Genomic DNA, 53,673 nt, shown 5'->3' with positions numbered 1-53,673 from the left:
CAGACAGAACAGACCCAAGGTGTAGATCTACCACACCAGACAAGACCCAAGGTGTAGATCTACCACACCAGACAAGACCCAAGGTGTAGATCTACCACACCAGACAAGACCCGGTGTAGATTACCACACCAGACAAGACCCAAGGTGTAGATCTACCACACCAGCAAGACCCAAGGTGTAGATCTACCACACCAGACAAGACCCAAGGTGTAGATCTACCACACCAGACAAGACCCAAGGTGTAGATCTACACACCAGACAAGACCCAAGGTGTAGATCTACCACACCAGACAAGACCCAAGGTGTAGATCTACCACACCAGACAAGACCCAAGGTGTAGATCTACCACACCAGACAAGACCCAAGGTGTAGATCTACCACACCAGACAAGACCCAAGGTGTAGATCTACCACACCAGACAAGACCCAAGGTGTAGATCTACCACACCAGACAAGACCCAAGGTGTAGATCTACCACACCAGACAAGACCCAAGGTGTAGATCTACCACACCAGACAAGACCCAAGGTGTAGATCTACCACACCAGACAAGACCCAAGGTGTAGATCTACCACACCAGACAAGACCCAAGGTGTAGATCTACCACACCAGACAAGACCCAAGGTGTAGATCTACCACACCAGACAAGACCCAAGGTGTAGATCTACCACACCAGACAAGACCCAAGGTGTAGATCTACCACACCAGACAAGACCCAAGGTGTAGATCTACCACACCAGACAAGACCCAAGGTGTAGATCTACCACACCAGACAAGACCCAAGGTGTAGATCTACCACACCAAGAAGACCCAAGGTGTAGATCTACCACACCAGACAAGACCCAAGGTGTAGATCTACCACACCAGACAAGACCCAAGGTGTAGATCTACCACACCAGCAAGACCCAAGGTGTAGATCTACCACACCAGACAAGACCCAAGGTGTAGATCTACCACACCAGACAAGACCCAAGGTGTAGATCTACCACACCAGACAAGACCCAAGGTGTAGATCTACCACACCAGACAAGACCCAAGGTGTAGATCTACCACACCAGACAAGACCCAAGGTGTAGATCTACCACACCAGACAAGACCCAAGGTGTAGATCTACCACACCAGACAAGACCCAAGGTGTAGATCTACCACACCAGACAAGACCCAAGGTGTAGATCTACCACACCAGACAAGACCCAAGGTGTAGATCTACCACACCAGACAAGACCCAAGGTGTAGATCTACCACACCAGACAAGACCCAAGGTGTAGATCTACCACACCAGACAAGACCCAAGGTGTAGATCTACCACACCAGACAAGACCCAAGGTGTAGATCTACCACACCAGACAAGACCCAAGGTGTAGATCTACCACACCAGACAAGACCCAAGGTGTAGATCTACCACACCAGACAAGACCCAAGGTGTAGATCTACCACACCAGACAAGACCCAAGGTGTAGATCTACCACACCAGACAAGACCCAAGGTGTAGATCTACCACACCAGACAAGACCCAAGGTGTAGATCTACCACACCAGACAAGACCCAAGGTGTAGATCTACCACACCAGACAAGACCCAAGGTGTAGATCTACCACACCAGACAAGACCCAAGGTGTAGATCTACCACACCAGACAAGACCCAAGGTGTAGATCTACCACACCAGACAAGACCCAAGGTGTAGATCTACCACACCAGACAAGACCCAAGGTGTAGATCTACCACACCAGACAAGACCCAAGGTGTAGATCTACCACACCAGACAAGACCCAAGGTGTAGATCTACCACACCAGACAAGACCCAAGGTGTAGATCTACCACACCAGACAAGACCCAAGGTGTAGATCTACCACACCAGACAAGACCCAAGGTGTAGATCTACCACACCAGACAAGACCCAAGGTGTAGATCTACCACACCAGACAAGACCCAAGGTGTAGATCTACCACACCAGACAAGACCCAAGGTGTAGATCTACCACACCAGACAAGACCCAAGGTGTAGATCTACCACACCAGACAAGACCCAAGGTGTAGATCTACCACACCAGACAAGACCCAAGGTGTAGATCTACCACACCAGACAAGACCCAAGGTGTAGATCTACCACACCAGACAAGACCCAAGGTGTAGATCTACCACACCAGACAAGACCCAAGGTGTAGATCTACCACACCAGACAAGACCCAAGGTGTAGATCTACCACACCAGACAAGACCCAAGGTGTAGATCTACCACACCAGACAAGACCCAAGGTGTAGATCTACCACACCAGACAAGACCCAAGGTGTAGATCTACCACACCAGACAAGACCCAAGGTGTAGATCTACCACACCAGACAAGACCCAAGGTGTAGATCTACCACACCAGACAAGACCCAAGGTGTAGATCTACCACACCAGACAAGACCCAAGGTGTAGATCTACCACACCAGACAAGACCCAAGGTGTAGATCTACCACACCAGACAAGACCCAAGGTGTAGATCTACCACACCAGACAAGACCCAAGGTGTAGATCTACCACACCAGACAAGACCCAAGGTGTAGATCTACCACACCAGACAAGACCCAAGGTGTAGATCTACCACACCAGACAAGACCCAAGGTGTAGATCTACCACACCAGACAAGACCCAAGGTGTAGATTCTACACCAGACGACCCAGGTGTAGATCACCACAGAAGACCCAAGGTGTAGATCTACCACACCAGACAAGACCCAAGGTGTAGATCTACCACACCAGACAAGACCCAAGGTGTAGATCTACCACACCAGACAAGACACACAAGGTGTAGATCTACCACACCAGAGAAGACCCAAGGTGTAGATCTACCACACCAGACAAGGAACCCAAAGGTGTAGATTCTACCACACCAGACAAGAACCCAAGGTGTAGATCTACCACACCAGACAAGACCCAAGGTGTAGATCTACCACACCAGAGAAGACCCAAGGTGTAGATCTACCACACCAGAGAAGACCCAAGGTGTAGATCTACCACACCAGAGAAGACCCAAGGTGTAGATCTACCACACCAGACAAGACCCAAGGTGTAGATCTACCACACCAGAGAAGACCCAAGGTTGTAGATCTACCACACCAGACAAGACCAAGAACACCAACAGAGAAAAAGTGTAGATCTACCACACCAGACAAGACCCAAGGTGTAGATCTACCACACCAGAGACCCAGTTAGACCACCAAGGGTGTAGATCTACCACACCAGACAAGACCCAACGGTGTAGATCTACCACACCAGACAAGACCCAAGGTGTAGATCACAACCAGACAAACCAAGGTGTAGATCTACCACACCAGACAAGACCCAAGGTGTAGATTTACCACACCAGACAAGACCAAAGGTGTAGATCTACCACACCAGACAAGACCCAAGGTGTAGATCTACCACACCAGACAAGACCCAAGGTGTAGATCTACCACACCAGACAAGACCCAAGGTGTAGATCTACCACACCAGACAAGACCCACAGGTGTAGATCTACCACACCAGACAAGACCCAAGGTGGTAGATCTACCACACCAGACAAGACCCAAGGTGTAGATCTTACCACACCAGACAAGACCAAGGTGTAGATCTACCACAACCAGACAAGAACCCAAGGTGTAGATCTACCACACCAGACAAGACCCAAGGTGTAGATCTAACCACACCAGACAAGACCAGGTGTAGATCTACCACACCAGACAAGACCCAAGGTGTAGATCTACCACACCAGACAAGACCCAAGGTGTAGATCTACCACACCAGACAAGACCCAAGGTGTAGATCTACCACACCAGAGAAGACCAAGGTGTAGATCTACCACACCAGAGAAGACCCAAGGTGTAGATCTACCACACCAGACAAGACCCAAGGTGTAGATCTACCACACCAGACAAGACCCAAGGTGTAGATCTACCACACCAGAGAAGACCCAAGGTGTAGATCTACCACACCAGACAAGACCCAAGGTGTAGATCTACCACACCAGACAGAAGACCCAAGGTGTAGATCTACCACACCAGACAAGACCCAAGGTGTAGATCTACCACACCAGACAAGACCCAGGTGGTAGATCTACCACACCAGAGGAAGACCCAAGGTGTAGATCTACCACACCAGAGAAGACCCAAGGTGTAGATCTACCACACCAGACAAGACCCAAGGTGTAGATCTACCACACCAGACAAGACCCAAGGTGTAGATCTACCACACCAGAGCAAGACCCAAGGTGTAGATCTACCACACCAGAGACAAGACCCAAGGTGTAGATCTACCACACCAGACAAGACCCAAGGTGTAGATCTACCACACCAGACAAGACCCAAGGTGGTAGATCTACCCACAGAACCAGATACCACAGGACAACCCAAGTGTAGATCTACCACACCAGACAAGACCCAAGGTGTAGATCTACCACACCAGACAAGACCCAAGGTGTAGATCTACCACACCAGACAAGACCCAACGGTGTAGATCTTACCACACCAGACAAGACCAAGGTGTAGATCTACCACACCAGACAAGACCCAAGGTGTAGATCTACCACACCAGACAAGACCCAAGGTGTAGATCTACCACACCAGACAAGACCCAAGGTGTAGATCTACCACACCAGACAAGACCCAAGGTGTAGATCTACCACACCAGAGAAGACCCAAGGTGTAGATCTACCACACCAGACAAAGATTACCCACCAGAAAGACCCAAGGTGTAGATCTACCACACCAGACAAGACCCAAGGTGTAGATCTACCACACCAGACAAGACCCAAGGTGTAGATCTACCACACCAGACAAGACCCAAGGTGTAGATCCTACCACACCAGACAAGACCCAAGGTGTAGATCTACCACACCAGAGAAGACCCAAGGTGTAGATCTACCACACCAGACAAGACCCAAGGTGTAGATCTACCACACCAGACAAGACCAAGGTGTAGATCTACCACACCAGACAAGACCCAAGGTGTAGATCTACCACACCAGACAAGACCCAAGGTGTAGATCTACCACACCAGACAAGACCCAAGGTGTAGATCTACCACAAACACCAGGAATCCACACCAAAGACCCCAAGGTGTAGATCTACCACACCAGAGAAGACCCAAGGTGTAGATCTACCACACCAGACAAGACCCCAAGGTGTAGATCTACCACACCAGACAAGACCCAAGGTGTAGATCTACCACACCAGACAAAAGACCACAGGTGTAGATCTACCACACCAGACAAGACCCAAGGTGTAGATCTACCACACCAGACAAGACCCAACGGTGTAGATCTACCACACCAGAGAAGACCCAAGGTGTAGATTACACACCAGACAAGACCCAAGGTGTAGATCTACCACACCAGACAAGACCCAAGGTGTAGATCTACCACACCAGACAAGACCAAGGTGTAGATCTACCACACCAGACAAGACCCAAGGTGTAGATCTACCACACCAGACAAGACCCAAGGTGTAGATCTACCACACCAGACAAGACCCAAGGTGTAGATCTACCACACCAGAGAAGACCCAAGGTGTAGATCTACCACACCAGACAAGACCCAAGGTGTAGATCTACCACACCAGACAAGACCCAAGGTGTAGATCTACCACACCAGAGAAGACCCAAGGTGTAGATCTACCACACCAGAAAGACCAAGGTGTAGATCTACCACAAGAAAGACCAAGTGTAGATTACCACACAGACAGACCCAAGGTGTAGATCTACCACACCAGACAAGAACCCAAGGTGTAGATCTACCACACCAGAGAAGACCCAAGGTGTAGATCTACCACACCAGACAAGACCCAAGGTGTAGATCTACCACACCAGACAAGACCCAAGGTGTAGATCTACCACACCAGACAAGACCCAAGGTGTAGATCTACCACACCAGACCAAGGAGACCCAAGGTGTAGATCTACCACACCAGACAAGACCCAAGGTGTAGATCTACCACACCAGACAAGACCCAAGGTTGTAGATCTACCACACCAGACAAGAACCCAAGGTGTAGATCTACCACACCAGACAAGACCCAAGGTGTAGATCTACCACACCAGAGAAGACCCAAGGTGTAGATCTACCACACCAGAGACAAGACCCCAAGGTGTAGATCTACCACACCAGACAAGACCCAAGGTGTAGATCTACCACACCAGACAAGACCCAAGGTGTAGATCTACCACACCAGACAAGACCCAAGGTGTAGATCTACCACACCAGACAAGACCCAAGGTGTAGATCTACCACACCAGAGAAGACCCAAGGTGTAGATCTACCACACCAGAGCAAGACCCAAGGTGTAGATCTACCCACACCAGACAAGACCCAAGGTGTAGATCTACCACACCAGACAAGAACCAAGGTGTAGATCTACCACACCAGAGAAGACCCAAGGTGTAGATCTACCACACCAGACAAGACCCAAGGTGTAGATCTACCACACCAGACAAGACCCAAGGTGTAGATCTACCACACCAGACAAGACCCAAGGTGTAGATCTACCACACCAAGACAAGACCCAAGGTGTAGATCTACCACACCAGAGAAGACCCAAGGTGTAGATCTACCACACCAGAGAAGACCCAAGGTGTAGATCTACCACACCAGACAAGACCCAAGGTGTAGATCTACCACACCAGACAAGACCCAAGGTGTAGATCTACCACACCAGACAAGACCCAAGGTGTAGATCTACCACACCAGAAAGACCCAAGGTGTAGATTACCACACCAGAAAGACCCAAGGTGTAGATCTACCACACCAGACAAGACCCAAGGTGTAGATCTACCACACCAGAGAAGACCCAAGGTGTAGATCTACCACACCAGACAAGACCCAAGGTGTAGATCTACCACACCAGACAAGACCCAAGGTGTAGATCTACCACACCAGACAAGACCCAAGGTGTAGATCTACCACACCAGACAAGACCCACGGTGTAGATCTACCACACCAGACAAGACCCAAGGTGTAGATCTACCACACCAGACAAGACCCAAGGTGTAGATCTACCACACCAGACAAGACCCAAGGTGTAGATCTACCACACCAGACAAGACCCAAGGTGTAGATCTACCACACCAGACAAGACCCAAGGTGTAGATCTACCACACCAGACAAGACCCAAGGTGTAGATCTACCACACCAGACAAGACCCAAGGTGTAGATCTACCACACCAGACAAGACCCAAGGTGTAGATCTACCACACCAGACAAGACCAAGGTGTAGATCTACCACACCAGACAAGACCCAAGGTGTAGATCTACCACACCAGACAAGACCCAAGGTGTAGATCTACCACACCAGACAAGACCCAAGGTGTAGATCTACCACACCAGACAAGACCCAAGGTGTAGATCTACCACACCAGAAAGACCCAAGGTGTAGATCTACCACACCAGACAAAGACCCAAGGTGTAGATCTACCACACCAGACAAGACCCAAGGTGTAGATCTACCACACCAGACAAGACCCAAGGTGTAGATCTACCACACCAGACAAGACCCAAGGTGTAGATCTACCACACCAGACAAGACCAAGGTGTAGATCTACCACACCAGAGAAGACCCAAGGTGTAGATCTACCACACCAGACAAGACCCAAGGTGTAGATCTACCACACCAGACAAGACCCAAGGTGTAGATCTACCACACCAGACAAGACCCAAGGTGTAGATCTACCACACCAGACAAGACCCAAGGTGTAGATCTACCACACCAGACAAGACCCAAGGTGTAGATCTACCACACCAGAGAAGACCCAAGGTGTAGATCTACCACACCAGACAAGACCCAAGGTGTAGATCTACCACACCAGACAAGACCCAAGGTGTAGATCTACCACACCAGACAAGACCCAAGGTGTAGATCTACCACACCAGAGAAGACCCAAGGTGTAGATCTACCACACCAGACAAGACCAAGGTGTAGATCTACCACACCAGACAAGACCCAAGGTGTAGATCTACCACACCAGACAAGACCCAAGGTGTAGATCTACCACACCAGACAAGACCCACGTGTAGATCTACCACACCAGACAAGACCCAAGGTGTAGATCTACCACACCAGACAAGACCCAAGGTGTAGATCTACCACACCAGACAAGACCCAAGGTGTAGATCTACCACACCAGACAAGACCCAAGGTGTAGATCTACCACACCAGAAAGACCAAGGTGTAGATCTACCACACCAGACAAGACCCAAGGTGTAGATCTACCACACCAGACAAGACCCAAGGTGTAGATCTACCACACCAGACAAGACCCAAGGTGTAGATCTACCACACCAGACAAGACCCAAGGTGTAGATCTACCACACCAGACAAGACCCAAGGTGTAGATCTACCACACCAGACAAGACCCAAGGTGTAGATCTACCACACCAGACAAGACCCAAGGTGTAGATCTACCACACCAGACAAGACCCAAGGTGTAGATCTACCACACCAGACAAGACCCAAGGTGTAGATCTACCACACCAGACAAGACCCAAGGTGTAGATCTACCACACCAGACAAGACCCAAGGTGTAGATCTACCACACCAGACAAGACCCAAGGTGTAGATCTACCACACCAGACAAGACCCAAGGTGTAGATCTACCACACCAGACAAGACCCAAGGTGTAGATCTACCACACCAGACAAGACCCAAGGTGTAGATCTACCACACCAGACAAGACCCAAGGTGTAGATCTACCACACCAGACAAGACCCAAGGTGTAGATCTACCACACCAGACAAGACCCAAGGTGTAGATCTACCACACCAGACAAGACCCAAGGTGTAGATCTACCACACCAGACAAGACCCAAGGTGTAGATCTACCACACCAGACAAGACCCAAGGTGTAGATCTACCACACCAGACAAGACCCAAGGTGTAGATCTACCACACCAGACAAGACCCAAGGTGTAGATCTACCACACCAGACCAAAGACCCAAGGTGTAGATCTACCACACCAGACAAGACCCAAGGTGTAGATCTACCACACCAGAGCAAGACCCAAGGTGTAGATCTACCACACCAGACAAGACCCAAGGTGTAGATTCTACCACACCAGACAAGACCCAAGGTGTAGATCTACCACACCAGAGAAGACCCAAGGTGTAGATCTACCACACCAGACAAGACCCAAGGTGTAGATCTACCACACCAGACAAGACCCAAGGTGTAGATCTACCACACCAGACAAGACCAAGGTGTAGATCTACCACACCAGACAAGACCCAAGGTGTAGATCTACCACACCAGACAAGACCCAAGGTGTAGATCTACCACACCAGACAAGACCCAAGGTGTAGATCTACCACACCAGAGAAGACCCAAGGTGTAGATCTACCACACCAGAGAAGACCCAAGGTGTAGATCTACCACACCAGACAAGACCCAAGGTGTAGATCTACCACACCAGACAAGACCAAGGTGTAGATCTACCACACCAGACAAGACCCAAGGTGTAGATCTACCACACCAGACAAGACCCAAGGTGTAGATCTACCACACCAGACAAGACCCAAGGTGTAGATCTACCACACCAGACAAGACCCAAGGTGTAGATCTACCACACCAGACAAGACCCAAGGTGTAGATCTACCACACCAGAGAAGACCCAAGGTGTAGATCTACCACACCAGAGAAGACCCAAGGTGTAGATCTACCACACCAGACAAGACCCAAGGTGTAGATCTACCACACCAGAGAAGACCCAAGGTGTAGATCTACCACACCAGAGAAGACCCAAGGTGTAGATCTACCACACCAGAGCAAGACCCCAAGGTGTAGATCTACCACACCAGACAAGACCCAAGGTGTAGATCTACCACACCAGAGAAGACCCAAGGTGTAGATCTACCACACCAGAGAAGACCCAAGGTGTAGATCTACCACACCAGACAAGACCCAAGGTGTAGATCTACCACACCAGACAAGACCCAAGGTGTAGATCTACCACACCAGAGAAGACCCAAGGTGTAGATCTACCACACCAGACAAGACCCAAGGTGTAGATCTACCACACCAGACAAGACCCAAGGTGTAGATCTACCACACCAGACAAGACCCAAGGTGTAGATCTACCACACCAGACAAGACCCAAGGTGTAGATCTACCACACCAGACAAGACCCAAGGTGTAGATCTACCACACCAGAGAAGACCCAAGGTGTAGATCTACCACACCAGACAAGACCCAAGGTGTAGATCTACCACACCAGACGAAGACCCAAGGTGTAGATCTACCACACCAGACAAGACCCAAGGTGTAGATCTACCACACCAGACAAGACCCAAGGTGTAGATCTACCACACCAGAGAAGACCCAAGGTGTAGATCTACCACACCAGACAAGACCCAAGGTGTAGATCTACCACACCAGACAAGACCCAAGGTGTAGATCTACCACACCAGACAAGACCCAAGGTGTAGATCTACCACACCAGACAAGACCCAAGGTGTAGATCTACCACACCAGACAAGACCCAAGGTGTAGATCTACCACACCAGACAAGACCCAAGGTGTAGATCTACCACACCAGAGAAGACCCAAGGTGTAGATCTACCACACCAGACAAGACCCAAGGTGTAGATCTACCACACCAGAGAAGACCCAAGGTGTAGATCTACCACACCAGACAAGACCCAAGGTGTAGATCTACCACACCAGACAAGACCCAAGGTGTAGATCTACCACACCAGACAAGACCCAAGGTGTAGATCTACCACACCAGACAAGACCCAAGGTGTAGATCTACCACACCAGACAAGACCCAAGGTGTAGATCTACCACACCAGACAAGACCCAAGGTGTAGATCTACCACACCAGACAAGACCCAAGGTGTAGATCTACCACACCAGACAAGACCAAAGGTGTAGATCTACCACACCAGACAAGACCCAAGGTGTAGATCTACCACACCAGACAAGACCCAAGGTGTAGATCTACCACACCAGACAAGACCCAAGGTGTAGATCTACCACACCAAAAGACAAAGACCCACAGAAAAAAGGTGTAGATCTACCACACCAGACAAGACCCAAGGTGTAGATCTACCACACCAGACAAGACCCAAGGTGTAGATCTACCACACCAGACAAGACCCAAGGTGTAGATCTACCACACCAGACAAGACCCAAGGTGTAGATCTACCACACCAGACAAGACCCAAGGTGTAGATCTACCACACCAGACAAGACCCAAGGTGTAGATCTACCACACCAGACAAGACCCAAGGTGTAGATCTACCACACCAGACAAGACCCAAGGTGTAGATCTACCACACCAGACAAGACCCAAGGTGTAGATCTACCACACCAGACAAGACCCAAGGTGTAGATCTACCACACCAGACAAGACCCTAGGTGTAGATCTACCACACCAGACAAGAACCAAGGTGTAGATCTACCACACCAGACAAGACCCAAGGTGTAGATCTACCACACCAGACAAGACCCAAGGTGTAGATCTACCACACCAGACAAGACCCAAGGTGTAGATTTACCACACCAGACTAGACCCAAGGTGTAGATTTACCACACCAGACAAGACCCAAGGTGTAGATCTACCACACCAGACAAGACCCAAGGTGTAGATTTACCACACCAGACAAGACCCAAGGTGAAGATTTACCACACCAGACAAGACCCAAGGTGTAGATCTACCACACCAGACAAGACCCACGGTGTAGATCTACCACACCATACAAGACCCAAGGTGTAGATCTACCACACCAGACAAGACCCAAGGTGTAGATCTACCACACCAGAGAAGACCCAAGGTGTAGATCTACCACACCAGACAAGACACAAGGTGTAGATCTACCACACCAGACAAGACCCAAGGTGTATATCTACCACACCAGACAAGACACAAGGTGTAGATCTACCACACCAGACAAGACCCAAGGTGTAGATCTACCACACCAGACAAGACCCAAGGTGTAGATCTACCACACCAGACAAGACCCAAGGAGTAGATTTACCACACCAGACAAGACCCAAGGTGTAGGCTGTGCAAAGAGGCGCCTAAAACAATCCAGCACACAACTGCAGGGTGTAAGATGCTGGCAGGGAAAGCATACATGGAGCGCCATAATCAGGTGGCTGGAATAATATACAGGAACATGTGTGCAGGATATGAACTGGAAACCACAAGGTCAAAATGGGAAGTGGCTGGTGGTAGAGAATGAGAGGGTAAAGATCCTGTGGGACTTCCAGATCCAGACTGATAGGATGGTAATGGCGAACCAACCAGACATTGTTATGGTGGATAAAGAACAGAGGAAAGCCGTTGTGGTGGATGTGGCAGTGCCAAGCGATGGGAACATCAGGAAGAAGGAACATGAGAAACTGGAGAAATACCAGGGACTCAGAGAAGAACTGGAGAAAGCCAGGAAAGTGAAGGTGACAGTGGTGCCTGTGGTAATTGGAGCACTCGGGGCAGTAACCCCCAAGCTGGAGGAGTGGCTACAACAGATACCTGGAAAGACCTCAGACCTCTCAGTCCAGAAAAGCGCAGTGCTAGGAACAGCTAAGATACTGCAGGACCCTCAAGCTCCCAGTAGAGGACCCAAGCTGCGTGAGAAACCACTCTGAAAGGCTTAAGAAAAGCATGATATCGGCCCTTTAATAGGGCAAAGTAGAAAGAACAGCTCAAAAACGCCCCGGGCAATGAAGGGTTAAACACCAAGCTTGCCTGCTGTTTCAGATGAAACAGGGCAGGGACTCTGGCTAACAGGTTAGTTTCTTGTTAAACCAGCTTCCTGTTAGGTGTTCTAATTTTCAAGTTCTAGTGAAATGGAAAGCCTCAACCATTTATTTTAACATGGAAGATTGTTAAAACAAATATAGATTGTCAAAACAAGATATTTTAACATTTTGAATCATATTAAACACTTTTGACCCTTTAGATTTAAAAAGATGTTGCATCATATGGGTTAGATTGAATTTGAATATCTAATAAAGATGCTGATAATCCCATTTTTTAACTGCTTTGTGTTTAATTAGTGTATTTAGGTGAGTCACACTTCAAAGCATTCCACTTCCTAAAACAACATTTTCTTCCTTTCAAAATAAGGTCATTAAAATTGTTTAAACATGCATAGGTCAGGAGAAAAACAGGTTCCTTTTGATGCCCCTCCGAAGCTTTTGATCATAAAAATTTGGCATAAAATCTAGTCAGCTATAATTGAGTAATCAAGTTCAAACCAACTAGAATCCTGATGTGTCCCTTGACTTCTTTTCCAAAAGATACACAATGTTTTCTTCTGACAAGCAGATAAATAAAATGTCCATCCAGTAACTGTCAACTACAGGCTGCAGAAATCCTCCCTTTCATTAATGTTAGGCGCAACTCTGAGTGCAGCAGTCTGCACATTCTTTGTGTTATCTGAAAGTTTTTTTTTTTTCTGCTGAAATGTCTAACGCATGAAGACTGCTAATAAACAGTTTCTGTCAAAAACCATTTCAGGAGTGGCCAAGAGTTTCAGCCGTCTCCTTCAGAGCTGGATCCACAGATAATGACAGATGATGGTTTACTTAAACTACCCAGTAGCCATAACTGAGAGGGCTGAGCAAACAAAGGCGGGTTTGCCGTCTGTGTAAGTGGCATTTTGGGTGATTTAATTATTGTTGTCCATAAAAACAGTTGCGAGTGAGCAAGCCTTTAAATGGCTAATCTGCAGCAGGAGGACTGCAGCATGGCTAGAACCTTACAGATGGGAAGATCTTAGAAGTTTGGGTTTTTTTAAATTATGGAGAACAAAAACTTTAATTAATTAATTTATTCATTCATTCATCTTCTGCCGTTTAATCCCTTTCGGGGTCACGGGGCTGCTGGAGCCTATCCTGGCCACTTTAAAACTTTAATTTTAAGAAGTAATTAGCCGTGAGTTCCCAGGAGTCTGCAAAATATGCAAAGTAGAAGTGTTTGAGTGGTGTGTCCTAGCCAGGGTGCAGGCTTTTACAACCTGCCAAGATCTGTAAATCTATCTGCAGAGCTTTGTTGAGATTCTCTCGGGGCTCCAGCTGCCTCGGGAACCACCAGAGAGAGAAAAGCTGTAGCAGAACCCTGAAAGCCATCCAGTCTCATTTAGTCTGTCTTAGAATTACCGCTCTCTGAGAGTGACGATTCCTCAGCATGTTCAGCTGGACGGTAATGACAAAAGCTGGAGTTTGTCCTCCAGGCTTCAGAGTGAAGTTTTTGCTACAAAACCCGGATAATATGTATTCACCTTTGCACGAGTCGATGTTTGAGTCATTCCTTAAAAAAGAGTTATGCAATGCAAGTTTAGCGGATCTTTCTGCTTTGAAATAACAAGACGTGGCATTTCAGTCCCAAACCTGTGCAGCCACTAACCGTCAGAAGAGCAGCAGCAGCTCTGTGCCAAGTCCTGTCACTGTCAAGTTCCTGCTGGAAATTAAAAATGCCCTTCAGTAGAAACCTGTTCAGAATTACAAAATTACTCAATATCCTAATATTAGCACAGTAGCATTAGATGCATTTGATCAAAGCGGGGTTGTTTCTTTTATATATATATAAATCTATTAATACATATGAAATGACACCCAGTCCATTTTTATTCTGAAGGTACGCTCACATCAGGCTGAACAATGAACGTTCAAGCTCCCACTTCCCATGAAAAGTCTTTGTAAACACACATATGTGCCTTTTTGGGCTTATGCATCCAAAACACTCATGTTCAGCTACGCAACTTTCTACCACAGTTTTTGGGCTTTGTGTGCAAAACGGCACCACCATTCAAGTAACACTTGGTTGTGACGTATGGATTGCTTCCCCTTTAAATCTCCTGCCAATCATTTGTAAATTGATCATGAAGGAGAAATGATTAATTGCGGTTTGTGCCTGACTGGAATTAGTCAACACAGTGTCTTTCATTTATTGGAAAAGAGCAGTGAAAGAAAAAGCCTGGAGCAAGCTTCATGAGATTTGCACCACTTCAACATTTCACACCAAGCCTCTTCCAACTGTGGGAGGCGGGCAGTAAACAGTAGACAAAGAAGAAGCCCCTCCCTGCTTGTCTAGTGTGAACACCATGAGGAAAATGCCCAGTGAACAATATGTGTTATATGCTCAGTAACTCTACTCTTAAAGGCCTTGTGACACAGCCCTACATAAAATTTGCTCTTTTTGCACGGATAAAAATTGGTCACGCCTGAATATCTGTGGAAAAGGCGAGAAAGGTTGTGGTTCTTTATGTGGAATCTTCACAGATGGATCATGAATGAACTACCTGAAAACCACAGAAGAAGTACAAATAAACCACACAAATTATTATTATTAATGATTATTGCGCTTTTTGTATGCAATTCATTAGCCATACGTGCATCGATTAGGTCATTTGCATCTGATGTGTGAGCAATATAAAAGTTACACATTGGTGGTACATGCATGAAAAGTCAGTCAGCCATACCTGGAACGGTCGTGGAAAGCCACAACTTTTTTGCTAAAAATTTATGTAATAGTTACGTATAAACTACGAAAAATAAACAAACTGCTCATAACCAAATTCACATAAAGACCCATCAGCTGAAACCTTCGACAAAAATCTGTGTACATTGATAAATGACGAACACAAGAAGTAAGGGTTAATGGCAGACGAAGTGTGCGTTATTACTTTTTAACGCACGCTGTGGAAGCCTGAACCGTCCGACGCGAAGTGCATTAAAAAGTATTAATGAACACTTCGAAGGCCATTAACCCGCTTATTCCATGGTCACTTACAAAAGCAATACATTTGAACCAGTTTTTAGTCCCTAATTCTTGTTTTCTTTCCGATTTGGATCACTTTTCTCACAAAAAGCAGACTATTTGTTACGTGATGGGGCGCGCTGCACCACCGCTGCAGTCAAGATTCTGCGATATATATATGCTGATCTTTCTGATGGGTTGACTAAAGCATCAGTTCAGTGAGAAAGTTCACCTCTTACCGCTTGTTTTTGTCCAAATGATGAAGCAAAAGGTTGTTTTGAAGAAGCTGGAGCAGTGATACAAAACATTTAAGCTAGGTGACCAGAACTTCTTTTTTCACCTTGCGGTTATCAGGTTTTAATGCACACCCAGCAGCCAATCAGAATCAAGTATTCACCCGGACAGTGGTATAAACACTTATAAATGACATATATCACGCATGGATCAGGAAAGACTGTCATGGTGCCTCTGTCAGCTCTCCTCCCCTTCCCCTCTCTGCTTGGCCACTGATTCATCCCAGCTGCGTCCACTCAACTCATCACCCTGCCAGACCTACTTAAGGAGCTCCAGGATCAGCATTCATCACCAGTTCGTTGCCTCTGATGGTGCTAGTCTGGTCTTCTCACAGTTCTTGCTATGTACCTCATGCTCTCGACTTACATACGTTTATCCCGTCTCCAGGAACCTCATTCCCATGAGTGGACGCCTGAATCTGTTACTACCCAAGCTGAACGTCATCCGAAGTTCATCTCGGAGCTTCATCCAGCTGCGGGACGCTTCACGAGCCATCGCCAAACCTCAAGTCTCGCCGCCCTCCTGCCACAACATAAAACCAACATCATCGGAGCAATAAAACCTCCTACTTACCATAACTCACCTCTGGTCTTCCTTCTGGGTTCCAACATCTGGGTCTGACTAGCCTTGCTAGCCATGACAAAGACGAATATTTCATTCATGGGAAATGCGCAAAATGTATTTAGTGTTTTGTTTTCTAATAGTATTTTCTGCTGTTTTCGCCACAAAAAAAAAGAATACAAAAATAAACCAATGGTGCTGTAAGAATATAGTTTCCAGAATATATCCTTTTTTGGGCAATTTGAGGCAGAATGTATCCCAAAAAAAAAGAAAAAACAGGCATAATCCTCTAATCCATCAGCATGTCGGGGCACCGGTGTGAGAATGTTCACATTGTATGTTCAGTCTTTCAAACTGACTTGTTCAGTACCCTAAAGTGCATGTGTGTGTTGGAGGGGGGTAAACAAAGACTGAGTGAAATGGATATCCCCTGGTCTTCCACTCAGCTACCCTCAGTACAAAGTGTTACTCTGTCAGCCGTAACTTGACAAGAAGAGTCCTAGTGTTTTCTGATGCCCATCTTCTCTTTTTTCAGATCTGCAGTATTTATTTTATATACACCAGTAGCGGTTTTAGGCACGGGCCATACGGGCGATCGCCCGGGGCGGAAAAATGACGGAGGGGCGGCGCCAGCGGCTCAGCTCTTGTAAAATACTTTATCCATCACTATTGGTTTACTTATATCACAGAGTTTGTAACAGCCTGAAACCTGGCGGCGCCCCCGCCCCACAGCTGCGCTCTCTGCTGTCTTTGAGAAGTAGACGCAAATGTGTGTGAGAAGGAGAAGGGAGGGGGCGCGGGGTGAAGAAGGAGAAGGGAGGGGGCGCGGGGTGAAGAAGGAGAAGGGAGGGGGCGCGGGGTGAAGGATGCAGGCTGAGAGGTGAGCACGGAGCGCAAAACGCATGCGCAAACCTGGCTGGATTTTCTTCCAGGGGGGCAACGGTCGCGGGCCGCGGCTCAGTGCTTGATGAAAAAATAAAAATAAAAATTGCGCCACCATGTAGCGAATTGGCGCCCCTGGGTGCAGCTGCACGTGCTCCTTCTGGAAATGTATGACGAACGGGGGGGGGGGGGGGGGGGGGGGGGGGGGGGGGCTGCGGGTATAAAAAAGGTATAAAAAAAATCATGCTTTTTTGGTTATTTTTGTGTGAAATGCCCAAATAAAAAATGGGAAAACAAAAAAAATTCTTCACTTAGATGACAGTTGGTTTAGTCGACAGACTTGATACCTATGTCAGGACATTTATGCTAAATGCAAAAACATCTGAAATATGGAGAAAAAAGGTCAAAGCTGGTGCCCAATTTAGAAAGAAAAGAGAAGAAGAGGAGAAAAGAGACAAAGAAAAGGTTATTATCGCATAGCTAGATGCACGTTTTCTAAATTCGAATGCTACCTGCCCTACAACAACAACAACGTTGCAGAGGAAAAATCTATTGTTTGGTCTATCATGACCAAAACTGAAGTAGGCCCACTGAAGATATTTATTCTTAAATGTTTGCTCTGCCTTAACTTGTAACATTAGTTATGATTCGTGTGTCTGTCTGCTCTGCTGTAACACAAAGTTTTTGTTGTGTTTTATTGTTGTATATTAGTTCATAATGTTAAATAAGCTGTGATGGTAGCATGCTGCTGCTGCTGCTGCTGCTGCTGCTGCTGCTGCTGCAGCTGCTGCTGCTGCTGCTGCTGCTGCTGCTGCTGCTGCTGCTGCTGCAGCTGCTGCTGCTGCTGCTGCTGCTGCTGCTGCTGCTGCTGCAGCTGCTGCTGCTGCTGCTGCTGCTGCTGCTGCTGCTGCTGCTGCTGCTGCTGCTGCTGCTGCTGCTGCTGCTGTTAGCTTTTCAAAACTCCAGTTGATCAAGTCATACCTGAGATCACCAATGTCTCAGGAGCAACTCACTAACCTGCTGTTGTTAGTATCAATCATTCAGGGGGGGGAGCAGATTTCATATGATGACGTTATTGACAAGCTTACATCAGGAAGGCCACAAAGGTTAGGTTTTAGTTAGTGTTTTCTCTTCTTAGTGCTGCAGTTACATTTATTCTAGTGTATTATTAGTGTGATTTGTAGTTTATAATATTTATTTCAGATTGTTTGTGTTTATTAAATATTTCCTAACTGTATTTTCAGTTACAATAAATGGACAAAGTGACTCTATTGGGGGGGGGGCGCCAGAGGAGGGTCTCGCCCGGGGAGTAATTCAGGGTAGAACCGCCACTGATATACACTCCCCTGCAACAGTTTTTTTCTCTATTATGTTGTGTTACTTATATGGTCAATTTATAGTTGGTCATTGAACTTATTTTACTTTTCTCTTTATTTAGCTTTATGTAGCCAAAAAAAGACCAAAGTATTTTTCCTCTGCTACCGTGATTTACGGAATAAATGAAGTGATCTGATAAAAGGTGTGCAGTCCTAAACATGACGCTTACTGGAAACTCCAATTTAAGGTTGTTTTTTCTATTTATTTGTTTTCTGATTTGAATCTATGGCAGTTGCGTGATTTAAAGTTGGGGTAAATTTGCTGGCCATCACCCTACATAATTGCCATGTGACACAGCCACTATGTACATTTTGCGCCCGTTTTAGGTTTTTTACGTGAAACTTTTACAGATTTGTCATGAATAAATCACATTAAAACCTCGGAAGAAGTATGAATACACCACACAAAGAGCATGTAAATCAATGTAGAACATGTACCGTGTGATTATTGCAATGTTTCTATGCAATTCATTAGTGATTCCTGCATCAATCACGTAATTTTAACATGATATGTGCGCCGTATACATGATATAAAGTTATACATTGGCGGTACATGCGTAAAAAGTGCATTACACTTATGTGGAACAATCGTGGAAAATATTCAATTCAATACAATTCAATTCAAATATTCAATATTCAATACAATTCCATGAGATTCTCCAAACAACTGCAAAACGACGTGAAATATGTATTAACTGCGTGATTCTCAACTGACTGAATTTTTTTAACACCTTAAAATCACGCAAAGACCCATCCTCCGAAACCCTTGACAGACATCTGTGCACATCGACGAATGAGGAAGACAAGAAACACATAAAGCATGTGAATCACGTATGTATCATGAAAACCCAGAATTTCTCTATGTTGTAAACGGTCCATTTATGCCAGGGGTCTGCAACCTTTAACACAAAAAGAGGCATTTGGTCCAATTTCTTCTTGATCAATTCACAGCCAGAGCCACCAAGCCATACTTTACATTTTAGTTAAAAACACTTGATATATATTCAAGCCCTTCATTTGAAAAAAATAGGCATTAAATAATTGCAGTAATTGCATTATATCAGTTTCATATTTTTGTCTAACTAACAACTTTCCCTTCTTTTACTTTTGACAGCAGCACATATGAATCCAAAATAAAATACACCCTTTGTCAAAGCAAATCTTCCTGGTCCAGCAGATTTACTGGAATTAAAAATGCAAGAAAACAAAGTCAAACATGAGATGTTCTATCATTATGGGAACAGCTACACACTACTGTGCAGCAAGGATCCTAATTGAAAATGTATTTATTTATTTTTTATTTTATTTTTTTATTTATTTTTATTTTTTTTAAACTTGTCCTGTCCAACAGCTAGGCAAACAGATGAGAGCTGAGGGCCTCTTGTGTTGGACATATTTTATTTTAACAAGAGGGGTTATTAATCTTCAGACAAACCAAAGGTATGTCTGAATAAACCCCTTTTGTAATTGAGGCCAAACTTTATTTATTTCAATCATGTTTGAAAATCTTTGGTGTTGGACCGGACGGAAAAGGAAAGAGGGGAAAAAAAGAGAGGGACGTTAGAGAGAGGTACGGTACGGTTCAAATGTAGTACAAAAAGGGCGGGGCCTGTTCACACACACTCAAATATTATCAACACACCTGCTAGCTGCAAAAATGTCCACATGTCAACATGCACACAAAACAGATAGTGTTCACGAACGCATACCTATGCCTTAAAACCAACTAGTGTGAAATCTTTCATTCATTCAATCATGCAAACTATTAGTGCAAAGGTGAGCTAACACCTGTGCTCAGGTGAGTGTTTATGTTCTTCTAAAATGGATGGTGGAATGTTAAAAGAAGGAGGAGGAGCGCCCAGCCACCCCCACACCCAGACCCCAGCCGCAGCAGCAGCGGCAGCGGCAGCCGGAATTCCCCCAACGCCACACGGGAACAGGCAGGGAACAACCGCCCCCCGGGCGACCAAGCCCGCCACCCAGGCCAGGGCCAGCAGGACCGCCGCGAGGCCCCCAGAGCCAGAGAGCAGGGAGGCGCGGAGGGAAAGAGAGCGTTGCCCCAGCCCGACCAGGAAAGCAGCCCCCCCGCCGCGCCGGGAGAGCCCAACGCAGGGCCCCACCGGAGAAGGACGCCCACAGCCCCAGACGAGCACCCCACCACCCCCCAGGAGTTCCAGGCATCCCCCCGCCCCAACCCCAGGTACGAGCCAGGACCCCCCAAGGGAGACCCGCTCCGCACTCCAGGCAGCCACCCACCCGGCCCACGGTTGGTCCAGGGAGGAGCAAGGCAGGGGCCCGCCGCCCCCGCCCAGGAGGGGGGAACCCCGGGGAAAAAAGGGGGCCCACAAGACAAAACAAATTTTTTTTTTACATTGAAAATGCATTTAAATTGTTAGAACTTTTCTTCAAAGCCAAAGAGCCACATAGGAGGGATAAAAGAACCTCAGGTTCCAGACCCCTGATTTATGCAAAGAAACAGCTTTTGCTTTTGTACAAAGATTTACCCTTCTGTTAAGTTCCTTACAATGCTTATTTCAGTCAGACAACTCTTGCAGGAAAGATTTATTCCATATTTCTTTTAGTTTGGCATAAGGCTCCGTTCAGATACATAAAACAAAGATCTCCATAGAAAATTTTGGGTATTAATCTACCCCTAACAGATCTCACAGGTGGAAGCCGGGGAAGAGTGTGGGGTGAGGAACGTAGAGCTCACGGAAATGGGTGAGGAAGGTCGACATCTCACATAGCAATGGACTGCAGCTCGGCTGGATTTGATGCTTTGTACTTGAAATCAGCGGTTCTCAAATAGGTGGACAACAAAAGCACAGACTACTGAAATATCAATTGGCAAAGGGGTGTCTGGATACTGGTATAGGAAGAACAACTTGAGATACATGAGGGATGGTAGGTTTTGATAATATTTTAGCTGGGCTGAACCTCATGCATTTAGAGGCAGATGACAACAAGTCTCTAAAAAGAGATGCTTGTAGTCGAGTGTCATCTGCTTAAAAGCAGGGCAGACTGAGGATTGGCTTGCGGACACAATTTTTAACTCTTGGTACTGACGCTCTCTAGCTTCAGTATATTGTTTCTACAGCCAGGAATTAGCTCGTTATTTAAAGTTATTTAAACACTAAACCATGTCAACCGATGACGCATTCAAATATTTATCATCTCACTTCTTGAAACAACCTTTCTAATAATCTCCACGGCTGAATTCTCTCAGAACCACATGATCCGTTAATGGACCATTAGAGCTGTGGATTTGGCTTTAACATCCTAAACTTCTGGCGGCCGGACATTCATAAACCACTCTTCATAAGATTCCCCCCAAAACCAATGGAGGGTGCCGCCTCACAAAACAAGTGGAGGGAGTCCGAACACCCGAATCAGTCATCGCAGAACAACAGGATCACGGAGGTCCAGGACTGTACTACCTAGAACGTGAAAACAAGAGGAACGGATGAATAATGCACATAGCAAAATTTAGGTGGCCCAACAGCGACAAAATCCCTTTTATACATCCAAAGATCGAACTAACGATGCGCGGCGCGAATGCGAGGGACTTCATAGTGGGAAGAGAGGCATGCATCAATAAACCACATATCCATGGCAGAAAATAAATCCAGACGGGGGGAGGACCATACGTCTTACTTAGTTAAAGCGAATTCTATTCGAAAATAAGTCGCGACCACAAAGACACAAAAGACCGGGGATACAGGAGGAATATCGACCAACGAGAAATACGAAGGGGAGCCCATAGGATTACACAAAGTCCAGCACAGGACTTCTGACAAATGTAGTCGAAAACATGAGGACTGATACGACAACCGAAAGGTAAACTAATAACACTTTGAGCGCCACCTAACGCCAAGAAGACGCCACTGGGAGGGGAGGAGAGGGATGGAGAGGCAGAACAGTGAGAACACCAGCGATAACCGCTTTCCCCAGTCATGCATTGCGTCCGCTGGAATCAATCACGGAGATGGCATGATCGGCCAAAGTGTAAAAAACAAACAAAACAAAGTCGGAAGGATCACAAGGTAATAGGCTGCTGATGCCCAGAATGGATGAACTGCGAGGCACCGACAGATCTTATATAAGACGCGTCAAACCTGAGTAATTCCGAAAGGCCACCCTTATGGGCTGACTCGAAAACGGAAAAATGGGATAATGGCTGAGCATGCGGTGGTGACGACAACGATCGTTGTTCCCAGACCAGCGAATCAAAATGATAAGAGGAGCCACAGATGCTGCACAAAAGAGACCAATGATAAGTAAAAGGACCAATCCAAATGCTGGTTAAACTATTGAATGTACACAGCAGCTTTAACAGAAAAGAAAAAAAAAAACAGAGCCACCATAACAGAGGCAGCTTCGAATGATGGCTAAGATTCACATCCGGCTCCTAATAACACACAGCAACAGAGATAAACAACAAAAGCCACAACAAATTCAGCCAGTGTGAGAAACCCGTCCAGACGAGGACCGCCAGCCCTCACAACCACGGAAAAGACCCCAGAATCCCTGAAACAATAACCGGACAACGCAGAGCCACACGGGAGAAACCAAACCAGGTGCACATAATCATTACTTTAAGAAAGAACTGCAATTTCCAGGGTCCTTAGGAGCGTGACATCACCGATGCCCGGGTCAAGCAAAGAACCAGGAGGAGCCACGGAAAAGCCTAAACACAGAAAAACACAGGAGAAGGACAGCATGGCACGCTCACCAATAGGATTCCGGTGATCACGGCATTCAAGAAGGACCAGACATCTCCCGATCGAGCGCCGTTGACAACCCGAACACTGCAGGATGCTAACCCCGCAGATGCACGCCGGGAGCCGCACACTGCCTGCTGAACAGCTGTAAAAAAAGGGGGGGCAGACGCGGGGAAGATGGACGCCACCACATCAGGAGAAGGGGGACCAACAAGTTTGAAATAGAATGGGGGGAAGACATATGACACTGAAAAAGCGAGGAGAACAGCGAGCATGAAGAACCGGCAACGAACGCAGAGCTGACGGAAATGGAAGAAGAGGATTGGACCGCACCTGGACCTAAGTAGGACGCTGAACAGGTGAGTTGATTAGACTGAACCGCCCGCAGGGAGGAGTAACCAGGTAAACGCACTGCTCGAGTTGCCTGCCCAAAATACTCCCAGGGTCGTTCACATGTTTATACATTTTTTAAATATTTTGCTGCCAACCCAGTTTATTGAGTCACACAGACAGTGATGTCATCATTTTGCCAAAAACATCCACACGATTTTACAAATATTTTATGTTAGCCTTTATTATGAAAGTTAGAATACACATCTCATAATATTATTCCATGTATTTATGAGAATAAGGGTGGAAAAACCAAAAAACACATCCTTCGTACTGATTCAGGTGACTCAGAACATTTAGTGCTCATTTATAATATTGTCGTGTTAATATGTGTAAAGTACAGTTTTACAAAAATAAATATCTTTTTGACAAAATTGTTCCAAACATTTCAGTTATATTAACATTGCATTGTATTTACATTACCGAAAATCTTTTCTAAATTGATCATGTTTTACAATAAATTCTATAATTTAAACAAACAAACAAGTAAAGCTATTTCTTATCAAATGTCTACAAAGAAGTGCTGCTGCATAGTTTGCTTGAGAACTAAAGGAAAAGCAAAAAGCATACCTTCAACTTTAAAAGGGATGAAACACCCTAGTTCAGGTTACAAAAGGCAGCTGAAAGGCTTGACATAGAAAGTTAAACATTGATGTTTGACCACAGAGAAAATAGCTGCCATTCTTACATCAGTAGTACAGGGTATGTACAGAAGATAGTACAGAAGATAAAAAAAAAAAAAAAATTCTAGACAAAATTCACACAGTGGTTCATGACTGAATTTAATGTGGAACAGGAACAAAAAATAGAGGTTCCACATTTGCCAAAGAGGGACTTGGTTGCTGACAAAATGGTTAAATACTGGGTTGTGTCCAAAGACGCTGCATTGAAGCTTCAAGACAGAATGCCATCAGACAGGAAGTAGCTAATCATTTCTGTGTAAAGGCCGTGTCACACAGCCTCTATATCCAGTACATTTTGTGCATATTGCATGGATATAAACTGGAAATTCATGAAGATATGTGGAAAAGGTGACAAAAGTTGGGGATTTTATGTGAATGTTTTGCAGATGTGTCATGAATAAACCTTGTTAAAACCACGGAAGTACGAATAAACTACATGCGTGAAAAGTCAGTTAGACATGCGTCGTGAAAAGCCATTAATTTGCACATGGATTTTGCAAAAATTACGCACAATTGCATTAGATTTACATAATAATTGCGTAGGAACTACGTAAAAATACACATTAACAGCATAAATCTCAACTGACCAAAAATGCTGAACAGCTCAAAATGGAATTGACGTAAAGACCCGTCGGCTGAAACCTTCAGCGGACATCTGGGCACATCGACAAATGCCGAACACAAGAACTACTTATAAATTATGTATATCACGAAAATATCATGAAAGACCAATATTTCAGATGTGGAAAATGCACAAAATGTACGTAGTGGCTGTGTGGCACGACCTTAAGCTGCCCAGCATGTTTTCTGGCAAGATGGGAGGACCTAACACCAGATGTTTGATGAAAATATCTCAACATCTTCTAATTATTGGAATCATAAAAAGGTTTCATAAAGAATGCGCCAAGAACTTGTACGGGTCTTTGACCCCTATGGGTGCTGCGGGTTTATGGGTTGTCCAGGCCTGTAGAGGGTCACAGAGAGGAGCCTTTTGCAATACAGCCTTAGATCCAGTGTTTACATTCTTTCGACTACCGTAACTTTTCTCTCATTTACGCAATTAATGCAATTCAAGCAGATTCTGAAACAAAAGAAAAGCAGCCTTGGGCTGATTTGCAACACTTTACAGTTGTGAAGTGTTTACGCAATCAACATAAATCATCTGATTCCGTTGCAGAGAAAAGCGTTGTTATGCAACACCTTATCATCATAAAGAATGTGTGTTATTTAGATGTCAACGGTGACATCTCCGGTGTTAAAGCGTTAAAGGTGTGTCTTGCAGTTCCTTTGAAGCTCGTATGGGCACCTTATGGAACGTACGATTGGCGTGTGTGTGCGAAGTGTATCATGAAGTACTTGTTACACACACTAATGACGTACGGGTGATGACGTAAGGTGCCACACTCTTGATACTAGTGAGGTGTGATTACTGACTCCTTGGTGACCGCGCACAAATGCTGCACGCACAAGGTGTGCACATGATGTGTTAGTTCCTGTAGGATGCCCACGCAAACTACAGTCTGATTGTCCAATTCCCTAATTTGTAACAGTCAGGCTGCACACACGAAGCTCGCAGTTATCACCTGAACAGCCCTAAAGAGCCCCATGCACAGTGCACAGCTGTGGTAAAACCCTACTTCACCATTACTTCCCCTTACCTGTTAAAGTGTTTGTTACAACCTGTCACTCGCAGCATGCCTGTAGAAAAAACTTTGTATGAAGATCTTACAAAGTTTTCATAGATCATAGACCAGTGGGTGGTTTATGATCCTAAAATGTTGTGCATGCCCTGCAAATGTTTGCCCATTTTTCGGTTGCAGACAGCCTCTAACAGCAGTTGTGACTTAGGAATTACTTGGGTTGTCCTGTTTGTGTCATCACTGTGGTATTTGTGTAACTTGGAACATGTCTTTTAAATACTTTAAAGCCTGTTTTTTTTCTTTCAAACAATAGATGAGATTTGTTAATTCAAGGTGATCGTTCTCAAGCCTTTTCAATCAATGCCGGTTTTTGAAGCTAGTAAAAAGGCAATATCCTATATATACTTGAATTTTTAAAAACGGAAAAAAAACAGAAGTGGTTTAGATTTAGAAGTAACATGTTACATTTAGCCACCATGTTGGTAGATCATTTTGTCTTTGTGTCAGATGACAGCATGACATGTGAGAGGCTAGTGGAACAAAAGGAGAGGGGTTGACCGGCTGCTTCAAACGTCCGTGTCCAGCGGGGGAGGGAAGTCGAGACACGGTGACAGCGAGTCCTGGCTGTGTGTGGAGCTAATCCCAGTGTCTGAGTCTGTGTCGGTAACATCCACAGGCAACAGGCTCTGTTTGACTTTCATGGCCTGGGACAAGCTGCATTGACCCTCACTGTTCAGAGGGATAGATACGGGCTGCTTTTCCTCTATGCAGTCTATGATTTGCAGCAAGTTCAGTTGGGTGGCCAACTGCCAGCACTCCTGGTCTTTGGCCATCAATGCACTGTCAAAATACATTAGCTGCTTCTCTATTTCTGCAGTCTGGTTATGAAGACTCACTCCATTTATTATGCTATCTTGCATTTCATCTTTTAATCTATCCAGTTCAGAAATGTAAGGCTCATTTCCAGCTTCAGTGGGGAACTCAGAGGCTGTTGCAGCTCCTGTCTGCTCCCGATCCTTGTCTTGAACCAAAGGTAGGTCCGCTTTCCTTAACTCTGTGTCAATTTCCTGGGAAAGCTGAAGGATGAGCTCCCGATGCCTCTCAACTTGTAATTCCAGTTCCTGAACTCCATCATTGGTAAGCAAAAACTCCATGAGCTGCTCCTCCCTCTGAGTTGCTGAGTCCGGTCCAGAAGTCTGCGACCCTAAACTGTAGGAGTCGGCTTCCTTTTGTTCTTGCAGCTCAATGCGCTCGATCTCCAGATCCAGCTCTCTTATTCGCTGGAACTGCTCTCTGATTATGTGGTCCTGGTGCAAAATAAGCTGCACCATCCGATCGATCTCTTCCGTGCCCAGGAAACCCCTGTTCTCCTTGTGTAGTTTCTCGAGTTTCCGGAAAGCTTTCTTCACCATGCGTTTCTGCTTCTCTGCCGGCAGGGGCTGGGCATACTGCGTGCGACCATATTCGCATCGTTTGGGCTTGGCTCCTTTTGCCTTTAAACCCTTCTTGGCAGGCTGAGGCACAAAGTCACTTGTTTTCACCAGGATGAACTGTATAAATGGTCTCTGGTCACCCCATGCATACCAGAGTCTAAGGATCCTGGTTAGAGGAGGCAGCGCTCTCTCAAAGCCCTTCCACCGCTCAATCAGACAGAAGTCTTTGGGCTCCCCATGAAGAAGCAGCTTACTCTCTGGGACAGATTTGTGATCCTCTAGTAAAGCCTGAATCACATCTGCACACGTTGTGTGCTTGGTTACTCCACAGACAACCTTCTCCTCATTGCAGACGGTAACTTGAATCTCCTTTCCAACCACAGGCTCGGGATCTTTTGTCCTAGTTGAGAGACAAACAACAAAAGTTACAGTTGTAGCTTCTAATCATTCCTAATCATTCTGACAAAAACGTTCATTCCTAACCCATTGTTTGTTCAATGATATGGATATTTGGAGATTTGGAGTAGTTCCACCACCACATCCTAACAAGCCTGTTGCTGTGCCCAAGAATGCAAAGGGTTAAACTCTCAAAACAAAAAGCCACCAAGTTACAAAACGTTACCCTTGTGCTATCCTATGGGGTCAAGATGACCATTGACTTGTTCTCCCTAACATGACAAAGGTGGATAAAGTTGGAAGATTTCATGTAATCCATGGACACCAGTGAAGATCACAAATCGTTGAAGAAAACAGGTTCAGCGCACTGCGGGGGTCGGCAACCCATAATGTTGAAAGAGCCAAATTGGACAACTTCATCAAGCAAGTGCACGGAAATGACGGTGGTTCGATTTCCATCAGCCACCTGCCTAGCGGTCCGCTAAAAGCTTCCTCCTCTCTGAGACTGTTCGGAGTCGTGCGGTGTATGGAACACGAACAGTTCTCCAGCGCAGCTAGTTGATTGACAGCTCAACTTTTTGACAGCCTTGTCCATTTTTCCTGCTGCAATTGACGTACCTGCTGGGCGTTACAGTCTTGATTCTACACATTCTTACAGCATTGGAATACGTTAAGAATGTTTGTGTCTTGTTTTTCCTCCTACAGAAACCATATTAAAACAAAAAATATATTTCTTTCCCCCATCTTTTTACATTTTCAAACATTTTTGAAAATGCTCCAGGGAGCCACTAGGGCAGCGCTAAAGAGCCGCATGCGGCGCCTGAGCCGGGGGTTGCCGACCCCTGGTCTAGTGGGTCTAGATGAGCCAACTCCCAATGTTAAAGTGTTTAGGATAGCACAAGGGTTAAAAATGATTAATATTTTTCCAAGTCATTCAAACACAGCAGTGACAACAGTAAACACTACTTCCTGCAAGTCTGTCCAATAGTTTCAACAAGCCCTGGATACCTTCCAACTTAGCAGGTTTGCAGTGTTTGCACATGACAGAGAGAAGTAATGGCTCCAGCCTCATGGCATTTGTGGTCTTTGTGCATGCACAGAGTGGGATTTAAAATTCTATGTTCATTTCACTAAATAAATGTCCAGTTGTGTATTTATTGAAAGAAATAGGAAAATGGATGAAATTGCTTATTTTCTAAAACTTTTGAAAAGATGTGGATTAGATCGACTATACGGTATATTTTGAGCAAACAACCAAATTTCATAAATGCAACTTTTAAAAACTTTGATTGCTTTTAACTTTTGTTCCAATTTATTTACGAAGGTAACATCGTTGCAAAAAGCAAAACATGTTCAGAAAATAGTTCTTTTTTCAAAAAAATCCTAAAGCTGTGTTCATAGTGAACCTGATTTTGTTTCTATGTTTAGTCAAGGTACAGACGCAATCAGAGGCCCTGTGGCGTGTTGTAAGTGTTTGACGAAAGGTCTGGTTCCAGAGCATTTTGGTTGGCGTGACAACGAGGCGCCACAAAAATTCTGTTGCCGGGCAAATATTTGGCCAGGCAAGAGCAAATATCGGAACTTTGCGGGAGAATGCGTGTCATGTCAACCAATTAGCAACTCAAAATTGTTCCCGTGACAAGTTGATGACATGACAAGAGGGTAAAGTCTAAAACCAAAAATAATCTGATCGTTCTCTACCTAAACTTAATGATATTTTCTTATTTTAATTTCTATTACCATATTTTTATGCCCATAGGGTGCATTGGGTTATAGGGCCCCGTTTCAGTTATGGGTGCTTGTTCTGCCTTTACAAAAGGCGCACCGGGTTTTAAGTCGCGGGCACGTTACCACATACCGGTAAAACATGCATGCTAGTGTGTGTTTAAAAAAAGGCAGCGGGAGAAAAACTGAGTTGGTTGTGATTTATTTTTTCATTGTTTCAATTATAAAACAGCATCCAAAAATTCATCAAAGTCCTCATCTTCTTTATCTGAAATGAACCGCTGGGATAAATTTTTGTCAAACACGCCAGGTTCCCTATTGTCATTGTCAGAGTCCGTCTCGTTGCCATGTGGCTCTTCATTAATGATGCCAGCTTTTGCAAAAGTTCAAAGAACATTGAAAGCACACACGTTAACCCAAGTATCTACAATCCATTCACAGATTGTGCCGTAACTAGCCCAGCGCTGCCTCCCAGACTTAGTGAAAATGTTTTCACTTTCCGTTATCCATCCCTCCCACGCCAATCGCAACTTTACTTTGAATGCCCTGTTTATCCCTTGTGCTATCCTATGACCACACATTTACATTGATGTGTTCTCCCTACCATGACAAAGTAAATAAAGGTGGAAAGATTTCATGTAATCCATGGACACCAGTGAAGATCACAAATCATTGAAGAAAAAAAGTTCAGAGCACTGTCTAGTGGGTCTAGATGACCCAACTCCCAATGTTAAAGTGCCTAGGATAGCACAAGGGTTGCACCGATGTCCAGCGGTTGGAGTTCCTTCGTCAGGCGTCCAGGAATGACAACAAGCTCCGACTTCATTTGCTTCACTTGTTTTTTCACAGAAGCTGTGAGATGTGGAGTCAGAGATTAACAGAAACGGTGACGCGTGGAAAAAAAACAAAGGGTCTCTTCTTTCACACCCACACTTCCCTCCCCCGTTCTCATGCTGTCTTCTTCTACGTCCTCTGCCGAAGTCCCATAATAACACCGCAGGCCAATGACGCCTCACATGGCGCCCCCAAAATTTTGGAGAAAATTTAAGACTTTAAAGAGCGCCTTATGGTCATGAAAATACAGTATTTTTTCCCTCCTTGGATTAGAAAGTCATCAAATTGGCTCACAAAGAGAATGAAGTTCCGGTGAAAGTGTTTGTCATTCAGACACACCTCCAGCATGGTAAACCTCACCATACTGGGAGAGTCTCTGGATGATGTGATGAACCCAGACATGGAGATGTGATTACCGTTGCTTTTGTAGAGTTCTTCAAAATAAATAAACCTGATTTTAGGCATGCACAATTTATAGCAATTTTTTATTATTATTGCAATATCAAACTGTAAAATACACATATCGCAAAATGTGGCAAAAACTGCATTAAGTTACCTTAAATGTGCTAAAAATATTTTTGCGGCAGCTTGAAGTAGTTAACGAATCAAATAAACCTCTTTATGCATTTGGCCAATCGGATGGACTCTTTCCATCATTGAATAATTGGATGGAGTCCTTCTGTGTTAGATGATTGCCTCCTATGTAGATGAGGGTCATTTGGAGTGTAATTAAAGTTATGTTGACTCTTATTTAAGTTATAATGTTTTTCATGTATGGCAAGTTATATCGTCATCACAATATTGATCATAACTATCACATTTTACGAGTTTTTCTCATATCTTGCAGCCCTACCTGAGTTCTACACAACATTTGTGTCTTCTGTGTGTTGCCAATGCTTTCACGTAGCAATGAGGCTAAAAACTCTGGACAGTGGCTTCTCTTACACGTGACGGGAGCATCTAGTTTATGAACACATTTTAGAACAAGCGTCAAATGACGACTTTACAACATAAATCACATATAGTGTGACCACAGCATAAAGATCTGTTTCAGATATTAGATAACCTTAGCCTGAAAGGGCGAGGAGAGCCAATGTGATCAAGGTCACAGAGGTATATTTTCCCTGTATTTAACTCCCATTTTATCATATAACTTAAAAAGAGTCTAAACCAGGGGTGGAGCTACGGGGGGCATGGAGGGGGCTGCTGCCCCCCTAGCAAAAACTTTTGCCTCCCTTCCCTACATTTTTGCATCGATATTAGTATCATTATCGACAAAGATTTAAAAAATCATCACTACAAGATTCTTTAAGCATTGCAAAAATAACAAAAGATTACGTTTAAATGACATAAAAACAATAATATCAATAATACTGTTTAGGAATATGTATTTTTGATCCTTTCATTTGTAATGGCCCTCCAACCTGGTGTTTTGCCACCATTCTAAAGTCTTAAGCCCCCCCTCCTGGCCCCAATAGAAAACGTTCTAGCTTTGCCCCTGGTCTAAAATACGAAGGGTACCCAGCAGAGGCAGGACACTCTCAGTGATGTCTGTAAGAACTGCAGCATGTGGGAAGTCTGTCAACCTACTACTGTTGATGGCCGCTTACTGTTTATATGTCATTGCTCTGCTTTAATGCTTTTCTTTTGGCCAGCGAGCAGAAAAACTGCCTTCTCCCATTTTGTACTGCCTGGCTTGATTCTATTAGGGTGCCCCTCATCGTCTTACTCATCACTGATGATCACGTAATGGTTCAATTCTGAGCTATTTAACCCCAAAGCCCTCATTAACTTTTCATGTGGACCGTGAAATTTATTTGAAAATTGACCACTGATGGGCCCACTATATTCATTTTTTACTTGGTTAATGGAGCACCGGTAATAGCCCAGACCTAATATCCATTAATTAAACGATAGTCACCGGCAATGCAGACAGCAACAAGTAATCAAATAAGTCTGTAAGATTGCAGACAGTTGAATCTGATTTTTAGATAAATAATGATGAATCATGTCATTGTTTCCATGAGCAATGTGTTTAAATATTTTCCTAGTCATATGTATGAGTTGCTGCATTATTTCTGGCAAAAACTGAGAAAGTTCTGTTAGCTTTGGAATTAGAGGTTATTCTATAAGCAAATGTAGGTTATGTTATATCTTTGCAATAATTTCCCTTCTAAAAAAAACCCTCTTTCTTATAGAGACGATAAAAAAAAGGTTTCCTTCATACAAAAAGAACATACGATGTCAATATTGTTAAATTCTGAATGTAAGCTTCAACCTTAAATTACAAAGCCTTAAAGTGGCAGTGATACTATTATCTAATTATATCATATCTGAGCAAATTGAAGCATCTTCCTTGAACTGTAGGTCAAATGGTTTTCTTTACAATAAATTGAGAAACTGTGATTTTTTACAATTATGTTTCTGTTTGGACTGACATTTAAGTGTAGTACAGTTTGTACTTTAGTACTATAAAAAGGAATAATTTAATGTGGAAAACAAATATGTATACTATTCATTGGTATCAGAACATTTTAGTAGATTTGTAGGTTTGTGTCTTTATCTGCTCTGATAATTTTGCTTGACTGCAGCTCATTTTAAACCAGTGATCATCAGAGGAACGAGCGCTAGAAAAAAAAAAATCCACACTTTACCAAGACGATACAAATGTCCCTTTAGGCACAGACTTGTAGACAAGATGCATTAGAGCAGGATTAGTCAAAAAGGATTATCAAAAGTGCATTAGCACACTGTGTGCCGATTCTTATGGCCCGTACACACCGGGACGAATATTCGCCAGGCGTTATTCGCCAGCGTTTTTCGCCACGTTTTTTGTGTTCACACCCAGGCGATTTTCGCTGACGATGAGTGGAGTGAACATGCAATTTCATTCCCTGACATTAGATGGCGCTTAATGTAAAACAGAAATACTCCTGTACACAAGGTGGCGCTGCGCAACTTTACGCTTCTTAAAGTCGCTTTTCACTCAGAAGAAGAGAGCAAGTTTTTACACGCTTGTCAGAATCAAACAAAGAAAACATGAATATTTCAAGCATCAGTAGCTCCAACTGGTGCTTGGTTCGGGGATGTTTTAGAATGTCCGTCATTATTGCTTCGCGGCTGTGTAGACGCTACTTGGCGTCTATCTTCTTCGCTGGTATGTGTGCTCAGCAAGGCAGTTTTGTGTTTGAGCGCCCCCAAGTTGTGTTTTACTGTAACTTCAGAAGCTCCAGACACGTGAGCAAAAGCGCCGTTCTCATTGGTCGAGTAGATTTCGACGCGACGCGTCGAAAAAAAAAAAAGAACCCGAGGCGTTTTTTTTTTTTGACGCTTTAACGCCTGGCGTTTTTTCGCGTCGGTGTGCACACTCTCATTGGGGCCCTTTGTTTAGTCACGAGGCGTTAAACGTCGGCGAAAATCGCCGGCGAAATTCGTCCCGGTGTGAACAGGCCTTTACAGGAGGAAAAGACAAAGTTTCAGTTCCCACTCCACGAAAAAAGATTCTGCCAGAAACCTGTGTATTCTGCGGCTGACTAAGGTGTTGAAAATGCGATGTGTACTGTTTTGTACTGGTTAACGGTTAATCACAGCCTTGAAAACGAGCAAAGCACAGCAAATACCTGAGTTGTGTGCAGATCACAGGAGTCCCGGATGCCTGTGGCGTTTCAAGACAACATGCATGAGAAGTTCGGAAGAAGCAGTACCTGCTAGATGTAGCCAATGCTGTGCTCCAAAGAAAGCAAAGGGAGAACACACAACTAACCCTGTCTGTGCAGCCTAACCTAAAACAGCTGCATAACTTTTGGCATTTGTTGGTGTCAGAAATCTAAAGCAGAGTTCAGCCAAAGTGCTTTACTGAAGAATATGAAAGCATGTTTTGGTGCTTATCAATGTACACAGAGACTGATAAAACATGCAATAGAGCGATTATGTGTATTTTGGTAACTCCAGCTTTCAGCTGTACAGGAAAAGGCTACAGCAAAGCAGGGAAACACCTGCGTTTGTCCTGCACCACAATCAACAACTCCCAGGCAACATCCTACGGCCACAGTAAAGGAACAGAAGCCGGAAGACTAATAATGGATTCCATATCAGTCACTGCAGGCCTGTTTTCAGCCTCCATTAAATGTGGCCAAAATCTTAACAATTGCAAAGTTTTTACATTTCTATTGATTCTTTTCTTACTTTGTATAGAGTTAAAGACTCACTACAATCAAAATAGTGTCTTTGGTGTTTTTAACATGTTTTTGTGGCTTTTTTCTCATGATGGAGGACACTTTTATAAAGAAAATAAGGATTAAAACTGCATTTCTGAGTATTTCTCTATTTAAATTTTGAAGAAGCAGATTAAAAAATGCCTTTGGAAAAAGATTGTAGCTGTGACATGGGTGCTACAGTCAGCAGCCCACAAGCTGCCTGCTCTGTTCCATTCAGAGAGTACTCCTCCACACCAACACAGTCTCGCCCACAACTGAGAGGAGAATTTCTGATGAACTCCTGCTGCTCTGCAGAAACTATGTCCTAGAAAACAACACAGATTTTTTAACTTGTCTAAACCAGTGGGAACACTTCGATACATACTGCCACCATTTAAAGAATGGACCAAAAATTTCATTAAATTATTTTATAAAAGCTAATCAAGCAAGGTTTGTGCTACTAGCAATATATATATATATATATATATATATATATATATATATATATATATATATATATATATATATATATATATATATATATATATATATATATATATATATCTCAAGTCATCTTCATTATTTAATAGTTTATTTTAATAAAATTGTGAATTAAAGCATATCAACTCTTGAACTGCCCCTTATATAACTTTTTGTAATTTAAACTACCTGGTTTGAGTTAGAATTTAGCTTCAAAACCGTTAATTAGTAATTTTATTTGATGAAATCTGAAAAGTTTTTGATTAAAAAAAAAAGTAACTAATTTTAAAGAGGATTTTTCAAATGCATTCAGCTAAAATGTTGGTTATAGTCGCCTGCTTTCAGCGACAACAAGCTGCTAGCTAGCTGCTCCTGTTTCTGGACATTTATAAGGTATTTCCTGTTAGAACTCAGGCAAAGACTACTTCCTCCTTCCCAGAACTTCCAATCTGCTGTGACTGATAAGCTCCAGAACCCGTTTTCACATCACCTCTGTCAATGTACGCCTGAAAAAGCAAAACCAGTTGGCTTTATGTCCCAAAGCAAGCAAGAAAAAAAAATTCTGAACACTGATAACCTCTAACACAATGCAAAAACATCCAATGATTCAGGTCTTCTTCTCCAATATCAACCTTTATCAAAAGAAGTTGCATGTATCACAGCTCTGAGAGCAGTAAATCCCACAGTCATCCATGGAGGAACACAAAGAAGTGCCACGCATCACTAAAATGATAAGATCACAAATGACGGCTCTCAGTTTCAGTGCAAAAGCAGCTCCAGTTTTTAAAATAAAGTAATCCGGCATCTGAAGCAGCTTTGGTTGCTATGAAAATAAAGCTGTCAATGATGCTGTGGTGATATTTGAACCATGGTCAGAATGAAATCTGGGGGCTTGATGTTACGACAAAGAAGAATTCATGCAGATGAAGATTTCAAACTGAACTGACCCTAAGAAACCCTGGAAAGGTTGGTTGACCTCAGGTTGAACTAAGAGACGGAGACACCCTGGCAGGCGCCAGTCGTGCCCGAAGAAACCATTCCTGAATTATAGGAATTTCAGTTTCAGTTATTGTGTGGAATACTTGTTACAGCTCTGCAGTGGTGACATACCCTTCTTAATTGTAATCCTCATGTAATTCCTTCTGGTGTGGTAAATTTTAACATTGCTCCAGCTTACTACACAGGAGACAGATGCTGTTGAACAAGTCAAAGCAAACAGTCAAGTTCCTCTGCTTTCTTTTGGGACATACGTCCAGATTTGAACAAAAACTGAGGTAGACATGGAATTTTTATCTGTTCAGCATATTTTCTTAAACGTGGAGATTATTACAACTATAAAAGAGAACATCTAGATTTTGAATACAGAAAATCCGTCTCTCAGGTGTGGACTTGCAGGGCCTTTGCAAAACAGCTGGTCACTCAAGGGGACAAGCTTTTGATCCTCTTTTGATCTATTGTATAAGTGTTCCCAGTGGTGTTTTAATTATGATTATGGCGTTTTTAACCAAAATAAAACACTTGTCTCATTTTCTTGGACATAGTTTCTGCAAAGCAACAGGAGTTCATTAGAAATTTACCTCTGAGTTGTGGGCAGGACGGTTGGTGGCGGTTTACATGCTCTCCTTATTGCTTACAGCCCTTCACATCCCCAACCTAACATTACATCAATAATGTTGAGCAATGTTGGAGTTATCCAGTCGTACACTTTAGATCCAGATTCCAGCTCAGACGAGGGAAACTAAGACGTTCATGGATCTATTTGTCTGATCTCGATCTTCAGTGACATTTTTTTGTCTGCTCCAGATTCACGATTTGACTAAAGAAATACTCAGATATGGAATTTTAAGCTTCATTTTATCTATATATGTCCTACATCATGAGAAAATTGCTGCAAGAACAAGTCAAAAACACCCAAAACACCTTTTTCATTGGCGTGGGTCTTTAAGATAAAACTAGATGAGATAGAAAGCAAAACTCTCACACTACGATTAAAACAAGACAAAATTCCACCCAACATTTTCAGACCTCACATGTAACCATGGTCTTGTAGTCTTTGAGGTTACTTTGGGAGCTGATTGATCAAAGTCCAGGTTCAAAACAATGTTGGACTTAATTCATTATTGGCAGGATGCACATAAATGGAGCAAGATTTCTGATGAGAAGTAGTTACAAGGGTTTACAGTTAACTAGAAAAATCGACCTGTTACATCCATGACACTTTTTCCCTTTTTGTCAAATTTGCTAATCTGATAAGTGTTTTCACACATTTCAAGGAGGTAATGTGAAGAAAATGACAAAATGTTCAAACCAGCTTTGCATTTTTGTTGTGACATGAACATCGACTGACCAAAGTTATCTGCATGAAAAATAGATATTGAAGTTGTTTCTCATGCAACATCTGCCCGTTCACCATCTAACACAGGCTATCTGTCTCTATGCGTCCTTTAGTATTGTACTATTGATGCTCACAAAGCAGAAGAGGGGTTAAAAGTGGACGGTTGGGTGTCGACATCTGGCGTAACCCTTGTTCTATCCTAGGCACTTTAACATTTGGAGTTGGGTCATCTAGACCCACTAGACAGTGCGCTGAACCTTTTTTCTTCAATGATTTGTGATCTTCACTGGTGTCCATGGATTACATGAAATCTTTCCACCTTTATCCACCTTTGTCATGGTAGGGAGAACACGTCAATGTAAGGGGGGGGTCTTGTAAGATAGCACAAGGGTTAATGATGCTGGAAGTGAAGCAAAGAGACCAACAAATGTGTTGACACTCGTTGTGGTTGGGGGGGAAATGCCCTCTACAAATGCCATGTGTTTAGTTGTAGACATTTATGTTATGTCTAAATGTCATAGGTCATGCTTAAGCAAGGAAAAGTAAGACAGACATGACTCAGCAACCTTTTCCTACAATGATGGTGAGGAAAAATGCTACACAGATCAAATTAAACAAAAACTTATCTAAGAAACCTCCGTTTTTTTATGTGAAAAATGAGTAAACCAAACTTTGAAATGATGAGGCTTCCAGAAAGCAGATACATTTGACTAGAGACTCCAAACAGCTGGTCTTTTAAAACCCAACAATACAGGGGTGGCCAGGACTGGACTTATCTTGAAAAGATAAGAGTTAAGCAACATACTGATCTGGTTGATGTTTACAGTGGCAAAAGGGTAGATAGAGACATTGCAGAGAATCTGCAGAGCTGGACAGAGCAGAGGCCTCTTCCTGTTGCCCTTATCTCACAGAAGATGAGCAATTGTTGAGGAAATAACATTGTTCTATCTGGAAATGTTCATCTCTGGGATGACTCTGCCTCGGATAGGAATCTGTGAGCAAAGACACAACACACCCCTTTCCGCTGTGAATCTACCCACCCCTATTATCCCACCCCTCACTCAGCAGGTCGCCAAAATACGTTTGTGCTTGAAGTAAAAAAAGAAATCCCTTGTTTTTCTCCTGCCTGATTAGGGCTGCACAATATGAGGAATACTTGCAATCTGGGATATTGCCATGAACAAATAGCAAAACAATTACAACCAGTAAATCGTTTCCACTTCACTGCAACAGTTTTTAACTAAAAGTCATCATAACTTCAATTGTACTCTAAATTAAAGCTGGGAGCAGTGTTGTAAGGGCCATAGGTGCTACCTTACCCCCATACTCACTATCTGAGCAGCTGCTTCAAGTCCTTTAAAATCCCCTTCCGTCTCTGCATACCTGGTCAGAGCAGCTCATGACAAATAAATAACAAAAACATGTTTTCAAAATGGCGGCTTTTCTGTTGTCTTTTTTTCCATAGCAACCATTTTATGATTTGGTAGCCTGGGAGTGACGAACGGGTCGTTCTAATTTTTAAGAGACTCATCCACAGTAAATTGTTAAATTTCCTTAGCGACGGAGCTTTTTTGTTACCCACATGTCTAATATAGTCATATTGTATGTTTATTTGTTTAGCTTGAGCAAAGGATTTATGCTTTACATATTCGCAATATTCTTTAAAAACCAACATTTTTCCAAAGTAACTTTTAAAAAATGCTTGTGGCAAAAGATCGAAATCCCTAAGAGGAGTTAAAATTTTTTAGATGCCACTAAAAAGTCTTTTCTTTTTTGAAGATTCAAGATGTCTTCCCGAGGTAAAAGATCAATGAAACCTTGGTTGAGGTTGTAGACTTAACCTGGCTTTCACACACACCCCGCCAATATCGTACAAATAAACGTGTTTTTTTTCCTATATTGCGCAGTAAATGCGCCAAATTTAACACTTGGTCACAAAATGGTCGCCAAGCTGTAGGTCCTGTGGCCATCCCATAATAATCTGGTGGTTGAAATGGTGGCACAGGACTGAAGGGGACTTCTTTGCTCTGGTAATATGTAAACATTGGCGACGCATTTGAGTCAAAACCTGAAGCACTTGGGTTACACGTTTTCGACATGATGTGTTGCCAAAGCCCTGAGTGTTGTGTGGGGACTCTTGAAAGACTTGATTCAAGTCAGAACATTGACGTGGATGACTCCACTGCAACCTTCCTCTGCAGTGTTTCGGTGTGAGACGGAGCCAGTCTGCAAAATCAAACATTTGACTTGTCTGCAGATCTAAACGCTTCAGATAATTATGGGTGCCCCCACGGTAATTACTTCTGCAGTGTACACACAAACATAAAACATCCACTTGAGACAACTTCAGTTTGAAGTTTTATCAAAGCTTCACCTCGTCTATGAGCGAACAGTCTGTTCATGGTGCCACTGCTCAGAGGTTTTACACTAATTAAGCTTAAAAGCCTGTTTTATCTGAACATGATCCAAACCCTTTTTGCTGAGTTTGTTAGAAAACGTGAGGCTTAATAACTCTAGCTAATGAAAAATACTTTTCTTGATCCTTCTGCTGCCATTATAAATCCTGCGAGGGATTAGATTGTGACCCAGATAAGCTAAAAAAAAACCTGTTTACCGCCTATGCAGAGCTAAAAGTCTGCAGTAAAAGATCAAACTTCTCCAGGAATAACAGAAATGGACTTGTGGCCAGCTCTTTTTGCCACCTTATGAAAGCTTGGCATGACCACAGCTGCACATCTACAGGCCAACTAAGGCACTTAAGAAAATTGCTACAGCAAAAGAGCTCAGTCATCCCAGGTAAGATCTATCAAACCAAGGGAAGAATTTAAATGACAGTAGACTTAGATCGTAGAGAAAATGCCCATCTTTGTTGTTAAAAAAGAGACGTTTATTAGAAAGAGGAAACCCTACTAAGGACATATTATGTCGCATAAACAGAGCTCCACCTCCCATCAGTGTGCACACCACTTTACATAACACACAAAATGCTCTTTGTCTACATCTTATACAGAGAATTACTATCAATATACAGAGCACAAGGGTTTTTAGCCAATGAGAAACTGGTTAAACTCTAATACAGGTGTAATGAATTATTCTAACACCAGTAACCTCGTTTTTAACCTTCTTTGGAAAGTCTAAATGATTCCTAAATCAATTTTGAAGGCGCAACACTGTATAGTTACTGAAAACTGAGTTCCTCTCAAACCAGACACGCAGCAGCTATTTCAAAATTTAATCAACAACTAAACTCAATTTACGCGTCATTTGGTGCGTCGTGCGTAATTACCCGCCTGCTGCAGCTTGGCGCAGTGTTTTCCAACACTCCAAAGTAGAGACGCACACATGCGCACAGAAACCCAACACAATCCTCATCGGGTTACCTGTTTTTCATTCGAGCCTTCAGGAAGTTTTTGCCAAACGGAGCCATGGCTCGTATACCCGAAAAGACACGCGATCCGGAGCGCGCTACAGTCCCCGCATGGCAGGCCGTCCCGCACTTCACTCCACTGCAGCGTTTCTGGAAAGTTTGGAAGCGGGACGCCGCAACTCTGTCCGCCCCGTCCGACGGGCGGAGGGAGGCGCGTTCAAAACCCAAATCCGGGGAAAGTCTGCCCCCTTAAGTTCCACCTGCGGGAGCTGCAGCACATGCAGGGGGACGGGAAACTCTTGAACTTGAAATGAACGGGAAAAGGTGGAGGAAGAAAAGTTTTCAATAAGTTCAGACACGTTTGCAAAAACAAGAGGTGACAGGAGGACAAACTGGAGGGTTGACTCAAAACACAACAGTGAAACGAAGAAGCCACTGAGGTGAAGCTGGAAACCAATTAGGGAATTCACAGAGGAATGCAGGGTTTGGTCTCCAAAATAAGTCATTCCATAAACATAAAGAGTTTGAAGATTTTCATGGTAAACCTTCTAGTCTAGCAAAAAATGATCGGAGCCAATTACTCCAAAAAACGTATTATTAGTTTGATGGTTCATAGGAACACACATGTGTGGTTTGGCCCATGGTGTTCACACTGGACAAGCAGGGAGGGACTTCTTCATCACTTATTTTTTAATCCTCTGTTTACCAGCACATGTCTGTCATATTATTCTAGCGGGGGCACAAACCGCTTGTTAACAGCTGGCAATAAGAGACCATTTATTACCAAACCCGAGTCCCTCACTGGTCCCTGATTTAACTTTCAATGCCCGTTGAATGTAGAGCCTGAAAACGATTGTAGAAACCGGTGTAGTTATGCACGAATGCAGGAGTTTTGAACATGAGAACCTGAAACACACAGACTTTTCATTAAAAGTGGTTGCTTGAACGAGCGTTGCTGAGGGCGGAGTTAACGAAGCTTGACATGACTTGACACACTACAATTTGCATTGTAAAAAAAGGTTGCTATTGAGATCAAATCAACAGAAAAGCCTTCTATTAAAAAAAAGAAGGACATTTTCATGAGTTCATCAGATGCAGCTCTGATCAGGGAGGCAGAGGGGGAGTTTGAAGATGGTCCAGTGGGGGCGGGTCAAAAGGTCAAAACTTGAGGGCCATACAACGCTGCTTGTTGTATGGCTGCTTGTGCTAGAGCCCTGCGCGGGACTATTTTCTTGATCCCGCTCCCGCCCGCGCCCGCTGAATTTTTGACCAATCCCGCCCGCACCCGCAAAACTCAGAGAATTTAGTCCCGCACAGTAATAGAGATGCATTGATTTTGTATCGTCCCCCGTCCCGCAGGAAAAAAACACGTATTTTTATTGATATTATTAAAGAGATTCATGACCTCCTCCAGCCTCATCTTTTGATGCATTCCTCTTGTGTAATGTACAACTTAAATGTACATTTAAGACTCCTGTTCGGTTAAAAGTGTGCGTGTGTGCGCGCGCAGACAGACGGCCTGAAGCGCGCTCTTAGTAAGAGGCGGGGCGGGGCGCACCCCCAACATCAGGTTACATGACAGAGCCCATTGGGCGTCTCTACCTGGTGCCTTCAAGGAGCTTCAGTACATAAGAAACCAACAGCTGCACAGCCTAACGTAGTCGGCTAATATATATTCATGAGATATTCATGCCAGCACTGATCCCGCGGGGTTTATTTTTTGCCGCCCGCTCCCGCCCGCAGCCCAATCCAAACCGCCCAATCCCGCGAGATTTGGGTTGGGTCCCGCGGGACCCGGCGGGACCCGATCCCAATGCAGCCCTCTAGCTTGTGCAATGTCATCATGAATAAGAATAATATGAAAACACAATAACGGATCTTTTTTCTCATAATTTCCTGTATTAAATCAGAACATAGTAAACAGAAACTTCATTGTTTCCTTTATTAGTTAACCAGTTTCCTGGAATACCTTTTAAATCAAAAATACAATAAACTACTCAAATGTATCGTCTTTTTTTGTAGGTTTTTGGTATTTTAATTGATGCCTAAATAGTTAGAATCAAAAACCCAAACTAAGTGCTTATGGGCAACAAAAACAGCCAAATGATGACAAATATGGAAAAATCAATGATTATAAAAATGTTAAAAAATATCTGTTTTTGGGTTTAAGGGGCTGCTGTTCCTTCTGATTTACATATTTATTTCTGGAAATGTCAAAATAAAGATAAATAAATGGTTTATCATTTATCTTTACGACACATGAAGGTTTTAAAAAATAAGGTACAAAAGAACAAAAAACTTTTCTTTATATTTTAATTTACCTAAATAAAATCAGTGTTTTTTTCAGGACAAAAATGATCATTTGTAACATAAAAAAATATTATCAATAGATTTGCTTACATTTGATTTTCTGCTTTGACTCAAGCTGTTTTCTGACATTTCTCTTACATTTATTTTTTAAATAAAATACAATGAACTACCAAATGTATTCATTCAGTAAAGTTCATTGTGTCTACAAATTGAACTGAGTTCTTATGTTCTTTTTTCTTAGATAGTTTGTTTGTCAACATAGCTAACATGTTTCGGTTGAATCACTTCCACCTTCAGTATTGTGTGACGTCTTTCAAAATCAACGTAACGTAGCTTTAATTGTCATTACATGCACAAAGATATTCCAGAAAGTGCCTTTTCAGTCACTTATTTAGCAAAAAGTAAACAACATGACACCATGTTATAGTCACTTTAAGGCAAGTTTTAGCCCAACAAAATAAAAAAGATCATTTTTGGGGATTGTTCTTACTATTTTGTATGTTTCTAAATGGTAGAATAGGAAATGTTGCCTCTTATTGCAGAAATCAAACTTGACAGCAAAAGCTTTTATTAAACAAGTTGATATCAAACATGATGAATTTCTTTTCCTTAAAGTGGAATAACCACAAATTTGGCTTGGTTTTAAAAACACTGTTTTTGGAATAACACATCTGAACAGAATTCTTTGTCCTGTTGCACTAAAATCTCTCACAAACATTGATTTAGTCTTCCAGATCACCAAACTACTAGCTGAGCTGCAGACACATCATTTGCAAAAAAAAAACCAACAGTATTTTTCTTCCCCCAAACAGAAACAGAAACACTAAGTGGGATTTGTGCAGCCTCCCACATCCTCCATGCTACACAACAATTGGACACAAATGCACTGCAAACCTCACGCTCCATGCTTTCACGGGGAGATAACCAAATGTACCAAACCATGACGCAAAAACCCTTGGTTTCATGATGCCAGAGTGACGTCTGATGGGACGGTGACACCATGATGGGATGGAAAAGATGATAGAGACTGAGGCAAGGAAAGGAGGGGGGGGCATGGAGGTGGGTGGGAAGGTGGAGATGGAGATGAGAGAGGAGACGGGAGCGTGTGGGGGTGAGGAGAACGATCCTCTGACATCACATTGGCTCTTATAAACCCAGGGAATGGAGCCCACCGCACTTCACATCCAACCTGGAAACCACAACAACCTTCTTGGACAAGAAGAAAGAAAATACCAAAAAGGAGGCTCGGCAACTGGAATCTGCATGCCTCCAACCTTTTCAGCTCCCAAATTCTGAACCTTATGGCCTAAATTCTTACAACTCTTCAGTGCAAAACGTTTTTCTTTTTGTTGGCTTTCTTTTATTTCCCTCGATGATGCAGCTGCAGGTGGCATGCATGCTCCTTCTCTGTTTCACATGCGGCACACTCTGCACGGGTAAGTACAGAGATCTTTTATCCCCCCCCCCCCCCCCCCCCCCCCCAAAAAAAAAAAGGTAGACTTTTTTACTTGCTGCATGCAACAGGTGTTTCCCCTGCCTTTGTTCCCATGTCTGTTCTAATCCAGGAGGATCTTAGATCTGCTGAAATATGCATTAATGCAAGCCAACAAGAATGTAATATAATAAAAGTAAAATTTAAATCTAGAAAATGTAGTTTCAGATGGGTCAGGGTTGATGTGAGGACGGAAGGAGGGCTCACCCATTTAAACACAACTGCTCTTTAAAGCAACAAGTTAGACTCAAGACTTTAATAACTCAACTACAAAGATGCAGTGAGGGATGTTTGCTTTTTCCTTTTTTTGCAAATTTTAGTTCATGACATCAATTAACTTTATGCTTCCATGTAAAAATACCAAGACCGATAACCACCAAAATCCAACAGATGGGTCGTTTTGTTTTTACGCTTTAGACCAATGAAGGCTTTTCCATTTGACGCTTGTTGATGCAAACACAATAACCACTTCAGATTACCTTAATTTAGCATCTACATGAACATACAAAACATTAATTACTTTTTTTTGCATAGCTGGAAATAATCAAGGATAAAAAAGAAGCTTTTTTTAATGTTTTAGTTCATGTAAATCTTAAATCGTCATTATAGACTGTAACTTGGAACAGAAGCTTTGTGGCATTACTTTTTGCATTTTAAATGTTATAAGCAATAAAATGAATATGGAAAATTATGGTTTAAAGAATATTTGTCTTTGAACTTAACTCCAGCTGTTTTTGGAATTTTCAACTTCAAGTCCTTTCGGTTTCTCAGTTACATGAGTGTCAACTTTAGAATTAATAGAGACTCAAATAGAAAAAGTTTGTCACTCATAACTTGCCACCGATAACAAATGTGGGCTTTCCCCTTGTTAAACACGTAGAGACATGCTACAGTTCTCATTTAACCACCTGGCAGCACACGGCAGATTCAAACTGATAGAGTTATTTGTGTCACATCTAACCCGAACGTTCGCCCGTCTTTTTTCTTTTTTGGTTTTGCAGTTGCTGAACAGAACCAGGAAGCCCTTGCGCAGGAGCTCATCAGCAGTCTCCTCACCTCTAAGGTACAGGTTCTGTCTGCAACTACATCAGGAAAATATGAACATATGTAGGCTTAAAATGACCGTGGTCTATTTCTTATACAACAAAAATGATCACTCCAATCGCTGATGTCCTCTTTGAGGAGACAGAGGAACCATTTCCAGACTTTCTCTGCCATCGGAGCACTAAAAGGCAGGGAGACGGTTGCTAGTGTTGGGTTCCAGCTGAACCTCCTTTCCTTACTAAGGAATGAAAAATGAAGCATGATGGTGTCAAACCGTGCCTCATCGCTGCTAATGTTTGGTCAGAAGTAATGAGCACGATTGCAACAAAAGGTGCTGCAGACTCTGGAGAGGAGGATCACAGAGGACAGCAGCACATCAACTCACACATCTGTTGGTGTCTCACATCCAGGAGAGGAAGTTTACGGGAAAATGACGCCGACTTCAAGACCTTCTTTACTATACAGCACAGACCTTTACATTGCTGAACCTTTTTTATTGTCAAACTGAAAACACGACTGTCCCTCCCTACAAAGTTTGAGGCCAAGTAAAAGAGCTCTGCCACTCTTCTGTTGAAACACACCTGTACGACTGCTGCCTTTAAATAGTCTTTTTCACTTGAAATTTGAGGGGTTTAGAGGGGCTTGAGCTTATATTCAATACACTATTTCCATTTTTTTCCATGAACCTCTATGTCACTCGCTGCTCTTAAATAAGGGATGTGATGTTTGCGGACTCATCCACTCAGATCTTCATTTAATCTCTTCCCGCCTGACTTTATTTCCAATTGTATACAAACAATATTGTAAATTTGAGATGCTGCCAAATGAATTAAAGTCCTGGATGTAATGGTAAGTCAGTGACATATAAAGGGGTTAACCACGTCACATAGTCTGACCCTCTTCTTCTGGGCACATTTAGAGGCAGACAGGAAAAAGTCCTCATGAATTCAGTTTAAACGAATGGATGGAGCTCAGATTTATTTAATGTATCTTAAAGGTTGCAATGAGAAACACTTTATAATGACCAACTATGTTTTACTAAACATTTGCAAGATGTTAGCATCTCTAAAAACATCTGTGAATGTCCTGAGTTCTGGGGAACGTTTTATGTCAGCTTTCACACTTTCTCTGCTGTAAAATCCAGAGATGAGGAGGAGAACTGAAGGATGTTTAATCAAAGAGGCTATTAAAAGTGTCCAAAATGAAAATGTGGTCACATGAAAGTCCTGTTTTTTTGACGACAATGTTTCTCCTTTTTCCCTTCTAGATTAGACACGAATGGCAGAGCGCCCCCTACTGGCATTCACAGCTCTCCAGTTTGTGCAAATTAGTGAGTGGCCTTCAGGAGGGCACATGGAGCAGAGAGGAGGAGGAAGGGGAGGAAGGGGAGGTGAGGGAGGGGAGTCTGCAGCTGCTGGAGGAGCTGTTCAGCCTGCAACACGTTTGCCGAGCCCTGCAGAGCCGGGAGGAGCGGGTGAGGCGCTTACACCAGCAAACACCACGGAGAAGGAAAAAACACTCCTTTGTGTCTTTTTTAATGCACCTCAGATGACGGCTCAGCTGAAACTGCCTTGACCTCTAATGACCTCTGAGGGGATGTTTGTAGAAGCACATTTAAATTAGCTCTAGATATTTCTATATTATGAGTACATAAATATAAAGCAGGAGAAAAAATCAGGAATAAGGTCTCACTAAAGTGTTTTTCCTCTCAAAATTCAACAACATTTTAAAAAAATACTTGGTTTATTTATTTCTGCTGCGTATGAAAAAAATGAATGTCGTTAAAAAATCTTTAAAATTATAAGGTTTTGCTTTTATCTGAAGTTTTCACCAAACAGCATTAATGTTTTATGTATTTCTCCTTGACTCTGCAAAACCAGTGCAGAGTGGGAGCAAAAGGGAATTTCTGTGTTTGATTGCAGAGGACAGATTTGTCTGAGCATCATTGACGTGAACCAGAGTAAACATGCAGAAATGTTTTCATCCACATCCTGGGTCTCTGGAAAACATTTAAAGATTTTCTTTTAATTCGCCTTCCCTCTGTGTGCGGAACAGCAGAGAAAGACCCACAAAAACACACTTCAGGACTTATGCAACACTAATATCTCACACTGACACACACTTCACAGGCTCACAGCAGCCCATGAGCTGTGCTGTAAACACACCTCACTAAGAGTCTGCTTCTGTCTTCATCCTCCTCGCCTCTTCCTCATCCTCGTGTACATTTTCTTTTGACGCTCTCGGAACACCTCAGCGTTTTAGCTTTTTCTATTCTTGACCTATGGAGATTTTTCTGGAGCGGGGTCCCATCACCTGGGTGACGCTTACGCATGTCTCTGTCCCCCACAGCTGCTCTACGACTCTCTGGAGGATAACAGCGATGTTCCCCTGAAACGAAAGTCCCCCTACATTCTGAAGAGGCAAGCCGGGCCCAAAGCCAAGTCCCGGAGGCCGTACATCTTGAAACGAAGAACAGTTTACTGACAGCCATCCCAGACACAGCAACCAGTTGTGGGGAGCCAGACCTTCTGGGAATATGTGTATGTCATTTTATCACCTGTTGCAGTTTTTTTCTTGTTTCCTAAAGTCATTTTCTGCTGTCAGAAGTCTGTCTTCAATCTGCTGCTCAGAATAAAACCCTAAGCATTGTACAACTCCTGGATCTGAAAGAAACTGTAATTCTATTCCTTCACAACATTCGATCTTTGAGATTAAATGTTCGTAAAACAAAGCTAAAGTGGTAAATGCTCTCTTCTGCTTTAGTCTAACCCCTCCCTCCAGTCACTAACGTCATGATGTCATTCATAGAAATGACTTACATTCAGCTCCAACGAAACAAAATCAAATCAGTCGCCATTTCTTTGCGATACGGTCATCGCCATGTTGGAACCAGTCAACGACAGTTAGCAGTGATTGGTCTGAGTCATCGTTTCTATAGTGACCATTCTCACCAATCAGGAGTGAGCTTGTTGGAAGTCCACACCCCTACCACCTGAAACCGGCTCGGGAGAATTTGTCAATGAAACGTTTCAAATGCTTATTCTGAGAAATAGAATGACTGAGTATTAGCTGTTCATTTCTCTATAAAAGTCTATGGGATTTTGGCTTCTTGGAACCGGCAGGTACTTCCTGTTTGGAACAAAAGAGTGGAGGGGTCACTCAGTCCAGTTCTTATATACTGTCGATGGTCTCCAATGACCTGTATGGACATTTATTTAGCATCATATGTAGATGAAGTGATTGAGCACAGATGAAATCCCTCTCACTCCTGTTTGTTTTCCTCAACACTCATTTTGTTAATAAAGTGTTTTATCCAGTTTCGCTTAAGATGAGATCTTCATCTTTGACAAAGAGATGTTTTCAATCAATCAATCAAACAATCAATCAATCAATCAAACCTTATTTATAAAGCACTTTTCATATAAAAGCACAACACAAAGTGCCATATAGCCTCATGCCATCTGCACAAAAGTAATAGTTCAAGGTTGGACACATTTAGATCCAATAGTTGGAGTGATGCCGGGCCTTTCCTTTTGCAAAACCACTCAGTTTATTTAATGTAAATGAAGAGATCAAAGTATGACTATGTCCCAATTCCCTCAGTACTCCCAAACCCTGGATTTTAGCATAAGTCTGACACCATCCTCACAACAACATACATTTGAACATCAACTGAAAGGAAAACACAAAAACCAGGGCAAGAAATGAGAGACTACAAAGGAAACTTAATATTGCACTGTAATTTGAGAAAATCCTTTCTAAGCAATAAAGAAAAATAAAAATAAAAAGTGGCACAATTAAATCTGTTGTGGGCGGGTTGTATCTTTTTTATACTTGGTCAAATGATCCAAAAAGGGCTGCCACACATCAAAAAATACTTTTAGCTTATTGTCCAGAACATATCGAATCCTTTCCATATGTAAAACACTGGTGAGTTCAGAAAGCCACATCTTAAATCTGAAAACCAGTGAAACATTTCCTGCCAAAAGTGGTGCAATTTAGGGCAGGTCCAGAACCTGTGGGTCAAAGAGCCCTCCGCAGATTTGCAGCGGTCGCATAGGAGGGAAATGGTAGGAAAACATTTGTGTAATTTAACCTTTGAGTAATGGAGCCTGTGCAACACTTTAAATTGAATCAATTGAAGTCTTGCATTCATGGAACAAGTGTGGATATTTTGCAGGCTCTTCTCCCAATGCCCATCACCAATCAGTAATCCCAGTTCTTCCTCCCAAGCATTTTTCAAAAACAATGTATAAAAAAATATTTACATTCCTAGAAATTAGTTATTTAGAGTCAGGTGGGCTCAAAAGAAGCTTAGAAATGTCCTCATCTTCTGGGAGGGACTCAAAATTAGGAATATTTTGTTGAACATAATTTCTAATCTGTAAATATAGAAAAAGATTTGTTGTAGGGAGAGAAAACGTATCTTTTAGTTGAGTAAATGATGCAAATTTTCTATTGATATACTGATGCTCAAGAGTAATATTTCCCTTCTGCCGCCATATTTCAAACGAAGAATCTAGAAAAGAGGGAGGGAAAGCATGATTACGCCATGTAGGAGAATGAACCTCCTGTATTCGAGTCCCAAGATTCGCAAGAGATGCTAGGGTTGCAGCAAATGATGCCTCGAGCTGCTTAAAACCCTTGTGCTATCTTATTTGACCCCACCCTTACATTGACATGTTCTACCTACCATGACAAAGGTGGATAAAGGTGGAAAGATTTCATGTAATCCATGGACACCAGAGAAGATCACAAATCATTGAAGAAAAAGGTTCAGAGCCCTGTCTAGTGGGTCTAGATGACCCAACTCCCAATGTTAAAGTGCCTAGGATAGCACAAGGGTTACATCTCTCATTCATTGTTTTATTCATGCTCCGAATTACTGAGAGGACGTCTGCAGGCTCTGAGTCCGGGCAGTCCAGTCCGCTAGCTGAGTCAGAAACTAGCTCGGCGTGGTCGGCTAGCTCAGGCGGGTTAGCGTCCACTCCTGCAGGTTTGACTTTTTTTCTTTTTTCGTTTTTAGGTTTTGTCATTTTAACAAAGAAAGTAAAAACCTCACCACTGCAGCTGTAAAAATTTAGTAAAAAAAAAAAATCTAAAAGTCATCAAAATGTTCGGAAAGAGTGGCGAGCTCTGTGAAAAAACATCTTCTCCATGGGCGTTCCAAGAAGCGACCACAACTTTTTTTTTATTGCAGATATAACGTCACCCACTTGCTGAAGTAAAAACCATAAAATAATTAAAAAAAAAATAAAGATGAACATTTTACAAAGACTAATAATGAATCCACTGTGTTCTATTGAAGACAACTAAAAAGCAATGAATTTAAATACATTTGTTTCAAATGACAAATCATTTAAATGCAATGCGTTGTGGTCTATATTTGCCGGTCTATATAGCGGCCATCGATGCAGACTCATTTTGCGCAGAGACTTCTGGGATATTTCCAGGCCACTGGAATTTGGAATTACAGATTCAGATACCCCCAAAAAGTGTTGGCGACCATATAAATAGTGAGTAGTGAAGGCGTTTGGACTCAACCAATGTCAGAAGTCAAAAACATAAAGCGTCATTTTTACATGAACCTTTATTGCTGTCTGCAGCTGATAAGACTTAAAAGACTCAGTAGAATTTGATTTCACCATGGTGGTTTTTGATATGGGCGAGGTGGGTGGTGGCCCAGGGCGGCACTTCATAGGGGGCGGCATTTTCCATGCCCGTTGAGTTACACACAATTCATTCATCTTCTTTACCGTTTATTCCCTTTCGGGTCACGGGGTCACGGGGTTGCCGGAGCCTATCCCGGCCACTTGGGTGTAGGCAAGGGATGCCCTGGACTGGTCGCCAGTCTGTCGCAGGGTAGAATATCCTCAATCACACATCCATTCACTCTCACACTCACGGACAATTAAGAGTTGCCAATCAACCTATGAAGCGGTGGGAGGAAGCCGGAGATCCCGGAGAAAACCCACGCATGCACGGGGAGAACATGCAAACTCCACGCAGAAAGGTCCCCTGTTGATGTGTTTTTCAGGTCCCCCAGCTGGGACTTGAACCGGGGGCCTTCTTGCCTTCTTGCTGTGAGGCAAGAGCACTAACCACTGCGCCACTGTGCAGCCAGTTACACACAATGTATTACGAAATTCAAAGAGGGAACTTTGAGCTTTTATTTTGACATGCCTGCTGCAGCCGGCACTTTGTGCTCTTTTGATACATCAGACTCTTAACATTGCACCCATGTCTTCATCCTCTTCCCTTTCCACACTTATGGTGGGGAAAAAAATAACAAAAAAGGATGAAATAACTCAGAGTGAAACAACGTAAAACAGCCACACGAAAAGGAATTAGGCAGAAGAAACACCCGAGCTCAACCCAATTTCGACCAAAGCAGGCAATGGGGATTATTTCCCACAATTACTTGCTCCGACACAGCAGACCCGACGTGCACGTGACCACCGCCCTCTGCTGCAAGACGCTTGCGCCCACACCTCTTTGCGGTAGTCTTTGGAACATAAGTCAAAAAACTCGAGAGGGGAGCGCAACTCGCCGGTGGCTGGCTGAATCACACTAACAGGTGATTGGGAGTCTTTTTCTATCTAACAATCAACTCTGGGCCGCAGCTGCGCCTCCTGTCATAGAGACGCAGCTGCGTGTGTCAGAGGGAAGGGGAGGGGTGGTGGGCGCAGAGCATTTTTCATGGATTGAGGTTTTTTGGAGGATTTCTGCTGATGGTGTTGCACAAATTTAGGGAAATGCCAAATATTTTTGGAATAATCCCACTGATGAGTTCCATGATTTAGTTGGTTTAATGTTTTATAAGAAAATAGTATTCACAATAAGTTTTTTTTAGATCTAATCCCTCTGATATGTTTCACAAAGACCCACACAGGACGTCACATGTTATGAAATTATTGCTAAAAATGAAGCAGGAGTCCAGCTCTAAAAAATGATAAAAGAGCAAAGAAAACGGAATTATTGGTTGAATGCTGTATAGCATTCAACCCTTTGTTTTCCTCTTACGCTATCTTCCGCCGTTTTTCGGCACTTAACTCCTTCTACAATTTTCAACCTATTTTAACCATTCAACTATTAAACTGTTCAGCTCTTTCAGCTTATTACTGCTATGACTTTTGGTTTTTCAAATCCTTGAACTTTTAAAGATATTCCAGGATTTTCCATGATTTTTTCTCCATTGAAATACATGGAGAATTTTTCGTGCAGAAGTTCACAGTTAAACTTCTTCTGCAATTTTTCACCTATTTTAACCATTCAACTATTAAAATGTTCAGCTCTTTCATCTTATTCCAGCTATGACATTTTGTCCTTCAAATCCTTGAAATTTTCCAGATAGTCCCGGTTATTCCCGGATTTTCCAATATTTTTGCTCCATTGGCCACACCTTTGCTTCTTTAAACAATTGTAACTTTAACATTCTTTTGGCTAGAGACACCGTTCAAACATTGAAATGTTCACAAGGTTTTGGACTTCAATATAAGGCTCAAAATTATTATGGGATGGCAACACCACCTACAGTTTGGCGGCCATTTTTTGCCAAAATGTGAGGCAATTTTAAACTTCTTCAAACTTTCGCCTATTTCAATCATTCTACTATTTCAATGTTCAACTCCTTCAGCTTATTCCTTTCAGCTATTACTTTTGGTCCTTCAAATCTTTGAACTTTTCAAGGTTTTCCAGGATTTTCCAAGATTTTCGCTCAATTTAAATACATTGAGAATCCTTGAAAACCTTTGGTTCTTTCAACCATTGTAACTTCAACATGCCTTTAGCTAGAGATACCGTTC

General features: G+C 43.2%; 2 protein-coding genes across 2 annotated transcripts; one reads left to right on the top strand and one right to left on the bottom strand.

Moving 5' to 3' along the window:
- Positions 1–24,090: 24,090 nt before the first annotated feature.
- Positions 24,091–41,196, bottom strand: rassf9 (Ras association domain family member 9). The gene is made up of 2 exons (XM_004086284.4): positions 41,036–41,196; positions 24,091–28,089 (listed from the first exon to the last, which is right to left on the bottom strand). The coding sequence occupies exons 1-2, from the start codon at positions 41,080–41,082 to the stop codon at positions 26,823–26,825; spliced, it is 1,314 nt and encodes a 437-aa protein (XP_004086332.1). The 5' UTR covers positions 41,083–41,196; the 3' UTR covers positions 24,091–26,822.
- Positions 41,197–44,441: 3,245 nt separating this feature from the next.
- Positions 44,442–48,605, top strand: LOC101157195. The gene is made up of 4 exons (XM_023955451.1): positions 44,442–44,768; positions 45,826–45,887; positions 47,136–47,342; positions 48,218–48,605. Exons 1-4 carry the CDS (start codon positions 44,705–44,707, stop codon positions 48,350–48,352), a joined length of 468 nt encoding a protein of 155 aa, XP_023811219.1. The 5' UTR covers positions 44,442–44,704; the 3' UTR covers positions 48,353–48,605.
- Positions 48,606–53,673: the final 5,068 nt, after the last annotated feature.

This window comes from Oryzias latipes, chromosome 6 (genome assembly GCF_002234675.1).
Source record: "Oryzias latipes chromosome 6, ASM223467v1".
In the NCBI taxonomy this organism is placed as follows: domain Eukaryota; kingdom Metazoa; phylum Chordata; class Actinopteri; order Beloniformes; family Adrianichthyidae; genus Oryzias; species Oryzias latipes.
The sequence above is the reverse complement of the archived record's forward strand: the minus strand, read 5'-3'. Positions and strand labels throughout refer to the sequence as shown.

Excerpts from the sequence above, each read along its gene's own strand:
- rassf9 (XM_004086284.4), bottom strand. The coding sequence starts at position 41,082 with ATGGCTCCGTTTGGCAAAAACTTCCTGAAGGCTCGAATGAAAAACAG. Across the intron at positions 28,090-41,035 it reads AAGGCTCGAATGAAAAACAG|GACAAAAGATCCCGAGCCTG; the intron begins GTAACCCGATGA and ends TCTCTCAACTAG.
- LOC101157195 (XM_023955451.1), top strand. The coding sequence starts at position 44,705 with ATGATGCAGCTGCAGGTGGCATGCATGCTCCTTCTCTGTTTCACATGC. Across the intron at positions 44,769-45,825 it reads ATGCGGCACACTCTGCACGG|TTGCTGAACAGAACCAGGAA; the intron begins GTAAGTACAGAG and ends TTGGTTTTGCAG. Across the intron at positions 47,343-48,217 it reads TGCAGAGCCGGGAGGAGCGG|CTGCTCTACGACTCTCTGGA; the intron begins GTGAGGCGCTTA and ends TGTCCCCCACAG.